This window comes from Gobio gobio, assembly GCF_949357685.1.
Source record: "Gobio gobio genome assembly, chromosome: 18".
NCBI classification, from domain to species: domain Eukaryota; kingdom Metazoa; phylum Chordata; class Actinopteri; order Cypriniformes; family Gobionidae; genus Gobio; species Gobio gobio.
This window is the reverse complement of record NC_137111.1, coordinates 44,010,937-44,083,025: the sequence shown is the minus strand read 5'-3', so window position 1 is coordinate 44,083,025 and position 72,089 is coordinate 44,010,937. Positions and strand designations below refer to the sequence as shown.

The 72,089-nt window shown below is 38.2% G+C and overlaps 3 protein-coding genes and 1 long non-coding RNA gene across 6 annotated transcripts; all 4 read left to right on the top strand.

Moving 5' to 3' along the window:
- The first annotated feature begins 14,253 nt into the window (after positions 1-14,253).
- LOC307142451 (tripartite motif-containing protein 29-like) lies at positions 14,254-28,503 on the top strand. Its single transcript, XM_079843331.1, has 5 exons — positions 14,254-14,895; positions 15,098-15,193; positions 27,029-27,262; positions 27,344-28,104; positions 28,398-28,503. Exons 1-4 carry the CDS (start codon positions 14,335-14,337, stop codon positions 27,563-27,565), a joined length of 1,113 nt encoding a protein of 370 aa, XP_079699457.1. The 5' UTR covers positions 14,254-14,334; the 3' UTR covers positions 27,566-28,104; positions 28,398-28,503.
- Positions 28,504-33,084: 4,581 nt separating this feature from the next.
- LOC307142452 lies at positions 33,085-35,422 on the top strand. Its single transcript, XR_013818473.1, has 3 exons — positions 33,085-33,298; positions 33,695-34,382; positions 34,658-35,422. It is a non-coding gene; the product is annotated as an uncharacterized lncRNA (long non-coding RNA).
- Positions 35,423-36,839: 1,417 nt separating this feature from the next.
- On the top strand, positions 36,840-50,632 carry LOC307141706 (uncharacterized protein). Of its 3 annotated transcripts, XM_079842097.1 has the most exons (8): positions 36,844-37,143; positions 37,447-38,031; positions 45,873-45,968; positions 49,124-49,357; positions 49,466-49,616; positions 49,726-49,755; positions 49,937-49,991; positions 50,242-50,632. In XM_079842097.1, exons 2-8 carry the CDS (start codon positions 37,945-37,947, stop codon positions 50,279-50,281), a joined length of 693 nt encoding a protein of 230 aa, XP_079698223.1. In that variant the 5' UTR covers positions 36,844-37,143; positions 37,447-37,944; the 3' UTR covers positions 50,282-50,632. The 3 variants fall into 3 exon arrangements, with proteins under 3 accessions (XP_079698225.1, XP_079698223.1, XP_079698224.1); XM_079842099.1 differs by lacking the exon at positions 45,873-45,968 and having other exon boundaries at positions 36,840-37,143; positions 50,242-50,600; XM_079842098.1 differs by lacking the exon at positions 36,844-37,143 and having other exon boundaries at positions 37,649-38,416; positions 50,242-50,600.
- Positions 50,633-57,320: 6,688 nt separating this feature from the next.
- LOC307142449 (tripartite motif-containing protein 29-like) lies at positions 57,321-71,437 on the top strand. Its single transcript, XM_079843329.1, has 8 exons — positions 57,321-57,407; positions 57,743-58,367; positions 58,624-58,719; positions 69,262-69,495; positions 69,614-69,761; positions 69,869-69,898; positions 70,081-70,135; positions 70,419-71,437. The coding sequence occupies exons 2-8, from the start codon at positions 57,795-57,797 to the stop codon at positions 70,459-70,461; spliced, it is 1,179 nt and encodes a 392-aa protein (XP_079699455.1). The 5' UTR covers positions 57,321-57,407; positions 57,743-57,794; the 3' UTR covers positions 70,462-71,437.
- Positions 71,438-72,089: the final 652 nt, after the last annotated feature.

Here is a 72,089-nt window from a genome sequence, read left to right as displayed (position 1 = left end):
TTTTAATTCCATAATGTTTTTTTGAAATGTTTAGAAAACATTAAAAGCATTCTCATTATGTTTGCAAAATGATAAAATGGAATGTTCCCGTAAAAAAAAAACGTTTTGAACGTTCATTCAAGATTGCATTCAGAAATTACATTTTTATAACTCAATCGAAACTTATTTTTGTAAGCTGGGAAACAGCTACCCAGAATGCTAGTAAATGTATATACTCTATAGCGTATACCGGGAACTTATAGGCACATTTTTTTGATTTAAGAAGTTATTTGGCCCATTTATGAGCCTTTTTTTAAACTAATGAGGATCATATTGACAACTTGGTTTAAGAGGTTTTACTGTATTCGAGGACAATTTCAGAAATTTGGCTCTCACAGTGAAACACGAACAGCCCACCCTGTCGCTTATATTGCCGGCTGGGAATTTATATTGCCGAATAAAAGAGCAAGTAGATGTTCTGTTTTAGAAGGGCCTCCTCATACCTCATTTACATTGAGGTCGTTTTTATGAGTGTTTAGTAATTGTTGGTCCCATTCGCTGCTCCTGGAGCTCCATCTGCATCTGAAACAACATTGAGTCACTATGAATCACATTTTTTAAACGTTTTAAGTTTTAAGTTACTTAAACCAGCTGTGCATACTGCTTTCTTTTAATGGGTTACCGGGTTAGGTGTGTTAAGATGATATGCCTGTGGAAACATTGTGGGAGAAATTACTGTAGTCTGTGTTTGTGTGTTTCCCCTGCGTTCGCGTGTTTCAGGCCTGTCTAGAAAATGAAGACAGGGTCCCTTTATATTCACTGTGCTGTGGGTCATTCCTGTTATGAAGTACCTTCTGAACTTTTATATGCTTGAGTTGTAATTTAAAGAAGTATTGCTCTAAAAACATTTGCCAGACTTTCAAAAATCTGCTTTGATCAGGCACTTTAACTCGATTCATTATGGATGACAAACATGCCTAACATATTCTAAAGAGGTAAAGTTGGTTAATAAAGTTAATAAAGAGCCAAATCTTGACCCCTTGGTTGATTCACATAAAAATAATCTTACTTCCTGAATGATGTAACTGACTTTTGTTCATTAAAGGAACATTCCACTCTTTTTTTAAAATAGGCTCATTTTCCAACTCCCCTAGAGTTCAACAGTTGAGTTTTACCGTTTTTGAATCCATTCAGCCGATCTCCGTTAGCATCTCGTTCAAAAATGACCAAAGAGTTTCGATATTTTTCCTATTTAAAACGTGACTCTTCTGTAGTTACATCGTGTACTAAGACCGGCAGAAAATGAAAAGTTGTGATTTTTGTAGACCGATATGGCTAGGAACTATACTCTCATTCCTGCGTAATGATCAAGGAACTTTGTTGCCGTACCATGGGTGCAGCGGCGCAATGATATTACGCAGCGAATGAGAGTATAGTTCCTAGCCATATCGGTCTAGAAAATCACAACTTTTCATTTTCCGTCGGTCTTAGTACACGATGTAACTACAGAAGAGTCAAGTTTTAAAAAGGAAAAATATAGAAAGTCTTTGGTCATTTTTGAGTGCGATGCTAACGGTCTAATCAGATTCAATGATCTATGCTAAGCTATGCTAAAAGTGCTACCGCCAGACCCGGAGATCGGCTGAATGGATTCAAAAACGGTAAAACTCAACTGTTGAACTCTAGGGGAGTTGGAAAATGAGCCTATTTTCAAAAAAGTGTAGTGTTCCTTTAAGCGAGTGTTTGTTTTAACCGAGGGAATGGGTTGTTTTAACCCAGTGATTGGGTGGTTTTAACCCAGTGAATGGGTTGTTTTAACTCAGCGATTGGGTTGTTTTAACCCAGTGAATGTTTTTTTTTAACCCAGCGATTGGGTTGTTTTAACCCAGTGAATGGGTTATTTTAACCCAGCGATTGTGTTGTTTTAACCCAGTGAATGGGTTGATTTAACCCAGCGATTGTGTTGTTTTAACCCAGCGATTGTTTTGTTTTAACCCAGCGATTGGGTTGTTTTAAGCCAGTGATTGGGTTGTTTTAACCCAGTGAATGGGTTATTTTAACCCAGCGATTGTGTTGTTTTAACCCAGTGAATGGGTTGTTTTAACCCAGCGATTGTGTTGTTTTAACCCAGCGATTGTTTTGTTTTAACCCAGCGATTGTGTTGTTTTAAGCCAGTGATTGGGTTGTTTTAACTCAGCGGTTGGGTTAAATGTTTGCTTAAAACACCACACATCGCTAGGTTAAAACAACCCAATCGCTGGGTTAAAACAACCCAATTGCTGGGTTTGTCCATTTTCAACCCAACTTGGGTTGTTTTTAACCCAGCATTTTTAGAGTGTAAGTGTTTAGAGTGTTAAATTGATCAAAAGTGGCAGTAAAGACATTTATAATGTTACAAAAGATTTTATTTCAAATAAATGCTGTTCTTTTGAACTTTCTATTCATCAAAGAATCCTGAAAAGTAGTTTTTACCACAAAATATTAAGCAGCACGACTGTTTTCAGCATTGATAATAATGTTTCTTGAGCAGCAAATCAGCATAATCGAATGATTTCTGAAGGATGATGTGACACTGAAGACTGGAGTAGTGATGCTGAAAATTCAGCTTTGATCACAGGAATAAATTACATTTTAAAATATATTACATTAGAAAAAATAGACTTCTTTCAAAAACGTACGACCCCAAACTTTCGAATGGTGGTGTAGGCCTATATGAAGAGAACATTTATTCATTGAGCGAGGATCGTGCACTGATGTCTTTGAGACATTTGTGTTCATACAGCTTGTTATACAGACACGGAATGATTCCATATGAATTGAGCATATCTGAGGGAAAGATCTGCATCAAGATAAGTCAGGTTTATTCATGATGTTGCTCAGTGTTCTGAATCAGTGTGCGTTCATGCAGTCACGGGTTACCCATTCAGCCTCACACTGATTCACAGATAAAGCACACAACAGGAGGTGTCGTGATAGATCTGCACGCTGATAGCATAAACATGACGCCACGTCCCTCCTGTTTGGATATGGATGGAGTGGATCTGGATTCCATACAATCAGTCAACCAGCTCATTCATCCTGCTACTCCTAAATGTGCAGTGTTGTCAGGTCTAACTCACAGAAATCTGTATAATATAGCATGTTGATTTGCACGTTTTAGACAAGAAACGGTTTGAATGTTACTTTACAGCCATGCTCTGATCTCCCACGCGAACTCTGCTTTATGAGTGTGATTTAGTATCGAAATCTGGCAACCCAGAGTTGTGGGAACTTGAGACAGGCACTAAATATGTCACTTACTGCTGATTTGTATTCATAAAAGAGGTCATGTGTATCGCATGTGGCCTGGGTAATGTTCAAGAGGTGGACAGGAAATGAAAGAATCACTACAAAACATGGCCTGTGCTGCCATCTAGAGGACGATATGAGATGTACACAGAGGCCTGGGTTCTTCAGGCGAATTTGTAGACAGAATATATGCGATTGGGTGCATACATTTACACCCCCCTTTGCAGAATCTATAAATAAAATAAATATTAACGTGTTTAAAGCTTACACTTTCATCGTCAGGCATTCATTTGCAGACTCTCATTGAGCTATGCAGTTGCGGTTTAAGCAACAATGGAGGCAAAATCTGGTATGTGATATGTAAAGGCTGAAGTGCTGTATATGACAATAAACTGATTAAGCTATGCTCGGGATGAACATATTTAATTTATTGTGTGTGTGTGTGTGTGTTCTGTTCGGGAAGTTGCAGTGATGGAAACCGTGACAATTTATGGTTGACGGGAGTAAAGCCTGGGCTATTAAAGGATTAGTTCACTTTAAAATGAAAATGACCCCATGATTTACACACCCTAAAGCCAGGTGTATGGCTTTCTTATTTCTGATAAACACAATCGGAGTTATATTAATAAACATCCTGACACTTCAGAGTTTTTTAACAGCAGTGATTGGTCCATTGAGTTTGAAGCTCAAAAAAGCACATCCATCCATTATAAATATACTCCACACGGCTCTGGGGGGTTAATAAAGGCCTTCTGAAGAGAAGCCATGGGTTTCCAAATATCCATATTTAAAACTTTTCACTACACGGCTCTGTGGAATACTTGATTCTGATTGGTCAATTGCGCATTCCAGCGGTATGTAATTCCCAGATAACAACCGCCAAAGTGAATAGGCTTGTTTGAGATGCGCCTCGCCTCACCTGAAATTCAGCCGAAACTAGGCGGCTGCAGTGAGGGGAGGAGAATTTAAAGGTGTCATGAACTGGCTTTTAAAAAAAAAAAAAATACTCTTGTCTGAGGTCAACTTATGATGTTCGCGTGGTTTTTACATTCAGAAACATCATAATGAATAAGTAATAGGCTATTTTCTGCCTTGGTTTTGAGGCGCTCTGAAAAACGCTCTGTTTTGATGGGCATGCCGCACTGAAGACTTGGAAGTAAACGCCCATGGCTAGGATTGGATAAGATTTGCATATTTAATGAGCTTTTGCTCCCCTGTCAGTGACAGCGTGAATCAAACGGCAACCGGCATGAATCACCCAGCCCACAGCCAGGGCTCGCAAAATGTCTTTATCAAACAAACACAATGATTCATCTCTCATCCACTCGTGATTGATTGGAATTTTATTTCTGTATCATTTCGCTCAATCATCAGTGAATACCGTACACACACACGCACGCGCGCACAGACTTTGGGCTTTGGGAGCACTGGCGTTACAAGTCCGAGTCTGATCATGAATGAACCAATAACACCTTCTCCAGCCTGTGACCGCGTGCTAAGGTATGTAATCAATAGATATCAAACGATCTGTAACAATGCAATACTAACACATATAAAAACATGTTTTACTCACATAAGTGTGTTGCACCGTTCCTGTCGGATCCAATATAGAAGGCACAGCATTGTGTTTTAATCTCAATATGTCTGGAAATCCAGTCTCAACCTCTTACCTTGTTTACAATCGATTCCGCACCGTTTAGCTCCACGAGTCGGTGGGCGGGCTTGAGGCGGTGCTTCTGGGTCCTATGACGTCAGTGGTCAACATATTGTGAGAGCTCTCGTTTTCTGGGCCTGGTGTGTCAATAAAAGCTTTTCTTTGACTAACAAGGACGTTTTCAGCTCTGAAACTTACAGGATATTCTTATATAATGTGTCACTCCGCAGTTTTCCAAGCTCTCTAAATGACTAATACGTGTGAACCACCTCCTATAGGCTCAAATGAGTGTTTGCGATTCATGTCGCTGCGAGAAGAATTTTCCTGTCCTCTCAGACGCACTCTTCAATTGCACGCGCAAACGCGGTGGATATCTCACTTGATTATAAATAAAGCGCAAAATAAACTATGAGTATGCAACAATGCATGTTAATTAGTAAGTCATGAAATTACCAAAAAGTGCCAGTAAATTAAACTTAGTATGTTAGCTGCATGCCACTCATAACACACTGACCTAAAAAACAACAACAGGGAGCTAGATTTTCTATATTTCAAAAAAATTTCTGCAGAAATGCTTGAAATTTGCCATCATTCTAATTTGAGTGTGCTTTTTTCAGTTTTGAAAGTAGTGTGTTAGCATATGAAAAATATCCTGCAAATATATCGTTTTTTTGCAGTTTGTTGCCTTTGGCTTGGCTTGCTCAGTTGGGGATACTCAATTTTCAACTAAATATCCAAATAAATCTAATTCGTAAACTAAATTACTGATCTGCCCACATTGTCACTGGATGATAATTGAAATGAGCTAGATGACATCACTGTTTTCTCCAGAGCGGCTGTACAGCCGAATAAAATTCTGTTGCATTATTTTCCTGTTTAACACTGTGAAGCTGCTTTGAAACAATCTGCATTGTACAAAGCGCTATATAAATAAAGTTGACTTGACTTTGTGGAGTGTGAATGACAAAAGTGGAGAATTTGAAAAATGTGGTGATTTAATGCATTTTGTCTGAAAGCAATGAAAAATTATTCAGTTTGGTTCATACACTTGTGTGTCACTCAATGTGTGAACATTTTTGAAAATGTGGTTTCAGTGTCGAACGATGTTTGTTAGCAATTGAAAAAACCGTAAAGGGATAGTCCCACCCGAAGATGCACAATTATTATAGCACATTTCTTAACACCCCACCCCGGACCTCACTCATTTTCAAACTCTGGTTACGGCCTTGGTTACAATGGAAGACTTCAAGGGTTAGTTCACCCAAAAATGAAAATTAGCCCATGATTTACTCACCCTCAAGTCATCCTAGGTGTATATGACATTCTTCTTTCAGATGAATACAATCGGAGTTATATTTAAAAAAGTCCTGGCTAATTCAAGCTTTATAATGGCAGTAGTTGTAGTTCTGTTTTTTAAGACCATAAAAAAATGCATCAGTCTGTCAAATAACTGCTCCACACGGCTCTGGGGGGAGGGATGGTGGGGTAATAAAGGCCTTCTTTTCCATAAGTTGAAAACGGAAGGTGTTCTGGCTTCGCGTCGGGGTCCTGATCACTCTGTCTGTGTTTATTCTGCAATAACAACCGGCTGGATGTACATTATCCCTTACAAAAGCGTAACCGCCATGACGTATGACGTCGGACGTAGCATAAGCGTTTTGAACTGCGAGAGGTGTTACACTTTCTGTGTAAGTTGAATACGGAAGGCGTTCTGCCGGAAGCTAGATTTTTTACTTCATAAAGTTTTAAATATGGATATTTTTCTTACAAAACCCCATGGCTTCGCTTCAGAAGGCCTTTATTAACGCCCCGGAGCCGTGTGGAGTATGTTTATGATGGATGGATGAGATTTTTTAAGCTTCAAAACTCAATGGACCCCATCACTGCTATTATAAAGCGTGGAAGTGCCAGGATATTTTTATTCATATAAATCTGATTGTGTTCAACAGAAAGAAGAAAGTCAAATACACCTAGCATGGCTTAAGGGTGAGTAAATCATGGGCTAATTTTTATTTTAAAATGAACTAGCCTACTTCTTTAAAGGGGCTATATGCAACTTTTTCCCCAAAATAAACGTAACAATAGCCTTTGTATTTTACCATTTATGACTCAAACATCTCCTGATGAGCATACTGACACCTTGTCCGCTCACAGTGGGTGCACCTATAAGCCTGGATCCTATTTTTCCTATTTTCTGGCGGGTCGTTTTTTCCCGCGCTGTCTGCGGATGTGCCGTCACCACCGCTGCGAGAGCGAGCAGAAAATAAGAGCAGTTCTGTTTTTTGGCCACAGGTGTCAGTCGCGAGTTTAAATTTCAGAAAAACGCATATAGCCTCTTTAAGGAAATGCAATTTGGCCAAAGAAGAACTTTTACTTTCAAAAGCTAAATGTTCATTTAAAAGCAGCCTACTTCAGTGTAATAGGCGTGATGATCAGGAGCGGATATCTAAAACAAGTCATTGCTAAATTGGACTAATTTGTACAGTAATGCTAAAGGTGTGTTGTTTTAATAAGGGGATTTTAAGGCTTTGTTTTACACAATTGTATTATTCCTAACCTGTTCTGATGTAAATCAAATGGAGTCGAGTCGACTCAAAAATAAATAAATAATTGGAATCGAACATCTTTTTTTCCCTTTCACCACAATGCGCGCGCAATTGCAGTGACGTAGCTGTGACGTCTGCTCCCAAATGGCCTAAATGTACTTGCTCATTTCACGCGGGAGTGGAGAGACTGATTGTCTGATACATGACGGTGATTCGCAAGTTAAACCAACACCATCCATTCCAGGTTGTGAGTAACTCTACTGGAGCTAGGTGAATTAAACTACTATATTTAAAAACGCATTACATAGTATTGGGTCCAGAGGTTTTTGGGTGTTTAAGTGAAATGTCCCGCACTCTACCTGAGCAGGTGCAGATGCTATGGCTGAATTGTTAAAGGTGCTTTCACACGTGGCGCGACTGCAGCGTTGATCTGATTTCACACTCATCTAGTCTTGATTCAATTCAATTCAAATTTATTTGTATAGCGCTTTTCACGATACATATCGTTTCAAAGCAGCTTCACAGAAAATCTGCATTACAATTTAAATTGATTTGTACATGTTATGCATTTCAGAATTTCACATATACAAAGCACACAGATTAGCTAACTATCTATTATTAATCCATATAATAACTATGATTCCATCCCTGGTGCATTTTTCTTCAACTTATGTCATTAAGAACGTGCACTGTGAAAACCGCGAGTTTTTTTATTTTTTTATTAATTTGGTGCTATGCACAGCAAAGTGAACGCCACTTGAGTTTACTGTTATGTGCGTTGCTGAAAGGCTTTCAAATGGACTCTTTCGATGACAAAGCGAATTACACTTCATTCACTTTCGCTCGTATCCAAGGTAAATCTTCAAACTTTAATGCCCTACATGTGTTTTGTTGAACTAATGTCGTCGTTGGTTAAAACGCATGCGCACGTGCGCAGGTTACAATCGAACCAATTGCTTCGTAAATGATTAACTTTTAATGTTATATTAATGCCATAAAGAGGCTATAGATTTGGTTTGCATGCGTGACATTAAACTACCATAAATCAAACTCCTCAAGAATAAATGCATCAGTATGTGTACATGATTGTAGGCTGTATTGTATTAATTTTAAGACCTGATTGAGCGCCATCATCCAACCATTATAATCAATTCAAGAATACCTTCTTTCTCAGTTATTTAATTCTGACATATTTGACCACAGATGTTTAATGTGACTTTTTTTTTTTTCCCCCCTCTGTAAAATTAGGTATTGGCAGCAGCGTTGATAGCTACTGAAGTCATTGCTAAATTGGACTAAGTTGGACAGTCACCCTAAAAGTGTGTTACGGTGAATTTAAGGCTTTGTGTACGGAAAAAATAAAGTGTAACGACTGCAGTCTTGTATTATTCCTCACCCTGTTTTGATGTGAAATTAAAGTCGGAGTCAACTCTTAAAAAAAAATGCAATGAACACCGCTTTTTTATTTTCTCTAGCCATAATGCGCGCGCAAACTGCAGTGATGTAGCTGTGACGTCTGCTCCCAAATGGCCTATATCAGAGCCGTTGAAAAACAGTTACGACACTCCAATAGACTTCCATAGGAACTGAGGAATGCGGAAGTAAAGCATGTCATGGAGCGACCAATAGTTCCAGCATTGAACCCCATTCATTTCAGTGTATCTCAAGCACACTCGCTGGCAATCGCATTAGTTGACCTCTCAGGAATATTAATAGAAGTGGTATTTTATGAAGCACGTTATAGTTAATGTTTGTTATATAATAGATCGTTAGACTCTAATTGCGGTTAGGCAACGTGAGCAGCACTGCAACAGCTGCTATATCCAGATGGAGACAGGGCGACACGCGTCATAATCCGAAGGCCACGCCCACCGGGGGGGGGAATATCAAACCGTCTCCATTGACTTTGCATTGCGGGAGGCGGCCTCCTTGTCATTTCGGACTTATTACAAAAAACTGAACAATGTCTAAAAGCTGATATGTGACAAAGTGAACTGCAAACAAGCTAAACAAAACCCAGAAGCAAAAACCCAGACGTGTTGACCCAAAAAACGAGCGTTTAAAGACAAAAAAGTTGATTCAGGCCATTGAGACAGAGCGCTACAGGTCATATTACACTGAGAACTACGGCGACTAGAGGGGAATGTCGTCAGCGACAGTAAATATAATATATAAAACGGACATTTGGATATTTGACTTAACAGTGACAAAATGTTTACTGCACACATACACATACTGAGTGTCAGGATCCCAAAATGTACCCATTCATCCTGCTGAAGCGTCACTTCGTATTGCCTGTATCCACTTTTATCTTCTTAAACGCTCGTTTTTTTGGGTCGACAGCTTATAAAAACGTATTTCTGTGTTTTTTAGCTTGTTTGCTGTACACCTTGTCACATATCAGCTTTTAGACATTGTTCTGTTTTTTGTTATAAGTCCGAAATGACAATGAGGCAGCCCCCTGCAATGCAAAGTCAATGGAGAGCGTTGGATTGTTTCCCCCCCCCGGTGTGGGCGTGGCCTAAATACGCTCTGTCTCTATGCTATCGGTCATATTTCAACAGTTTTTAGTCTCTCTGAGATCTTTCTGTCGAAAGCGTTTCTATGAAGTAGCCCATCCAAGGAATAACATATAACGCCAATGAATATGAATAACGGCTGGATAAAAAGTTGAATTAAATTGGTTGCCCTGTTTTTTTTAAATACACTATATAAAACTTATTTCTTGGGTTCAATTCTGTACATGCTAAAATCATTCATTTATATTCACCTGTTGTGTATGCTTATGTGAGTATCATAAAATAACATTTGGATATTAACAACATTTAAATTATGAAAGAAGTTACCACAAACCAGTAGATGGCGGAAGAGGAACACTACTTTTTTTTTCTTTTTTTTTAATGCATTTTTATAGTCAAGTCAACTTAATTTACATAGCGCTTTTAACAATGCAGATTGTTTCAAGGCAGCTTCAGTGTTAAACAGGAAAATAATGCAACATAATTTTATTCAGCCGTTCTGGAGAGAACGGTGATGTCATCAGTTCATTTCAATTATACAGTGACAATGTGGGCATTAGATCAGTAATTTAGTTTATATGGTTAATTTAGTTTAATAAATAGATTTATTTGGATATTTAGTTGAAAAATGTAGCGATCTATTAAAATGTATAGATCATCAAATCACTATTATAACATTAAAATATAAAAAAAAAATTCACTTTATTTGTACTGAAGTGTTAAAAATATATAGGCTAATTATAGGGAAAATCTCATGAAGAGAGATTTCTGACTAAACTTCACAATAAATCTTTATTTAAATCGTCTCTGTTTTTTGATGAGAGGATTTGTAGATAATGGGAAGATTCGTGTAAAACGTAAACTTGCACTAAAATTTATTCAGCATTTTGAGACTATATAAAACTTGTTTTAATCGATATGGAATCTCATTCCTGGTAAATTAAACATATGAGTGGTCATTATTTTCAACAGAAATGCCCATGATAGGCTACAACACTCAACGCTGTAAAATCATGCACTCACATGACCCAAATAAAATAACCAGATCACTCAAAACATTAACATAGTCTCTTCTTTATCTCTTCCCAGAATAAACTGCTACTGTAAAGCCTAGTCGAAGTCGATGCACATAGTGTGTTAATATTTACCAGAAATTGCTGCAAATATAGTGAAACTGCTGTCATTCCTGCTTAATCCTATTCAGATTGACAGCGCGGAGTTGTTTGGAACTCTTGCGAGCTCCACGTGACGGCGAGATCAAAGTGTCGCAACTCTCTTTTTCTATAGAGACAGAGCGACACGCGTCATAATCTGAAGACGCCCACCGGGGGGGGAAACAATCAAACCATCTCCATTGACTTTGCATTGCGGGAGGCGGCCTCCTTGTCATTTCGGACTTATTACAAAAAACTGAACAATGTATAAAAGCTGATATGTGACCAAGTGAACTGCAAAAAACCTTAACTTATTATTAAACACACGTTAGATACTTTATTTCCACTTTTCTAATATTTTCTTCATTTTTATTGAAAATAAATGCCTTTCCGATCTGATATGTGATGGGTAAAGGGAGTAGAGTGAGTTCAGCAAAAGGCTGATTCGAACTTCGGGTCGATTTGCGTCAAAACGTGATGCCATGCGTCTTACCCCTACACTATTGCCGCCCTCAATAATAGTGATTTTCATAATTTTGCATTGCCCAACCAGACGTTTAACACATTTGTACTTAATGTAAATGGAATCTACTCCAGTAAAAAAAAAAAAAAAAAAAATCTGAGAGGACCCACTCACATTTTTTTTTTTTGTTGCTTCCGACGCTCGTGTATAGATGCACATTGCCTAGAATGGGAATGGAATTTATGGCAATGTTTACACACACTTTGCATCAAGTAAAATGGTATATTAAATTTATCTTTCATAACATTTAAGAATCATCTTTATACACATTTTGGATTTTTAAAAAAAAGCTTAAAGCATAAAAATGTATTGGCGAATGAAAAAAAAAACATTGTTTTTGTCTATCATGTCTTCATTTTCTCAATAAATAGTTCTGGTGTCCTCTACAGAGCAGAGGATATGGCATATAACAGTATTATTATTATTATTATTTTTTTTTTTAAATATCCATTTCTTTTTTTATGCTCAACAACAACAAAAAAATTAAATAACACAAAGCAATGTAAAGGCAGATTAATAGACAATATTTCGCTACAAAAGTTTTTTGGAATTACAATTATTGGTAAGAGTGATGACTTTTAAATAAATAATCATACATTTCTTACTGTACACTGCTATAGTAGAACGGTTGCTTAGCCTACATCTGCACTTTACTAGAGCACCCTCAGTGATTTGATTCTGGAACCGTACTAGGATTCGACCGTGTTAGTCGCAGTCTGGAGGCCTGCAACATACTAAACACTTTATGCTTCAATCTGAATTCATTCTGATTGATGAATCCAAACGTTAGTTACATGAACGCTAAATTAAGTGATCGGGTTGATGTGTGCATTTAAATGTCACAAGCTTCTGACTGGATTTAATCTTTTGACATGCGTGCACTGCATGAATACACAAGTTTTTGCAGACTAACTATCCTCCTTTCTTTTAAAAAACAGACTTAATATTTTTCTATTTTGGGTCCTAATTAGGCAACGAGGAGCGCATGAACCATTATGCCTTGCTGTTTATGGTTATCAAACAGTAAAAAAGCCCATTCCCGCTCCCAAAACCAGTAGTCTGTGGATGAGTCTGAAACAAGGACTAGTGGGATGTTGTTCTGCTTCACTTCACAGAATGACAAGAGGACACTTATTTATGACACTTATTCAGCAGCTCGTTCAGGGCGCCATAAGTCATTACACTACGTCATTGCACTTGCGCAGTAGCCTGACAAACCAGACCCACATCAAGATGTTGGGTCTGGGAACTCACCATTGGCAGGGCTCAATCCGAGGGGCGGGATAAACGGTTGTCTTTCAATTTTCCACTGCACGCAATAGTATAGCGCTACAACCAACCAGAGCAACGAAGAAGGTGAAGCGGAGCTAGTTGATAGATTCAACTTTCGCCAAATCTGGTCGGCAAAACTCCGAACACATCTTCCTTTCTTAAGAATGACTTCAGTGCTGTTCTTTGTTCTTTTCTCAAAGAAAAGCTTAACTCCAAGTCTTCCAGAGTTGCAGCCAAAGCCGATTCGAAAGACCGCTGTTCGCCAGCTTCTTTGTTTACGAGTAGCACGCGGAACCGCGGCAACTCTGCCGTCATTATGTTAAGCCCGCCCACCGACTCTATACACGATGTCATTGGCCTGACCAGAGTTTGTTTTTTTTCAGCTCGCAAGCCAACGGAGAGTTGCTAGACTACCCTGGCTGCAAATTCCACTTGCTGCCGCTAGGGTGCATCTAGATTTCTTGGCTACTTGCGCAGTATGACATCAAAGTAAAGTAAGAGCATACGACTTTGCTTTTGAATACTTTGATATCATACACTGATCGGTCTGCGCAGCGCTGATGCATCTTAAACAAGCCTGGTGTGTTTGTGTTCCCCTCTGCCTTACTAGCGTTGCTGAGAAAGAGGAGATGTATTTGACATAAGAACTGGCTCTGTGGTGGTTCTCTAGCCCAGTTTACTACTTTCCAGTTTCGGTTTTTAATCTGATCAAGTGTTTACATTCCCTCTCGATCAGGTTGTAAAAGGACTAAACCACCCCTTAGAATCCGAATTAAATTAATAGATCTGGCCAATGAATTCTGATTGACGTGGGTATGTGCCTTTTTTTTTCTTTTTTCGTTCTTTCCTTCCGATTGTGCTACTAGTCTGATTACAATCGGATTATTAGGGTCCATGTAAATGCAGCTAGTGATTCGAAAGTGTCCATCACTACTGAACACACAGACCACCTCCTTCTGCTCTCGGGTCTGCATGACAACTTTAACATTACTGTTTTTTTGTGAACCACGTCCTGTTTCAAACTCAACAGCCAGTGTGACAGCACCCTTAATTGGATGTGTAGTAGGTCTACACAAGACATTTTGTACCATTTCACAAAACTGCATGCATGGTGTGATCTCAACTTCTTTGTCAAGCTCTTATGTGTGAGTGTTTTGAGAATTGAGCAGCAAGGTGTATTTATTTACAGTAGGGTAAATGTGCTTCTGAATTTTATATGTACAGTGCTTTATATATGCATGTATAGTGTGACATTTTCTGAAACTTGAAGCAGGAAATGATGACTCATTCTTTTTTTGTTGTTGTCTTGTTTGCATAGGAGCCCCTCCCATTCTGATTTTAAGATTCCAAACTACTCTTATTATACAGTGAAACATCCCCTGGGTTTGAAAGCACCAAAATGGCTGAATCTCTTTTTCATGCTCAAAATCGTTTAAACTGTCCGATCTGTCTGACTCTGCTCAAGGATCCAGTGACTACTTCTTGTGGGCACAGTTTCTGCATGAGCTGTATTAAGAGGTGCTGGGATCTGGAGGTTCATAGAGGCATTTACAGCTGCCCTACATGCAGGACGCCATTCAACCAAAGACCGGCTCTCAGCAGAAGCATAGTACTTGCTGATATTTTGCAGGGAATGAAGCAGAAAGCCCCAGCTAGGCCTGCAGATGTGATGTGTGATGTTTGCAAAGGAAGAAAAGTAAAAGCTGTGAAGTCTTGTTTGATTTGTATGGCTTCTTACTGCCAAACTCACGTCCGGCCTCATTATGAGTCCAAAGCTTTTAAAAAGCACAAGTTGGTGAAAGCTTCCCCAAATCTACAGCAGCAGATCTGCCGTGAACATCATAAAGCACTGGAGATTTACTGCTATAATGACCAGAAGTGCATTTGTGTGCTTTGTATGGGGAGTCAGCACCACGGACATAAAACAGTCTCTGCTGCAGCTGAAATGGCAAAAAAACAGGTAAGATGCAGTTGTTGTATTTAATATATATGAAGATTTAATGGAGTTCAATGACATACTTCCATTGAGATGTTTCTCCTAAAATTCTTTAGTCCGCGCCCAGTTAAAAAAAAAAGATATATTCTGTTGAATCAACAGTTGCTGCTTTTTACCTTTGGTCACTTAAGAACATAACTCTTATTTATTGCAAATTCATCCCCAGGACGAACTTAAGAAAAAAAAATGGGATTCCATTCAGAAAACCATCGACTTAAAGAAGGAGGCTCATCAGTGTAAGAAAGCCGTGATCTCTTATAAGGTAAGTGTGATTGACAGCTAAAATGTGTTTGAACAAGATGAGAAATGGAAGTTCCTATTATAGCCAAACCGCTGCTAACAAATAAACACTAACTACAGAGTTGACTGGTTAAATAAAGTCGGTAGAATTTCACTCATAGCTTAGTGGCATATGGCACAGCTGCGTCCTGGGTGACCAACTTCGAGTCCTGGGGCCCGTTTCAGAAAGGAGGTTAAGTGAAAACTCTGAGTATGTTAACCCTGAAATAAGGGAAACTCTGGGTTTTCAATTTCAGAATGGGAGGTATGTCAAACTCGAGAAAGCAGGGTAAGTCAAGCCCGTTTCTAAAAGAGAGGTAACTTTTACTCAGAGTCAGTTACCAGGGTAAATTAGGGCGTTTTCACACCTGAAAGTCCGCACCAAGGTCCGAACCGAAGTTCATGTTTTGATACTTTTTATATATTCAGTTAGTTTTGGTTTGGTTTCACATTGCAATTATGTGAGCGGACTAAAGAACTTTACATGACGCACTTGCGTCCACTCGTCATCATCTATGTGGGCGACATCTGGACATTGATTGGTTTGTAAACGGACGTGCGTCTGACGTCAGCGTCTTTGACAAGAATGAATGAACGGCATATCGTGGTTGCCACTATTGAACCGTACGCATTGCTTGACTATTTTTTTTATTTGTTACGTTTAAAAGTGGACATTTCAAGCTTTATATACACATATTTCTCATGTTTGTGAGGCAAGTAGCTGCTGAGTTTCGGTTTATTTGAGACGCGCTCCTGTTCATGTGCAAAGCATGTGATCGCTCCCGCGATTATTGTCTGCTATAGACTATTTGCTTCTTATTTATTAAATCCAGGCAATTATCTGATTAAACGTTAATTAAAATTAACCTCTTAACAAGCGCCCCATTTTTTAGGAATTCTTTGAAAACGATATACCCAAATGAAAATGTCTGCAGCTCTTAAACCCTATGGTCTATATTCATAAACCTGGTCTTATTTTAAACTAGACACTTGAAATATTGCTACCCAAGAGTCATAATAACTCAAAGTAATATGGGAACAGAGTAATATACATGTAAATATACATGTAAGTGACTCACGTTTTTTGTTTTTTGTTTTCACTTAGGGAAAAAAATATTATAATTTAATGTTAAGAGCCTGAAAATAACTTAAATATAAAACTGAATGTCTAATCATGTCATGATTCAAATATGAGGATGATTCTCTCAGTAATGTAGCTTCTGTGAGCTTTTATGTCAAGAAAAGTCTAGGCGTCATTTCAAAAAGGCCATTTATTTCAGAACATTTGCTATTGTAAAGAGTAGTTTTTCATTCAAATAAATCTGCAATAAACTGCAATATACTACTAATTATAATGGATAAACAGTTACTGAAAAACTAAAGCAACTATTTACAGAGATTACAAAGTGTAAAAAACTCATTTAGCTGATGGGAAGCGTCAGTGAGAGACAGCGCGCTCCACTGCAGTTTCTGCCATTGAGAACGCGCAGCCAGCGCACAAACAGTATTCACCAAAGCCTACTTACGCAAACTGCGCAAGATAATGCCTTTTGATTGGTTACTAAGTCCATCAATCAAACCTTTGTTGGAAAGGCATTGGCTGGGCACCGAGTGCCTTTATCCAACGAAAACCATGGGCGCAATGATTGACAGCTCACCAAGCCTGTAAGGCGCTTCCTCTATATGATGCATCCCAGAAGAGTCTCTGATTGAAGGAGAGAGACGAGGGTTGAACCATTGCACGTGGGAGAAGCCATTCTAGCAGGGGGAGTTTGCCAGACACGGAATAGAATCGATATTTCATTGAAAATGGACATGATTGATCACGCTAACTCAAAACTCTCTTGCAAACAACGGAGGATTTTTAGTTTTTTTTGGTGTATTTATTGCAAAAACAAGTTCAGAACATGAATCTTGTGTTTTAGCTTTCAAATGATGCATAGTTTGTGATAGTTGATTGAATATTTTGTATAAAACAAAAGTAAATAAAAGTACACACCCCCCCACTTCCGTCAACCCCCCCGCCCACAAACCGGTGCGGGTTAAGAAGTTAAGATGCAATTTATACAAAATGAAATTCCCATTAAAGAAATGCTTTCTAAGCAAAATCATACAAAATTTCGTTCAAAATTTTTTCTGACTTTCTGTCTTCTGACATTTTGCGCATATTTTCACTTTTCATAATCAATGTAGCCTAGATTGAATTTAAAAATAACGTTATAATATTTAAACATAAACAGGAACTTCCTGTAAATGGTCTGAAAGTCCGAACCATACAGAAAATGCTTTCAGACTAGAAACGAAACAAACCTTTGTTCAGTTTGATCCGGACCGAGACTACCTCTTTTCTTCGGACCAAATTTCGTCTGTTTGGTCCGGACCGTGGTACGGGGGAGGTTTCACACCTTCAATTTTGATTCGGACCAAACTGAAAAGTCCGAAAATCCGGACCAAACAAGGTAGGTGTGAAAACGCCCTAACTCTGTGAACCTAACCTGGTCAGGAGCAGGTTTTCTTCTCCTCCCCTTTTTAAAGTGCCAACAGTGTTTAAATGCTTAATTCATTCATTCAAATGCCACAAATGCTTTTCTTACTGAGTATTTTGGTCATATTTCAAGTACAAATATAAAAAAAAGTAAATTTAATCTAAATCTAAAGTAAGCAAAGTTCACTTAAAGGGGTGGTAAACCACGATTTCACTTTTCTAACTCTAGCTAGCATGTAATGTTGCTGCTTGAGCATAAACAACATTTGCAAAGTTACAACGTTCAAAGTTTAAAGCAAAGGGAGATATTTACTTTTAAAGAAATCAATTTCTAAGGACTACAGCAAACGGCCAGTAGGCGACTGCAGACATTCCTCCAGGGTTGCTGACATCACCAGTCCCAATATTTACATAAACCCCTCCTCCGAGAATATTAAATAAGGGGGGTGAGGCCATTTTGTATCGCTGTTGTTGTGGTATAGTTAGGCTGGAGTGGTGTTGCTGCAATGCAGACGAAACGCTGTTATTTTCATCCGGATTGCAGTACTTGCTTTGTTCAGCAGTCCTAGACTGGACGGGGGTGCGTTGCAGAGCGTTTAACATACAGCATGTTATATGCATGTGTGTATGAGACAGGGAACAGGTCTCAGATATATGCTGCCCATCATAAATCACGAGACAGACAGGGGTCGGAGGAGAACACTGGAAAATGTGACATAATGGACAATATTCGTCTGTATTTGGAATTCATGAGCCGCGGTTCAGCTGCGTGAGACAAACACTGCCAGTGTGAAAGCACGACGCGCGCAGGGCTCCCGCTGCACATTTCACGGAGGAAAACTTCCACAACCTTCGCGAGTTCAATGCAGGATTCACACAACGGCTTGTCCTGAAAGATGGATTTACAAACAGAGGCTGTTTACGGGCCACAACCTGTAAGTCTGATTTATTTTATCGATGTGTTTTCCTGTAATAGGTTAATTGTACGTTGTAGCAAGGAAGTAAACAGATGACAACGCTGTTCTGCAAACCAGTCTGTTAAATGCTCATTCATACTTAACGTTATCCGACGAACACCTAACGTTACAAACACTAATGTTAAAATCTCAACAGCGAACCTGGCATTAGTGTAAATTATTCTTCGATTAGAGCTTTTATGTATTGTTTATCTACAGGCATGCTAAACATGGTTCTGTGTTTGATTTGGCTACTAGTAAAGCCAATGTTTAGTGTTCGTTTTGGGATAATAGTTCTTGCGACAGATATTTGGCTATAATCGTTCTAAAAATACAAAAGTAACAGTGCCATTCAGTAGCGATCACTATAGATGCGCAGTCTTTACTCTTGACTGAACAGGTTCTGCTCGATCATCTTCACTAAAATGTTCTGGGTCTGATTCGGGCTCAGATTGGTATGGTTTTATAGACGCCATTGTTTCTAATACTGACCAAAGCACAGTCTACCGGTAAAGGTAAGGGGCGTGACGTTTCCGACAAACGTGCGCTAGACAGTTAGCGAATCACAACACACTGGGCCAGCTAACCAATCTGAGCCCATCGCGTATTTTTGAGGGACTGGCTTCATAGAACCCGGAAACCATCAGACCGTTTTACAAGGAGGGACAGAGCAGTGTAGAATAAAGATAAAATATATGAAAAATAATGCAATTTTTTAAAAAACGAAGCATGAACACATGTTACAGTGCACCCCACAAACACAATCAAGCCTTCGAAAGATTGTGTTTTACCACCCCTTTAAAACAAATTAAATGATCTGCCACTTGACAAAAATACATACTAAGAAAAGAATTCTTTGCAGTGCAGGTACATTTATTCGTTGCTTATATTTTCATCATGAGGACACTGTCAAAGTGACAAAAATGGCATGTCCTTTTATACAGGATCCTGACGTTCACTTGATAATCCTCTAGAAGTATCCCTGATAATTAGAATTTCCTTTAGGATTTCCAGTGGTTGGACGCATTGATGACTCATATTCCCATCATCACACTTTCTGAAAACTGATTACTGTATGGAATGGAAGGATGCTGCCAGATGGTAGTACGAGATATATGCCATAACCACCACCACAGCTGTTAAATACATTTATTTACAATTTTTATGGTCATCTTTATTTCCTACAAATACTTTATTATTTTTCCTGTTGGAAGTTAATATTCTTCCTCCATCTCCTCTTCATCTGTCAGTGGTGTTTGGCTGGCCTGAGTAGAAGTCAAATGTTTAATGTCATTACTAGGGTTGGGTATCGTTTGGGTTTTTTTCGATTCCGGTGCCAAACCGATACTTTTAAAACGGTTCCGGTGCCTAAACGGTGCCTGAACCGATACTTAAAAAAAAAAAAGGCCACAAAACGAGGTGGACGACATTAAATGGCTTTTTATTTATTTATTTTTTATTTAAATTGAACCATTTATTAAAAGTTTAATGTATACTTAAATGTATGAATATAAATAAAAACAAAACACAATTTACTTATTTACAAATTATAATTTACTTATTTACAAATTCACAGTAAAACCTAAGCCACCTAACCCAACTACAACAAGCCTAATATAAATCTAAACAGTTACAGTAATAACAGCAGTCGTCTGTATTCTTGCTCTGCTACTAACCAGCTTCGAGCTTCAGCTTTATTTTGAAATATGATCATATTCTCTGGCTAAATATTTTAGAACGCATCGCCTTAATGTTTCCATGGCGACGCGTCATGTTTCTCACATGACACACAGCAGCCGCAATAGCGCTGACAGCTCAGCTGTATCGGGTTTATTTAGCTTTTTCTTTTTATTCAAAATATTCACAAACTTCTTAACTGTGTCACGAACTATCTGATGTTCAAATGTGTGAGTGAATGTGTGTTAGTTGATCTATAAAGCGCAATGGGCGGCGCCATGTTAGTTTATGCCTCAGAATCGGATCTGTCGGATTTACAACACTTGAGTTAATTCTCGTCTCACGAAATACATGAAAGTAAGTGACCAGTGAACTGGAAGAAGAATAGAGTAAACAATATAGTTACTATATAATGTGCATGTATGTATCTGATGTGAATAAAACATGTAACGTTAGTCAAATTATAACCGTCTGAAAGGATTGTCATTGCCGCTTTCATAGACATCAGTGGGTGTTTTGTTGCTAGTAGCCTACTTATGAGCATTTAAATGTCTGAAACCTGGAATAAACATGATGTCGTTGAAAACACTGAATAGTTGTCATGAGTTGTGATGTGACGAGCGCTGAGCGTCTGTCTCTGGCTCAGCCAAAGCACGCGAAAGCACGTTTGAATTTTGGCACCGAAATGAGGAACCGAAATCTGCGTTCTGATTCGGTCCGGTACATACCGGTTATATAAGTACCGGTGCCATATTGGAACCGGATTTCGGTACCCAACCCTAGTCATTACCCTAATTAATAAATGTAACAGGTGGAATTAGAGAACATTTCATTATGTGAAAAGAGCATAGACCCTTTTCACATTTCTGGGTTTCTGAAGCTAAAGTAGTCATAGTTGGGTTAACTCTTATAGCGGTGAATGAGAGAATACATTAAATATATTTTTTTGTGTCTCCATTTGCTCAAATAGCAAAAGAAAAACTCCAAAATAGTGATTTCACAACTTTCAAAAAGAGGGAAAAAATGGAGTGAGATTGATGACGGAAGTGAAAAGAGAGAAATATATTATTTTTCACCATCACTTCCATAGACGCGTTATTAGAAACACCCTCACAGCAGCGGTCACTTGTTTTTTGTAATTTGATGCAAAAGTAATATAATACAAAGTATTAGTGTTTTAAATGTACATACATTTAAAAAAAAAACAATGCAAATACAAAAAACTTTGCAGATATTGATGACCATTAAGACGCGTCATCACAGTCTGTGAAACGGGTCTATGTGGGAAAAGCTGCTGCACATTGGACACTGAATGATATTTGATTAATATGTCAAATGTTTGTAAAGTCATTAAACCTACACCCATGAACATTTTATGCTTAAAGCTTTACCTGATCGAATGATGTTTTTATTTTTCATTTTTACCTGCTGCCACATTCTTTTTTTTGCCTTTTGGATACCATGAAAATTAAACTTAATTAAAATAATTAAGAATTAAACTTACATATTGACCCGGAAGTATGCAAACATCTTTTTGTTGGGTGCTGTTGCCATGGTGAATCATAAAAAGCTCCATTGATCGTGGCTTTTCATAGTTGGAGTGCATGAGCTTAACTCAGAGTCAGTCTACTCAGAGTTGATTGAACTACCTCAATTCAGCTGTTCTGAAACCCAAAACTCAGAGTTTCCCATCTCAGAGTTCAGGTTTAAACTCAGTCGAGAAACTGTTCTACTGACGTCATTAAAGCAGGATGTACCAGGATGTAGTCCCAACCGGCCGTTCGCTGTAGGCTTTGAAAGGGAACTTCTGTTAAATAAAATATCTCGCTTGGCATTGAACTTTGAGCTTTATAATTTTACAGGTATTATGCTCTAACAGCAACATTACACACTAACTAAAGTTTGAAACTAAAGTTTCCCATCTCAGAGTTCAGGTTTAAACTCAGAGTTGGTTGAACCTCCTTATTGAAACGGCCCCCTGGTGTTAGGGTTACGATTAGTCAATCGAATAGCAGCCTCAATGAGGGGGTAATTATTTGACATTTTGACAATTATTTGAGTTGTAGATGTATAGAGAGTTGTGGTCCTTTCCTGGTCCCATTCCTGTCTATCTCCACTGCCCTATAAAATACATTTGGAAAAAAAATTCAGTATCATTTTGTGCGGGGCCAGATTTACTAAACCGGGCAAATTGGCGTGAACGCAATTCCAAAAAAGAACCAATGGGATGGGTAGTTCTGCGTGTTATCTACTGACAATGCGCACGTTAAAGGACACGGACGCAGCCGGATATTTTCTATAATGGCCAACACAATCTATCAAGAGCAGTGCAAATGTGCATCTGGTTTAAGGCATACTTTTCTCTTTTTTTTTAGGTGGATAATGGCCCAAACACCAGTAAATTGACAAGCGCAAATGTTAGTAAATCACGTTGCATGGTTAATTTAAATACTCGCCTCATAAATTGTGTCTCAAAGGGAAACTCCTACAAATGTTTCACTGCGTGTCTTTACTAAATCCTGACAGTAGTATTTTAATGCCAAACGTGGGTTTGTGCTGGCGCAAGCTGTTAGTAAATCTGGCCCATGTTTGTGTCTGAATAGCTGCTTTTCCACAGAATTTACCCGGAACAATTTGTCTCAGGAACCTTTTCCCCCCCAGATCTGTTGCTGTCTGCATTTCTATTGTGATCTAAAGTACCATGAAGTTAGTCCAGTGATGTAGGACTGCACGTGACTTTCCAGTTCCAGCTGGTGTTGATTAGAATAGAAAACAACAGACTTTTAAAAATGGTGGTTGAAATAAAATTCTGTGTGGGGTGAACCAATCAAAATGCTGCATGAACTCACCCAATCAGCATGTTCAGCGCCCAAGTCCCACCCCCAAAAGTTCCTGAACTTACTACCTCGTGAGCAGGGACTTTCTGAGGGGGAGATATATACCCGGAACTTCATTTAGACCCTGGTCCCTGCGGTCAAAACGCATATACCCCTTTTCCACCAGAATGAACCAGGTGGTAGTTCAGAGTTGGTTCGACTGACGAGCCTAAGAACCGGTTTGCCTTTCCACGGGCTAGAGAGCCACCACAGAGCCAGTTTTTCCGTCATATACATCTCCTCTTTCTCAGCAACGCTAGTGAGGCAGAGGGGAACACAAACACACCAGACTTGTTTAAGATGCATCAGCGCTGCGCAGACCGATCAGTGTATGATATCAAAGTATCACGAGCGATTCCAAAGCGAAGTCGTCTGCTCTCACTTTACTTTGATGTCATACGGCGATCGGTCTGCACAGCGCTGATGCATCTCGAACAAGCCTTCCATCAACAATGGCGAATGTTGCCACATGGTGTTACGATCCTACATCGGCATTAAAACTCAGCGAATCCAACGCATTCGTGCAGCTCGCCGTGATTTGTATAGACGGAGATTACTATCGAACCTAGTGGTGTAACGGATCACGACCTACGGTTCAGAACGCACGTGACCCGTGGATTTATTACGCTTTTTTTACTTATGGATTTATCTGAATTGTTTAGCGATCGCAGACTAAAATACAGTTTTTCTGCCGATATTATTGCTTTTTAAGTGATCTCGTTCCCTTAAACTCGATGCTGAGTTTCAGAGAAACACATGTGTTCACGTGAACAGGGCATGTTAATCAGTCAGCAGTGGCTAGCGAAGAAGTAGAAGAACTTAAAGCCTCCCGCATTATTCAAATCGCGTGTATGGGAGCATTTTGGCTTCCCCGTAAAATTTAATGATGACGGAAGAAGGGTGGTGGACAACTGTAACAGTGTGTAGGCACTGTGGCACGAGAAAGCCGTATGAAAGTGGCGCATACATCGATCATGGCACCTGCTGACGCCGTTTTACACATACTCCGTTTGCAGTGTGTATGCGGTGCATATTTTTTCCGTACCCATGTTAACGGATACAGCTTTCACACTGCACGCGGCTTCGGTCCGTCAGTGCGTTACAGGAGCGTTCTAGTAATTCCACCACAGATGCATATAATGTAAAGTCTACTGTTTCAAAGTCAACACATGGCTTTTTGCCCCGAGTAAAGCAAGGAAAACGGCCTTTAAGTAAAAAAGGAGAAATAATGGAGAGCACCTGTCCTTTCTTGGAGGTGGAAAAACAAAGTTTATGACCTGCAGGATTTCTTGTAAAAAGATTTAAAAACGAAAGAAAAGACAAGTCGTTTTTTGTCTATCATAAGTTTTAATTTAAAATGTTTATTTTAACATATTGTATTGTCTGTTTTGCAACTTGCATGAGCAACGTAATATATAAATCTAAAGTATGTACTGGGCTATATAAATATAAAGTAATGAATTCAATAAAACGTTTTTTAAGTGTAGTGCGTTTAAACATGATATCTATAAAATAGTGTATATTTACACTATTTTATAGATATCATGTTTAAACGCACTACACTTAAAAAACGTTTTATTGAATTCATAACTTTATATTTATATGTGAATTACTTGTCAGCATTGCAATTCTCTTTGAAGGCCTATAGCTGACAAGTGTGAGAGGTCCACTCTCTCCCTGAGAATGTTGACATCCTAATCTTTATATAAAAATAAAAAAAACCTCAGGCCCATTTTCACGTCTCAGGTTGTTTTTAGTCAAATTTGATTTATTCAGATGGTTATTTAATTATTTTATTTTTGTTAACACCAAAAGTTCCTTGTTAACCTATAAACCATATAGGTTATGTTAACACCAAAAGTTTGCATGTAATAAATGTAAAGCAAATAAAAATAGTCTCCTCCCCTTTTATTCTGATCCGAAAAATGATCCGATCCGTGACTCATGATCCGTAGTGTGATCCGAACCGTGAGTGCCGTTGCACCACTAATCGAACCGCTATTAGATCCATTAGCTGCCATTTCAAAAATGGCGGTCACAAGTTTGTGTTTGTCTTGTTGGTCACGGTAACCCCAGCCCCTGACGCAAGCGGTTCTTACTTCTAGACCAGCAATGTTTTGGTGCTATTTAAGAACCACTTTTCCTGGTTCAGAGCTGGTGCTTTGGGTGTGGAAAGACAAAGAACCGATTTGAAACTAGGCTCTGGCTCCGAACCAGCACTGCCTTGGTGGAAAAGGGGTAATAGAGTACCACCCCAAAGTCCCTAGTTCCTGGGGAAAGTTCCTCCGGTGGAAACGTGGCTTATGGGAGAAAATTACTCCCTAATCTACTGCTATAATGTATGTCACAGCAAGTACATTTCCATTTTAAATAGTTTAGAAGGGACTACCAGCAGGGGCTAACCAGAAAAACTGTACAAACAGCAATGCTTTAGTGCCACCATAATTTCACTTTAGGACCATTGCATGGTAGAATTTCTACTATTTGTCCATAATCTAAGCCATTATTTTTTTACAAAAAGCTTCCATTTGTTAACATGAACTAACAATAAAAATACTTTTAAAGCATTTTAATGTTAATTTCAACATTCATCAATACATTATTAAAATCAAAAATTGTTTATTACATTTTCCTGTACGACAAGTTAAGTTTTATTTAACTCGCATTAAATTATTAAATAAACAGGGGGATTTAAATTTTAATCCCTTAACTCCTCTTTGGTCGTCATAATGACGTATTTAAAAGGTTTTTTTTTTCCTGTAAAAGTCTTTGTGCCTTTTAAAATGGCTTGAGTGTAACTCTACGCCCTTGCTTGAGTGTAACTCTACACCCTTGCTTCATTTACCATATGTGGATTTTTGAATATGCAAATTACCCATTCCCACAAGCTCAGAAATGCAGTCGGCCAACTTGGAGGTAAAGGCTGCACAATGGCGCTCTTTACAACGCATGACACATAACAGTAATTAATATGAATATCTTTTAGCTTGACTATGTTCTCAAACAGCTAATATGTGTTGCTAATGTTACACACACCACGTTCGCCATCTCAGTCTGCCTTCTGAAAATCAGCATCCTTAGGAACGCTTTGAACAACTCAGAAAGTCTGTGGAGAAAGGCATATAGTTCATCATAATATACATATACACCCGCTATATTGCTAAATCTACCCGTTTTTTCATATCAACAGAAAAATATACCGGGATAACCTGCTTCTCTTGAGACTCCACTGCTTCAGAGAATATTTAATGATATGCTAAAGCCCCGTCCACACGGTAATGTGATTTTTGTGACGTCACACAATCACCGGCGATTTCAAACAACGGTTTGTGACGGTCTTTGGTTCACTGCAGTTTTAAAAAGAAAATACTCAACAATGGTGTTGACTTAGGAATTTGCACATGGTTTGAATTTGCACATGGCATATTAAAAACACCACTTAGACATATAAACATTCAAAAACTTGATTTTCCCCATAGCGGGACTTTAATAAATACTGTAATAAATGTAATGCTTATTGTAAATGCATCAACTAATGTTATGTAATGGGACCTCATCGTAAAATGTTACCAAAAATGTTTATATAATGTTTTCTGGTACAATGTGTCAAATGGTGACCACCTCTCAGGACACTCAGAACACTTTCACTCTCAGGACAAGAGCTGTCACTGGACACATTTGTACCTAAAGAGAGCGTATTAGTACGTCAATGGTATTATTAGTACCTAAATGGTACATAGAACCTTTTATAAATGGTACCATCCCAGTGACCACTTTGTACCCTTTTTTTTCCCCATCTGAGTGTTATTTCTGTGTTGTGACAGCGCTCTGCTCAGGCAGCAGTGGAGAACAGTGACCGAATCTTCAACGAAATCATCCACTCCATTCAGAACATTCAGGCCGAGGTGAGGGAGAACATCAGAGCTCAGGAGAACAAGGAAGTACAAGATGCAGAGAGTCACATACAGAGTCTGGAGCAGGAGATCGGGGAACTACAGAAAGAGACCTGTAAACTGGAGCCTCTTTTACGTACAGAGAATCACATTCAATTCTTCCAGGTGGTGAAATATATCAAGAGGATGGCTTGTTTTTTTTTAATGAAATGGTGCATTGATTCTTTTTTTCCCCCTTTCTTACAGTTGCAGAAGTACTCTTTCAATTCTGGAGTTTCCCCTTACAGTTCACCCAGGGATGTCAGTAACCTGACATTTGAGAGAGTAGAGCAATCTCTCTCTGAGCTGAAACGCCAACTGGATGAAGTCTGTGAAGAGCACATCGGTGGAATATTAGATGACGGTGAAATAAAAATTTTTCTTTTAGCCATTATTAGGAGTGCGGTCTTTCCGCATTCATGTAAATAAGAGCTGCACTTTAATGATTAGCGATATCCACCTCTGGGGTATTAGAAATATAGCTGAGAGTGGATTGTCTTGCCTTTTAAAGGGACAATATTGTGGGGCACTGACTGATTTAAATTATGCCATAAATCTCAACAGATGTATAATATTGTTATTCATCATACAAATAGAAATTTCACATTGTAAGTGAATGTGTATCTGTCTTTGTAGTTGCTGATGTCCAAATATTCCAGGATGGTAAGTAAATTATCTAAAGGGGAAAATGCACAATTAAAAATGCATAATTGTATTACATTATAGGCCATTCTCTTATTCTTTAGTTAGTTTTTTTTTCCCCTGTGTGGCAAGATATCTTAACCACTACTTAGGAAATCAAACAGACTCACATGAGACTTGATCATTTGTAGCGCTTAACTGTCATATGTTTGTGCTCTTTTTATGCATGCTTCATTTTTTTTTGTAAATATAGATGACCTCTCTGAAGAGGAAGAAGAGGAGGAGGAGGAGGAAGAGGGAGAAGAGATGGATGACGACGATTTGTGGTAAGGGTATTTATTACAAATAACAGCTTTTGTAGCCGCACTTTCTTTTGGATTTTAACTGTATTTCTTAAAATGTGAGTTTTGATTGCAGTGGAGATGTTTATTAAATAAATAAAGCATAGAATAAATGACCAAATTAATAAAACCTGGGTGAACGTGATAATTTTCCTTCAAAAACGAAAATCTTATCCCAAACTTTTGATTGGTAATGTTTGTGCACATCTTTATATTTTATATTATATTTAAAAAAATGTAAGTAAGCTTGCTTCTTAAATTATGAACTTTGATTGCAGGGGCGGCTTTGAGTACTAGATGTTTCCTGGTAAACCTTGATGACCCTTCAAAACATCTGGACATCATTCTTTCCTATATTAAAATAAAATAAAATGTGACTGCATCAAAATTGGAGATGGTCTGCATCCTGTTCCTTGTATGGATATATTGTTACATTACAGCAGGCTTCAGCCAATCATATCACCAATGCAAATACCCAAGCGCAGACACTAGCTAGTTACGTTCATGCAACACCAGAAAAGTAGTAAATAGGGGTGAGGGCATCCGGTAATTCTGCAAATGGAACGGTAACGTTTTTGAATAACGTCCCTCAGCTCTTTCTGGTTACTCCGGTTATCTATGTAGGCCTATGTATATTTTAGTCAACAATACAATGAAATATGTTACAAAACACCACCCATCTTTTCGTTTTCATTGAAAAAATGTGATTCAGGCGACGCGTGCGTTTGATTATCTTCACTGCATGTACACTCACCTAAAGGATTATTAGGAACACCTGTTCAATTTCTCATTAATGCAATTATCTAATCAACCAATCACATGGCAGTTGCTTCAATGCATTTAGGGGTGTGGTCCTGGTCAAGACAATCTCCTGAACTCCAAACTGAATGTCAGAATGGGAAAGAAAGGTGATTTAAGCAATTTTGAGCGTGGCATGGTTGTTGGTGCCAGACGGGCCGGTCTGAGTATTTCACAATCTGCTCAGTTACTGGGATTTTCACGCACAACCATTTCTAGGGTTTACAAAGAATGGTGTGAAAAGGGAAAAACATCCAGTATGCGGCAGTCCTGTGGGCGAAAATGCCTTGTTGATGCTAGAGGTCAGAGGAGAATGGGCCGACTGATTCAAGCTGATAGAAGAGCAACTTTGACTGAAATAACCACTCGTTACAACCGAGGTATGCAGCAAAGCATTTGTGAAGCCACAACACGCACAACCTTGAGGCGGATGGGCTACAACAGCAGAAGACCCCACCGGGTACCACTCTTCTCCACTACAAATAGGAAAAAGAGGCTACAATTAGCACAAACTCACCAAAATTGGACAGTTGAAGACTGGAAAAATGTTGCCTGGTCTGAGTCTCGATTTCTGTTGAGACATTCAGATGGTAGAGTCAGAATTTGGCGTAAACAGAATGAGAACATGGATCCATCATGCCTTGTTACCACTGTGCAGGCTGGTGGTGGTGGTGTAATGGTGTGGGGGATGCTTTCTTGGCACACTTTAGGCCCCTTAGTGCCAAATGGGCATCGTTCAAATGCCACGGCCTACCTGAGCATTGTTTCTGACCATGTCCATCCCTTTATGACCACCATGTCCCCATCCTCTGATGGCTACTTCCAGCAGGATAATGCACCATGTCACAAAGCTCGAATCATTTCAAATTGGTTTCTTGAACATGACAATGAGTTCACTGAACTAAAATGGCCCCCACAGTCACCAGATCTCAACCCAATAGAGCATCTTTGGGATGTGGTGGAACGGGAGCTTCGTGCCCTGGATGTACATCCCACAAATCTCCATCAACTGCAAGATGCTATCCTATCAATATGGGCCAACATTTCTAAAGAATGCTTTCAGCACCTTGTTGAATCAATGCCACGTAGAATTAAGGCAGTTCTGAAGGTGAAAGGGGGTCAAACACAGTATTAGTATGGTGTTCGTAATAATCCTTTAGGTGAGTGTATATTTATAACAAAACGAAAAATAAATCTCAACCCTGCCTCTCTTCGTTTACATTTTAAAAATATTAAACATTTAATATGTGGTTCAGGCAATATGTGCTCATGTGCTCTTATCTTCACTAATAAAATTAAGACAAAGCAAAGCCAGTCTCTTTTTGTTAAATGCAATATTTAACGATCAATAATAATCATTATAAAAGTACAAGTAAAAAGATTAAGAAGCCATACAATAAGAAATGAAGCAAACAATTCAGTCAAACATACAAAGTCAGCTCTCTAGGCTACAACGTTAAAGTTAAATAGCCTAAATATATAAAGTTATGAAACTTCTCTTTGCCCTCAGCCAAAACGATTTGCCAAGGAACAAATAATAGATTCATGAGACCAAAGATTGCCTGCTAGATCTACACAAGACAAATTATATCATGTTTAACTACTACAGAGACAGCGGTAAACCTCAGAAGGAGAGAAGGATGCTGTTCCAGGCAGAGTTTTTATTGCGTGGGTTTTCTGATTGGTGCAACATGCATTCTGGGATACCTGCATGGCTGTCTTAAGCATAGATATACATAATAAAGGCTAGATGTCTCACAGCGGAGTCTCTAACGTCATCACCGGCGGCCATCTTGTCACAGGCAAGCTTTCTGGCGGGCTCTGTGGTACCTGATGCAAGGTGAGTGATCTGCACGAACACAAATACTCTTATCTCGCTGAAATCTTGATGGGTTTACAAATGGTTTGGTTTCTTACCAACGTTATTAACGTGGCTATAATTCTGGATGCTTGAACAAATCATGAAAAATTATTCATAAGTATGCAGTGTCATAACTACATCTCTGACGTTTATAACAAACCAAACAGTTTGAAAATCGGTAGAAAATCGAGCAAGTTATGGTTATTTAAAAAGTACATGCACCATTAAAACACAATGTTACGAGTGAGCGAGCTGACTGTGACAAGATGGCCGCCAGGTGTGGACGTTGACCTCCGCTGGCCAGCGGAGGCCTATTGCACAAAACTAGGATAAGGGATTAAGCCGGGATATCTTGGTGATCCTGGCTCAATTTATCCGTGATCCGGTTGCACTAAAGCTGGATAGGGTGGCAGTTGGATGTTATGGTATAAATTACCATGGAGATTTATTCTGTGGAGCTAGCCTGCTCCAGACCAGGCTAAATTCCAGGATCTATTTAATCTCATCCCTTATGTCAGTCAGCAGTCACCACAAACGGAAACCAATAGTTATTCTACTGCCCACTATACATTGTTATCACATATAACTAGACCCACTGTCATTATTTAAATGTTTGTGATCATAATTTCAAAATCATTTTGGATAAATTATGATTTTTAGATGATGTTGCTATCATTGGATAATTTACGGTTTCCTATAGACTATAAGGCTATATATAAACATGATAGAATATTAGGGCCACAGAGGAAAAAAAAGAAAAGTCACAGACTTCGATAAATTAAGTCATAAATTGTAACCCGTTGTTTTAGAGGAGGACGGTTGTTAAAATTACAGCTGTGGGGCATTTCGTGGAATTGTTCTTCAGTATGGTTTCACAAACAAGGACATACTTAATCTTTTGGAACATCAGCGTCACATTGTCATAAGTATCAGGACTGTAAAAAGAATATGCATCTTTTCCGCAGAAAGAACCAGCCTCATAAATGTATGACTTTTTCCTTCTTCCTCAGTGTGGCCCTAATACTCGGTCGTATAAAATACACATTCCATATAAATATAAAAACACAAAGTGTAACATTAGGTTCCTTTATTGAATAAGGATAAAACAAAGCAGGTAAACCATCAGCTCCTTTCGAAACTGAAGTCACACAGTGACTCAACAATACAACAAAAGGATTATACAACAAAAGGATAAATACACATTCAAAGATAGAGATTATATAATATATAGAGATTATATAACACACCCCGCTTGTCTGCACACTGAAATAAATGCAGGACAAATCCATACACATCAACTGAACAGACAAATGAATGGATGCAGTAGCCTCCCTGCAAGCTTGTATTACACACAGTATACAGCACAAACATCATAAGAGGCCAAAAAAAAAAAAAAATCAGTGGATAGCATAAGAAGCAGAGTACAACGGCTAAGATTAAACTGTAGCCTACTACTAAGCGTAGCAATTATGTAAGCCTTTGATAATAATTTATCAAAGCCTTATACAGTGTGATGGGGTTACTTTACACAATTTCACTCATATCTGTTGTCCATTTCAATTAAAAGTTAAACTGTTTCATAATCAGTGTACAACTGCATTTTTGGAGATGTGAATTAACTATTTGGATTGTAATTGTGATGTTTCAGCGGAGCGGTGAGTGTGTAATTGTGCACTACTTTCGCATTCTGGAGGCCTGCAATACTTTGCCATGCTTTTTCTCTTTGCTTTATCACTGTGTCGGTGTTGCCTTTCTTCTTAATTATGTATTTTACCTCCTCGTATGCCTCCATGAGGATTTGTGCCTCCAACGGGGAAAAGTACGCCGCTCTAGTTGCCATGGTGAATCAGTGAATCTGTGATCGGCGGCGGGTCTATTTGAGTGAGCCGTGAGCGCGCACCTATCCAAGATTGGTTTAACCTGGCTTGATGAATCCGTGTCTGCTCATCCTGGCTTGGTCTTTGTGCAACCAATTAAGCCTGGATGCACTTGTTTTGGCTTCATTGAGCTCAGCTCAGTCATTTATCCTGGATGTCTTAATTCTACTTTTGTGCAATGGGCCTCAGAGCAGACGAGACCTCTAGCCTTTATTATGTATATCTACGGTCTTAAGCCCCACAAGTCCAAGAGGTACTCACTGCAGTCAAATGAGGTCCAGCTCCTCCTCGCTGGAGGTTCAATGGAGTGGAGGGATAGAGTTGTGGGTAAGGTTAGGGTGTGGTTATATATTCCAGCTCCACCCATTAGGTCCAAATTACATTAGCTCCTCGCTGGAGGTATAGACGTAAGCTCCAACCATTTGAACTGCACTTAGCTAGATGTGAACTTTGAATTGGAACAGTACTTGGGCAACAACTGAGGACATTTCACAAGTACAGATAAGAATGCATGAGTGCTTCCTCCTTTACGAAAAACACGAATCGTATAAATCTGATCCGTTTTTGTTGCTCATTTGCGTTATTTTATTATCTCCAGCAACACGGTTGACCCTGGACTGACTGATACTGGGCCAAGACAGAGGTAATAAAAGTGTTTGTGTTTAGAGGTGAAAAAAACAAAGGTATTTTTCCACAGTCTCTCTGAGAATGTTTGTATGGCTGTATTGTTTTAATTGTGTATTAGGTCTATACGAAAGACGTTTCACCACTACTGAACCTGACCAACACCGTTCATGCATAGGGTGATCTCAACTTGTTTGTCAAACTCTTATTTGAGTGTTTTGAGAATTGAACAGCCAAGTGTATTTACAGTATGGCAAATATAGATGTGTTTCTGAATTTGAAATGTATAGTGCTTTTCACAAGGATGCAGATATATAGTGACTTTTTCTGAAATGTCCAGAAGCAGGAAATAGTGATTCATTAGTTTCATTCCTATTCTGATTTCAAAAGATTGTAAACCCCTGTTATTCAACAGATATCTTCAGCTGGGCTTGAAAGCACCAAAATGACAGAATCCATCTCTAATACTCAAAATCTTTTAAACTGTCCGATCTGCCTGAATCTGCTCAAGGATCCAGTGACTACTTCCTGTGGTCACAGTTTCTGCATGGACTGTATTAAGAACTGCTGGGATCAGGAAGTTCATAGAGGCGTTTACAGCTGCCCTACATGCAGGACGGCATTCAACCAAAGACCGGCTCTCAGCAAAAACACTGTACTGGCTGATATTTTACAGGGAATGAAGCTGAAAGCCCCAGCTATGCCTGGAGATGTGATGTGTGATGTTTGCAAAGGAAGAAAAGTAAAAGCCATCAGGTCGTGTTTGGTTTGTATGGCTTCTTACTGCCAAACTCACGTCCAACCTCATTATGAGTCTGAAGCTTTTAAAAAGCACAAGTTGATAAACGCTTCCCCAAATCTCAATTCTGATTCATCATTACATCCTATAATAGAAGTGGTCATATCCAAACAAATTTTTTTTTATCAGATACTTGATAATAAAAAAAAAATTAGTGTTTATTTTTAGTAATTGAAGCATATACATGTAAAGATGATAGGCCTAATTATAAAGTTTAACTGTTCCAATTGACCCATTTTCCCAATTTACCAGGTCACACCGCAGAATTGAAGTCGGAGTCGGAAGAAGCTAAAAGTTTGAGCTTGTGAGTGTATTTGTTGAATTCAAAAACAAAAATAGAAATAAAATCTTATTTCTAAAAATGCGAGTTTTGATTGAAATTGCTGAGATGTTTATTAAATTAAAATAAATGACCAACTAAATGAAGCCTGGGAGAACATAATCTTCTTTCAAAAACAAAAATCTTACAGATCCCAAACTTTTGAATGGTAGTGATTGTGCACATTTGCTCTTGATTTAGCAACTATCTAATCATTTGTCATGTAAGCTTGCTCCTTACAGTGTGAACTTTGATTGCAGTGACAGTGAGGAAGACTAAACATGTGGATAGATGAAGACGTTTCCATGTATAACTTGACAACATCTGGACATCATCATTCTTTCCTAGAGTACATTAAAAGGTTACAAGGCACCAACATTGGAGATGGTCTGCATTATGAGGACCTAATATGGGTAGATTTAGATATGGGTAGACATAATTAGTAATATGGCTTTGAAAACTGTTTCTCAGATGCGATTTGTAAACTGTGCCTTTAAATTATTTTCTTTCCAGTCACCGTTGCACACATAGTTCCATAAGCGACAGAGAAAAGATATGCCTTTATGTTGTGAATCATTTTCCAAAACATACGAATTGAACAATGACTTGTTTGGAGGAGCCACACAAAATATTATCAAATTCCAGCACTAGGTGGTGCTATAACAGAAATGTTCTCATAATTCTGCAAACATGTGATGATGGAGTTGAAGTTCAGCGCTCTATTTCTTTATACGTTAACACATCCTTATTAGTCCAAAGATCATCTGTACAAATCAACAAAAAAGATAAATGATCCAATTTCAACTGATTATAATGAAATGTATTATATTTGTGTTGTCTTCAAATTATGTGACAGTCAGCCATGAGGTGGCGTGTATATTTTACAATAGGGTTAAAATATAGATTGTTGCTCTCAAACTAAACAGTCACATGGCTTTCATTTCTGCCTTGGGGAAATTAAATATATCTCAATAACAATCACACTGTTTTTTTCTTCAATATATGTAAATAAACTTTATTTGGGTAAATTGCTGCCAAACACTCTGATGATGCGTTTACTGGCATGAGGATGACCTGTCAATCACATGAGATCCACCAATAGCAAACCACAACCATCCAATCAATTGTCCACAGACAAAATCGAGTTCCACAGTACTTTTTTTTTCTTGTTCGAAAAGCCGTTTCACTCGGATTTACGTCACAATAAGAAAAACACGCCTTCCGTTTTCAAAAAAAATTTGAGGCCTAGTTTTTTTTTCTTCTCAAAACTAAAACCCATTGGTCCCTATTCATTAACAAAAGAATATGTAAATTAGTAGGCTATACTTTGCTTATGCGTTCCGCCCCATGTCTTTCTTAATGCGCTTTTGATAACACTGTTTAATATCAAGCACGTCCCACAGTTTAGAAACATTAGACTGCATTTTACATCACTTTCTTATTCAGCTGGTTTGGATGTTAAGTTTGGCTTAGGGGAACGAAAGCACACCGCTGTGAAGAAAAGGAAAGTGCGCTGAATGCGGCAGCGGCACAATAATCGCTTTACCACACGATTATCCTGTTTTCATAATCAGCCAAAATCTAAATTAAAATACGATTAATAACTTAACTTTCAAATAAAAAGCTATATGTGTGAACGCATATTGCTGTTACATTTGCTTAAGTTAATGGTGAATGTGGTCATTTGCGGATCCTTTATGTCGGATACGACTGACCAATATTGAGTAGCCTACATCTTGGATAAGCTTCCTAAATGTCGCGCACAGCACACATTACAGACATGCATAAGCCGGATATGTCTAGAAAGAATAAAGCAGCAAACTCCTTGATTTTGCTTAATAACTTAAATTATAATCTGATAGCACAATAAACGACACAGTTTTGCAAGTTTTAATCAGTTTAATAATAGTACTAGTTATAATAAGCATATTTCCAGTACGTGCCTCGTGCACGCTTGCATTATATCATGATATATGAGGTGAATGAATCATAAATATGCTAAATCTGAATACATTTTGACCATTAAAAGATTTTGTGATTTGTGCTCTTGACACATCTGTAATGTAGGCTATTCATGTATATTACTGTAGTAAACGTCTGTTTTCTAATTTAATATATATTAAAATAATTTAAAATGTATTCCTGTGATCAAAGCTGAATTTTCAGCATCATTACTCCAGTCTTCAGTGTCACATGATACCCAGGAAATATTTCTGTCGTGCTGATTCATATTGTTCCTTAAAAAATCTTACTGAATGTCAACATTTTGAACGTTCTGGACACTTTCTATTTGTGCACTGTTTCTGTCATTGTAAGCATTGTTCAGGGCTCACTTTCCCAAACGCATCTTCAGCCTGCCATCGTTTGCTTATGGTGCTTTTAGGAAACGCAGCCCTACTTAAACAAGCACGGGCTGTGAGGGAAGCGTCGCTCTCTGTGATTGATTGGTTTCGTCTTGTATGTTCAGGTGAGCAGGATAAATAGTTCCATCCTACGCAGTTATTGGCTAAAATAGTTTATTTTTCCACGTAGAAGCTTATTTTTCACACTGATTTTCGTGCTAAATAAATAAAATTACAGACATACACCTTAGGATCGATATTTTAAAGGCGAGGATCGACACAACATCATGTTGATAGATATTTCAGGATCGATCCGCCCACCCCCACCGGTTACTTCCTATATGAACCGGCTCAATAGAACCAGCAGCAGCACGGTTGACAGTGGAGTAACTACCAAAACATAGGTAATACAAGTGTTTTTGTGTGTGTAGGCCATAGGTGAAAAATTAAAGGTATTTAATTAACAAGACAACACCGTTCATGGGCTACATAGTGTGAGCTCAACTTGTTTGTCAAGCTCTTGTGTGAGAGTGTTTTGGGAATTGAGTTGCAGGTTTTGATAGAACAAATGTGTTTACATTTTTATGTATAGGCCTAGTGCTTAACAGGATGTTGCAGATGAAATTTAAAGAAGCAGGAAGTGATTCATTATTTTTACTTTCATTTTCATTTCATTCCCATTCTGATTTCAAACTCTTATTCTACAGTGAATCTTCTTGTGCTTGAAAGCATCAAAATGTCAGAATCTGTCTTTGATACTGAAAATCCTTTAGACTGTCCGATCTGCCTGAATCTGCTCAAGGATCCAGTCACTACTTCTTGTGGGCACAGTTTCTGCATGAGCTGTATTAAGAGGTGCTGGGATCTGGAAGTTCATAGAGGCGTTTACAGCTGCCCTACATGCAGGACGATATTCAACCAAAGACCAGCTCTCAGCAAAAACACTGTACTGGCTGATATTTTACAGGGAATGAAGCGGAAATCTCCAGCTATGCCTGGAGAAGTGACGTGTGATGTTTGCAAAAAAAGAAAAATAAAAGCCACCGAGTCTTGTTTGATTTGTTTGGCTTCTTACTGCCAAACTCACATCCAACCTCATTATGAGTCTGAAGCTTTTAAAAAGCACAAGTTGATAAACGCTTCCCCAAATCTACAGCAGCAGATCTGCCCGGAACATCATAAAGCACTGGAGATTTACTGCTATAATGACCGGAAGTGTATTTGTGTGCTTTGTATGGGGAGTCAGCACCACGGACACAGTTTCTGCCGCAGCTGAAATGGCAAAAATACAGGTAAGACCACAAGTCTCCCATTTAATCTTCTAAGATAAATAATAGAGTTAATAAAGGTCCCATGGCATGAAATTTTCATTTGATGAGGTTTTTTTTAATATTATATGAGTTCCCCTAGCCTGTATATCCCCAAGTGGCTAGAAATGTTGATAGGTGTAAACCGAGTTCTGGCTGTCCTGCTCTGCCTTTGAGAAAATGAGAGCTCAGACGAGCCGATCTGGAATTTTCCCTGTATGCCGTTATACGGGGAACGGTTTCCTCCCCTTCCTCTGCTTTGCCAGCCCAGAGAATTTGGAGAAAATGGATTCAGTTTATCAGTCGCGATGTCAGCACAGGCTTTACAAACAGACTTTACCATATGGATTCGACAGCACCGCCACAAACAGTGAGTAACAGTGTTCATTAATGCCTGATCTGTGATTTCTGATGTATCATTCAAGTTCACGTAGACTTTCTTTCTAAATCTTTTAATACTGTCAGTCCCGCCGCTGGCCGTCTTAATGCCCTAAGCGAAATGCATCAGTGAATCAAGCCAGTGACTAAACGATCAACTTCACAACGTTTCTGTTAGTAGCATGAAACAAATCTGTTATTTAAATTTTGATTAGAGAACACTCTCTTTATTATGTTCGGATCTGTCAATCACACGTCGTGAGTGTATCTGCACACTTGCCCAAACTGCCGTTATAATGAATGACGCTGTTATGCTGCACAACGAAGCTCTTACTGTATTCATGTCGATGTCGTGTTTGCTATTAGTTGTGGTAAAAGCATTTTGTGAGAGAAAACGTGTTATAATGACAAGATCACTGTATTCACCGGATCAACAGACTATTTGTGTACTCAGTGCTCATCACTGCAGCTTTTCATGTGACGGGAAAAGATAAAAAAATAATGCTATAATCAACACTTTCACGATTCGTTCATCTCGACGGCTGTAATGGTAAAAGTATTCGAGAGGGTTCCACATGTTACAAAGACCGTAGAATAAGGAGGAAGAAGACATGGGTCATTGTGACTGGGACTCGTGTTTATTCAGAACTCTCAGATACAAACAAAATAAACTTGTGCTCTCAACAAATCGGTACAATAAAACTTTCTCAGCAATCTTTATCCAGCTCTGCGTCTCTCTCTCTCTCTGGCAGTGCGTGGAGATATCGCTAAACCACGCCCGCTCCGCCACATAATCTAATACTCATTTCAAATTCAAAGATGTCAGCCAATCACAACAGTGGGCATTTTCACTGAAGTCTCACAGCAGACTGATAAACCCTCATCGCGACTGACAAACCCTTCAAACAGAGCATTCAAGCCAGAGGGCTAATATTAGTAGAGAAAAAAGGCTTTTTATTTCTAAATTATGAAATTTTTTGATGTAAGAACCATACTAACAATATAAGTACACCTCAGGAAACATAAAATAATTTAAAAAATCCATGCCATGGGACCTTTTAAACAATATGTTGTTTGTAAGAATAAGTAGCTCATGATAGCAAATTAGTAAAAATAGATGAAGGAAGCTATTAGTTTTTATTGCAAAAAGGAAAACAAAATCCGGTACAAATGCTAATATTTTGATTCCATTCAACTGTTGATTTTGTTATTTTAAAGGGTTGATGAATTGAGAAATCAACTTTCCCTTGAGCCTTTGAAATATAAAAGTTCATCGTGATATAAGAATATCCTGTAAGTTTCAGAGCTGAAAACGTCCTAGTTAGTCAAAGAATAGCTTTTATTGACACCAGGCCATGTGTGCGTGTGTGTGTGTGTGTGTGTGTGTGCGTGTGTGTGTGTGTGCGCGTGTGTGTGTGCGTGTGTGTGTGTGTGTGTGTGTGTGTGTGTGTGTGTGTGTGTGTGCACAGTTCGCGGTTATATTCACTGATCGGGTGGGCCAAGTAATACAAAAATAACATTCCAATCAATCGTGGGTGGATGAGAGATGAATCATTTTGTTTGTTTAGTGAGCGTTTCTCCAGATGCTTTCTAAGCATTTTCCACATGTACTGAGGGGAGCTGAAGCTCATTAAATATGCAAATCTTATCCAATCCTAGCCGTGGGCGTTTACTTCCAAGTCTTCAGTGCGGCACACCGATCAAAACCGAGTGTTTCTTCAGAGAGCCTCAAAACCAAGGCAAAATAGCCTATTACTTATTCATTATGATGTTTTTGAATGTAAAAAAACACGCAAACGTCATCAGTTGACCTCAGACAACAGTATACATTTTTTTTTAAAGCCAGTTCATGACCCCTTTAAGACGCTTGCGTATGGTGACGCATTGCTGCCACATACATATAATTTTTTCCACTCAATTATGTCATAATAACAAGATGTTGTTTTAACAACATCTTTTATCGTAATAACAAGATGTTATGTCGTTAAAACTACATATTTTTCTCGTTAAAACAACATATATTTTCTCCTAATAAGGACGTGTTGTATAGTGATGTGTACAAAATATGCCTTTATCCACATTAGTAGGGCCCTATGATTTCCGCGATCACGGAATCGCGGAATTGGCCTATTAACGCGGAATCTATTGTTAATGCGGAATTTCCCGGAATTTGACATATTTGGAATGAAATGCAGTTTTGTGTGGAAGAAGAACGTATGTCTGGGGAAAATGCAGACCGGGGGAAGCAAATCTGGTCAACACAACCCCTCCCGTCATTTCAGCTCCCCCTTCAAAACAATGAAAGTATGGCGAAGCGGCTCACCACGGCTCTGCTTTCGTCGGCGAAAAAGTTAAGAAACTCAACGCTAAGCCCTCAGTACCGAGCCGAGCAGTTCCCTCACGGGGAGTACTTGCTGTATTTTGCCTCGTTTTTAATGCACTTTAATGTACTGTGTGAAAAAAAATTTCTTAAATGAACTTGAGAGAAAATGAGATGCGCGGCTGATCCGCATCATGTTCGGCAGAGGTAGATCTTAAAGTGACAGTAGCACTGATAATGTCTGTCATTAATGTTCAAAGAATAACGGGAACATTGAAGATTGTAGCTTTAATGATGATTCATCTATATTTCACTTATTATTTATGCTGTTAAGAAAGGTGTTGATAACTTTATTCAATTTCTGTGTAGACTATGTCAAACAGGGAAGGCAACAGGTAAGTATAACATTTATTATAATGGGTTTATGTAAAGATTGTTTTAAGTTCAATTAAATTAAAAGTTATTTTTTAAAGCCTAATAAATGTTGAAATTGGTAGCTTTCAGTTATACTGTAATGTAACGTCATCAATGTTTCATATAGACATTAATATCAGCGATACTGGCCTTCATTCATAAAAAGATGCCATTACAACACACATTTAAAATATGCTGTCTTTAAGTTGTTTCTAAATTAATTTGGAGAGTAACTGAAATTATTACAGTATCAAAATATTAAAAAACTCCAATGTTTTTAATTGCAATTAATCATGATTAATTACAGAAAAAAATGTGATTTAATTAGTTTTTTTTATTATTATTATCAATTCACAGCACTAATATTTTGTTGTGACTTGAAGTACTTAGAGTGCAGTATTATGTTGCATCATGCGGTATTTGTCCTGAAAAGTAAATGTGATGTTTGTTATCTCAATAAATTTAAGGTCATTCCTATTTTATGTTTTATGTTCTATTATATTAACATTAAAAACACACTCTTTTTGGGAAATTTGGGAAAAAATAAAACGGATTTCATAGGGCGCTACATTAGAGAATTTATATAGCCTATGTGCCTTTGTCACATTGAGTCGCACCTGAGTATGCAATGTGTAAGACTTAAGTTGTTGAGAGAAATAAACCCAGGTGTGTCAGTCCCATTTTATTAATACTGGTAAAAACTAAATGTTTACAAACATCAACATGTAGCTATTTTAGGCTGTTTCCACAACAAATCCTTTAAATATAACGAAATTCATAACAAGAATGAAAAATATAAATGTAAAACAAACATAAATTATGCCATTCTTTAGCCTTCAAACTATTTATTTAAAAGTCTACACGAATTAGGCCAGCCTATTTAAAGCGAAACTGAAACCAGAGTTGCTCCTCTCTCATTCTGCACAAATCCAAATATTTCTATATTGGATTATTTGTCTATTATATCTGTTTCTTGGATGCTAAACTATGTATTATGGTAACAATGCTTTGTATGACTCGTGTCCCAGTCTAAAACAGCATTCATATGAGCAAAAACGTGTTTGGAATAACACCACTGCACTGTAGAGCGGTAGTCACGATTGTATAAATTTACAGTATAAATTGAGCCAAATAACTTTTTCTATTTGGTTGACTGCATTTTTAGTTTGATGATGAAAGACTGTGAAGTTTGGATTTTTCCCTTAGGACTATAGCAGCGTAACAACTTAAAATAGCCTACTCCATCATTTATGGTAGCTTGTCTATATAGATTAGATTAGATTAGATTAGATTCAACTTTATTGTCATTACACAAGTACAAGTACAAGGCAACGAAATGCAGTTTAGGTCTAACCAGAAGTGCAATAGCAGCAAGTGCAGGATATACAATGGTTGCATAAGTGCAGGACATGGAAATATACTGAATATATATAAATATGTATTTATAGAGAGATGGTTATTACTATAAACAGAACTGAATTTACAGGTGAGTATGTACAGTGAATTAATATACAGATGGCTATTACTATAAACAGAATTTACAGGTGAATATGTACTATGAATATAATATACAGATGGCTAGTACTTTAAACAGAATTTTTACAGTTAGAGGTATACAATAATATGTTAGGCAAGATGAGGAATATAGCAGTGGATTAAGGTAGTGCAATAAATTATGGGCAGAGCTATCCGAAAAAAAAGTGTAAAGTGCAGTGGAAAGTGGTTGCATATTACAGTTAGAAGTACGGTGCAAAATGCAAATGTAAACATTGGTACTATAAATACAGTCGGCAGTGCAAATGAGCATAATCCAGTTAAGATATGGTAGTGCAGAATGCATAAGTAAACAGTTGTTACTGTAATAAAGAGTCGGTAGTGCAAATAACAAAGTGAAGGCAGATGTGAGGTAGGAGAGTTAGCAGTTTATGAGGGAAGTGGATCAGCGGGGGTTTGGGTATACTTTTAAATATATAGGCTACGTGTTGTAGCATATTTGAGTTTATTTATTATAAGTTGTGTATTTGTTTATTATTATTATTATTATTATTATTAGGCCATGTGCATATTTATTTAGAACATTTAGTTAATTTCCCCTGTTGGATTGTAGTCACCGCGTAGGGAGAGAAGGGCAAAATGTTTTAATTTGCAAGGGGGTTACTCGAAGGTTTTTTTTTTTTTTCTACTTCGTTATTTTGGCTTGGAATTTCGTTTGTTGGGAATATGAACTGAATTTAGAAAAACTTTGCGTTTAATAAACAAAATACATTTTTGAAACGAAGACAGGGTTTGGAGTGCATGCAAAATAATCTGTTCCCTGAGTCCAAGGCCTTTGTTGTTATTGTGAGGGTGCACAAATAAAAGTAGACAGTTTATAGTTTATAATTATGTCTTTAACTTATCTGTATGGCTAAAAATGACGGAGTATTGTGAGTTGTTTCCGCTGTCATAAAGGAAAAAAATCGCTGCCGCCTTCGCCGGACAGAGGTTCATAGAAGACGTAGCATATTTAGTTTCATAGTTAGGCTATGTTTAAATATTAGCCTTTTATATTATTTTTTTTATTTAATATGTTGATTATGAAAAGTGAGCAGCATGAGTAAGATATTGCGCATCTTATAATGTAGCCTATGTCTGGAGACATGGAGTGGGGTCAGACATGATTTTGAACACTTAATTGAGTTTTGTTTGTAGAAAGTCTTTCTTTAAAGTGAATTTCGTTTTGTATAAATTGTATTTTAATTTTGACCAATGTTTCATCAACTAATTTCCTGTATATTTAATAAATAAGAAGCAAACCAAGATCGTCAGGAATGGATTGATGTGCGTAACGAACCCACTGGCCTGTTTCCGCAGCCTTTGAGTAAGGCTGAAACTATAGCGTAGTTTCTGTTTTTAATACATTTAATACTTAAATATATGTCTTGATTATAGGCCTGTAGATAGTTATGATATTTGTGGCTGCCCCGGGGTCTGTCATTACTAGTTTAAAGTTAAGCCACTGAGGCTAATCATCATGAGCGGTCCATGGCCTAGGGCTGTAATCTCCCAGTTGATTAGTCGATTATTAGTCGATACGTTCTGGCTCGACCAAAATTCTGATTGGTCGATTTTTTTTGCCGCGTTCATTTCATTAGTTTTGCAGCGTTAATTTAATCAGTTTTGCCGCACCGCGTTCATTTCATCAGGTGGAAAGCACTAATTGCTAATGGGGGTGTTTTATGAGCACCCCTGTTTCACAGGTAACAGTCTGTCTTCAGAACACCCCCATTGTTTTCACTTCTTTTGGATTAGCCCAACCAACTGGCGAAGAGAAGTCTCTCGCTGGTCCTTTGATTTTCATTCCCCGCTGGCTCAAACGCACGCCCATAGCGGTAAACTTGAGTAACGCCCATCAACATACACATGAGGGGAAGCGTCACAACACCGCTCTAAGTGGATCTGTACTGTCAGTTTTGCCGCGTTCATTTAATCATTTTTGCCGAGCCGCGTTCATTTCATCAGGTGGAAAGCACTAATTGCTAATGGGGGTGTTTTCAGAGCACCCTTGTTTCCCAGGTAACATACTGTCTTCAGAACACCCCCATTGTTTCCACTTCTTTTGGATTAGCCCAACCCACTGGAGAAGACAGATTGAAGAAGGCTAGTTTTCTTGTATATTATTTATTTAATTGTGAGAGCGTTTTTTCTGCTCTTGATCTGGCTTGTTTAATAAATATTCATTTTTTATTAAAGTGGATGTGCCTTTTGTGTTTAAGAGTAAAAGCTTTAAGTTAATAGTCTATTCGTGTCTCAGCCGTGAAGCTGAGCTGAGCTCCTAATTTCGAGCTGCACAGAGTGGCTGAAATGATGGTGTCTGTCAGTTATTATAATACACAAAAACAATTGTCTAAATTATGTTGCATATTCCTCAAAAGTTCTTGTGATGATATCTAGTTGACAACATATAATACTATATTTTCGGAAATCATAGGCTGTGATATTGCACAGGTGCACGTGATGCACCGCTTTCAGAGCCGACAGACTCGTGTCAGACTCATTTCAGTGCAAAATAATCAGGTCAAAAACTATTTAATATACTGCAAATAGCCTACTAGTTTTTTATGTTTATTTATAATTCATTTAGGCAGACAACAAGACTACCAAGTACTGCGCACAGTGCGCAGCTAATTCATTTAACGTTTTTTTTTTCCTAACGTCATTTTAGTCGATTTTTAGTCGAAAATTTCAGGACTTCAGTCGACCAAGATTTTCTTTGGTTGATTACAGCCCTACCATGGCCCCCAAAAAAAGTTGTGAAGTTTTGATTTAGATGATGGCTATCTGTTATGAACTATAGGCTACATCAATAAATTAAGAGTTTCGTGCTATGTGCACTGCCACTGATACGGGCAGAGGAAAACAGCCTATTTTACTTGCTTGCTTCTGCTTTTCAAACATGGAAGTGTGGCAAAGGCACATAGGCTATATAAATTCTCTAATGTGGATAAAGGCTTGTACACATCTCTATACAACACGTCCTTATTAGGAGAAAATATGTTGTTTTAACGAGAAAAATATGTTTTAACGACATCTCGTTATTACGAGAAAATATGTTGTTAAAACAACATAAGATCTCATTATTACGACATAATTGAGTAAAAAAAATATGTATGTGGCAGCAATGCGTCACCGTACTTACGAACAGGATTCTAATTGATTGCAAATTCACCCACAGGAGGAACTGAACATAAAAAAGAGGGATTTCATTCAGAAAACCAACGACTTAAAGGAGAAGGTTCGTCAGTTTAAAGAAGCTGTGATCTCTCATAAGGTAGGCCTAAGTGTGATTGACAGCTATATAAAAGTTCCTATAATAGCCAAACAGCTGAAGACAAAATAAATATTAACAATAGAGTTGCACTGGTTGAATAAAAAGTAGGGTCCTTGTGCCATATCCCACAGCAGTTTTTACGACACAAAACGTTTTATTCATTTTGGCCATTCATTTACACAACAACAGCGTTTTTGGGGCCTGAAAATGGAAACTTTTGAAAACGGGTTTGCGTATTACATGTTCACACATTCATATTACGTGTTCGCGGGGTGTGAACAGGTAATACAGCCTATTTGCATGCATAATACAGCATTTTTAGTCGTTTTCGCAGATCTGTGTGAACGTGGGCTATCGTTCTGGTTGCACTCTGGGTCGGCAACATCCGGCCAGTACTTCCATCTTTGTCTCTACGGTCCCATCTGCCTGTTTCCGCCATTCCTTTGCCAGCTCCTCTCACCATCCTTGTGCCATCTCCTCTCAAAAGCCCCCACCATCCCACCCGTTTTTACAACGTTGTCGAGTATACACTTAGACCAGATCAGTCACCTATCACACAACCGAAACAGCCGCCACCTTTTACGGCTCCTCCTGAACCAAAACAACGCCTTTACTAATGTAATTTGGAAGAGATGGAAACATCTGACCTTATACTCAGAGCGGTTTGTGACTTCAATCAATGCGTTTTGAAATTAATCTGCAGCAGTCAGGTGGTACAGGTCAGAGATCTTTCAGTTTATGTTGATTATTGTAATGTTATGTGCTTTGAGACATGATGTCAGTGTTTCCCACAAATTAGAAAGCAATTTGTGGTGGTGGGCGGGCGGCCAGGGATTTGGGTGGGGTATTTGGGGTTGGTGATTGGCACAAAAATCGATTTCGATCTTGATTCAGTATCAATTCATATGTATATAGCCTACTGAACATATAAGTAAAAATAAGTTTGCCTTTTTAGCACCATTTCAAACTATTTTAAATTATATTTGCTCACATTCATTAATATTCACTTGTGTGTGTGCTTGTATAAGTATCATTAAAAATATTAGGATGTAAGTTATTAACGTTTTAAAATTTCACATTTAAAGAAATCTAGTGTTTGATTCAAATGCAAAAAATAAGTAAGCAGTTATGATCTGCAATACTTTTTTGAGCAACTAGACTAGATACCTGTATATTGATTAAAGAGCCATACAGACGCCTATAGTGAGTAAACCATGGCATTACAAATTAAATTATTTTTCCATACACATAATGACTCTAATTTGCATTGGATTTCTCCATCTTAACATTAATTACTATACTAATTGTAATATAAATAAGAAAAAATATATTAAAAGTATTAATTCATTAGATGGTCATTAATGGACCATAATTATTGCACAAATAGGAGGCCTATTTAGTACCAAAAGATCTCCTCAAAATATTCAATAAATATTATTAAACTAAAATATAGAACATTTATTTAATTGAAAAATAGTTAAGGGGTATGGTCACATTTGACCACCAATGAGTACAAGTGTGACCAATTAGTAAGGAATACCTGAGGGCTAAATACAAGAAAAATATTAATGTTAAAGGGTTAGTTCACCCAAAAAGGAAAATTCTGTCATTAATTACTTACCCTCATGTCGTTCGACACCCGTCAGACCTCCGTTCATCTTCGGAACAGAAATTAAGATATTTTAGTTGAAATCTGATGGCTCTGAAAGTCCTCCATTGGCACAATGGCACTTTACACTCTCAAGACCCTTAAAAGGTACTAAAGACGTCGTTACAAAGTCCATCTCACTACAGTGGTTCTAAAATAACTTTATGAATCAGCGACAATAGTTTTTGTGGGCAAAAAACCCCTAAATAACGACTTGCATAGTGATGACGATTTCAAAACCAAGCATCATGAAGCTTCGAAGCGTTATGAATCACTGAGTCGTTTCAGCGGTTTGAATCGCCAAATTTCAGCAGTTTGGTGGTTTGACACGCGATCCGAATCATTATTCGGCTCATTGATTCATAACGCTTCGAAGCTTCATGATGCTTTGTTTTGAAATCGTCATCACTATATAAGTCGTTATTTAGGGTTTTTTTGCGCACAAAAACTATTGTCGCCGATTCATAAAGTTATTTTAGAACCACTGTAGTGAGATGGACTTTGTAACGACGTCTTTAGTACCTTTTAAGGGTCTTGAGAGTGTAAAGTGCCATTGTGCCAATGGAGGCCTTTCAGAGCCATCAGATTTCAACTAAAATATCTTAATTTCTGTTCCGAAGATGAACGGAGGTCTGACGGGTGTCGAACGACGTGAGGGTAAGTAATTAATGACAGAATTTTCATTTTTGGGTGAACTAACCCTTTAAGATGTTCCATCTCCATCACTCTCCATAATAAATGATACTTTAAATGTGGTTGACGTAATAATCAATGCACACTTTGCTGTACTGTTTACCAAAACTTGCTGCAAATACCTGAATAGTGAAACTGTCGTCTATCCATTCAAATGTATTGACCCAGCGCTAGAAGTAAAAAGAGCTCCGTGAACCACATGACCATGCGTGCCGCCGGGAGATAAGAGCATGTCGCCTCTGGCTTTAACTGTTATGCCACATTAGCGCCAAAACGCTATTTATTGTTTGAATTCCGTATTAAAACTTTAAAAAAATGTAAAAGCTTAGACTTTGTTTCATAACAAAAGCAGGTTTGGCGTTTGAGAGCGAGAGACGCTCGTGAGTGACAGAGAGACGGAGGGAGAGCAGGGAAAGAAAGTGCAGCTGAACGAATACGCTGCGTGTTTTAAATAGGGTAAAAAAAAAAAAAAAGAATAACGACACGCAATATGTGGCGGCTGGTGTTGATTCTGTGGCGCACCGCCACAAATTAGTCTATGTGTGGGAAACACTGGATGTAGTTTAACGCCATCTCTCATGATGCTTTTGTTTGCTCCCTGATTCACGGCCTGAAGGGAGGGTGGGATATTATGCTTTCAAAGCTAGCTCACTATTGCTAGCCTCTCTGAAAATTGCCTACCCTACCTTTAACTAATGTTAAAGGGACCTTATTTTAAAGTGTTATCAAGTTTTAGAAATATTTCAGCTAGAGAAAGTTTCCTGGTACAATGTGTCAAATGTTGACCAAGTGCTTTGTTTCTGTGTTGTGACAGCGCTCTGCTAAAGCCACAGTGGAGAACAGTGACCGAATCTTCAACGAGATCATCCGCTCCATTGAGGACAGACAAGCCGAGGTGAGGGAGAACATCAGAGCTCAGGAGAACAAGGAAGTACAAGATGCAGAGAATCACATACAGAGTCTGGAGCAGGAGATCGGGGAACTACAGGAGAAGAATGATAAACTGGAGCCTCTTTTACATACAGAGGATCACGTTCATTTCTTCCAGGTGGCAAAAAAAAATCTAGAGGATGGCTTATTTATTTATGAAATGCTGCACTGTTGATTCTGTAACTTTAAAAAAAAATTATACTTAGTTTTTTTCTTACAATTTCAGAATTACACTTTGTCTTCTGGAGTTTTCCCTATCAATTCACCCAGGGATGTTAGTAACCAGACATTTGAGAGAGTAGAGCAATCTCTCTCTGAGCTGAAACGCCAGCTGGATAAAGTCTGTGAAAAGCACATCGGTGGAATATTAAACAAAGGTGAAATAACATTTTCATGTGCATTTTTAGTTTGACAGTTCAGTCTTCATACGTTTATTCAGAGAAATCTCACATAATGTAAGTAAATAATGTGTGTCTGTCTTTGTAGTTGCTGATGTCCACATTTTCCAGTTTAAGTGTAAGTACATTATTCTAAAGGGAAAAATGCACAATTAAAAATACACTTATTTATTTATTTATTATTATTATTATATTATAGGACATTATTCTTTGGTTCTTGTTATTTTCGTTGTGGCAAAAGTTTTCACTACTAGAAATGTGATTGAGCTCTTTCCATGTTAAATTTTTTTTAAATAAAGTTTACCACTTCGGGCCAGAAGCAGCTAGAAGTGTGATGTCTGAAGTGTGGAGCAGGTGAGTGTATTTGTTGATTTAATTTTTTTTAAATAAAACCTTATTTCTAAATAAGATTTTTATTAAATAAAAAAGCCTAAAATAATCTTCTTCCAAAAACAAAAATCTTACAGATCCCAAACTTTTGAACGGTAGTGATTGTGCACATTTGCTCCTGTGCACATTCATTTGTGCACATTCATTTAGCAACTATCACATTTTTTTTTTTTTCATGTAAGCTTGCTCCTTACAGTGTGAACTTTGATTGCAGTGACAGTGATGAGGATGATTATTTCCCCCCATTCCTGTAAAAGCTGAAGCACTTAAAACATCTGGACATCATCATTCTTTCCTAGAGTACATTAAAAGGTTACAAGGCACCAACATTGGAGATGGTCGGCATTACGAGGACCTTATAAAGACATGCCTTTATGTTGTGAATAATGTTCCAAAACATTCAAATTGAACAATGACTTGTTGGAGGAGCCACGCAAAATATTGTCACATTCCAGCACTAGGTGGTGCTATAACAGAAATTTTCTCATAATTTTGCAACCATTTGATGATGGGAGTTGAAGTTCAGCGCTCTATCATAGATATGTTAACAGATCTTATAGGTCCAAAATTACTAATAAACAAATTAAATAATAATGACGTGTATTAATTTTTTGTGTTGTCTTCAAATTTTGTCATAGTCATGAGGTGGCGCTACAATAAGGGAATGTGTATTTTACAATATAGTCTGGGAAACTTCGTCATTGCGCATTGCATTATGGGTAGTCACGTCATGTTTTAGGACACACCCAGGAGCGTACAATGATAACAAATACGAATCACCAGAGAAAAAAAACGACTTTACGTTAATACTTTAAGAAATACTTGCACTCACTTAGAATGAATGTAGGGCTGTGCGATATCCTTGTTAAATAATGCGATATGCGATACGATATTGCTTTAAGTGTGTAAAATCTATTTCTTTCCCCAACTGATATCTTTCCCTTAAAGCATAAGCGACTGTGTTTACATGAATACTCATCAAGACAGCCATTTGACAGTTTGAGTGTGTAACAAGAAATGAAATAAAATAAATAAAAAATGTATAAGAAATAAAAATGTAAAGGGTGTACAAATACTGTAAAATTGTGAATATAAATAATTGGTAATCATGTTTAAAAAAAACAGTAATCTTAGATAACTAAATCCAGATAATTTAATCCAATCCGCAAATTCGTTTGAAGAACCAAATTAGCCAGAGATCAGTTATCACGATTAAAAGATTTGGGATCTGTGAAATCATCTCAGATGTATTAAGCGGGGTAAGAGATGTACCTGCCTGGAAGTGTCTAGTATGCCTAGAAGACCTTGATTAGCTGGTTCAGGTGTGTAGTTGGGGTTGTAGCTGAACTCTGCAGGATTGGACACCCCTGGCCTAGCGAGACAAATTGAGGGACGTGTAATGAGCATTGGCTCATTTTATTCATTTATTGTTACACACATGCACACACATCAATTATGTTAAAAAGCCTGTATTTAATTTTTTTTTGTGTGTGTGTGTGTGTGTGTGTCATAATCCTTATTTCATAATGTTACATTTCACCCCAGTGGATATAATGATGTTACATCTCACCTCAGGGTCTGTTACAACTAGCCCAGTTACCGACCTGAATTGTAATATTTCACTCCTTGTGTTTGAATCGAAACCACACATTTTCTGTTTGTACTGCAAAGATAACAGCTATGTCATTTAATAGCTATATAATTTAATATCCAAGATGCAGACAGAAATGTCAAAATTGTTACAACCATCCCTGGTCTCCCCTACATGGATGAAGGGAGGTATTGGTAAAATCTCACCTGTAGCAAGTCAGTCTGACCACTAGGAACGCACTGACCATGAAAACCCCCTTTTGGTGCGTAAACACAAAACACAAGAGCATGCTAAGTGGTCATAAAAAAATACTACCACTTGTGCTCTTCGGTCAAAAATTACACCATAGGAAATGAATGGGAAATCTGCAAAAACACAAATTTGCAGAAAAAAATCTATATTTCTAACAAACAAAAAAATATCTAAAACTTAATAATAAATAGTCTTTTTTGATTTTTTAAATATATATTCAAATCCATCAATTTTTTTTAAAAAATGTGTTCAAAACAGAACTAAGGAATTCTCAAGCCTCTCCATAGAGACTTCTAGTGATTACACCCATGGTTGCATGATTTATTAAATAATTCCAAAAAAGGGCGCTAATCTGCCTCCAAAAAATATATAGATATTTTGAAGGCCTAGTCTCTATTTTAACCTGAAATACTGCAATAATTAAAATAATATTTTTTTAAAATAATTTTCAATGGCAAAAATAGACCATAATTATTGCATAAATATTAAAAAAATACCATCAAATCATTTCAAAATACAAAATTTAAAAGAAAAAATATTATTGAAGAAAAATAAATTGCATTGGTTTTACTGGGGTGGAGGAAGTTTAATTTTTAGGTGTCCGGTCACTTATGACCGGGAAGACAACCAATGCAACCCCTAAACAAAGAGCACCAGAGGGTTAAACGATAAACACAATCACAATGAACAAACCATAGGGCAAAACCTAGCATGTTTGGTATCGTTGGACTCGGCAAGGATTCAGGAATATGAGGAGATGAAAATAAATTCCCGTGAAAATAAGTCAACCAAATCCAAAATTGTAAATATATATTTTTTCACTGTTCCGAAATTTCTCAGACTCTTTCAGGGAATCGTGCTGATGACCCATACCAAGTTTTGTTACAATACGTTCATGCGTTCGTAAAATACAGCATTTCACTTCTAAATTGAAAATGGCTGACACCCAAAAAGGCCTTCATGGGAAAATTGGATATCATTGCACTTGGCATGTTGCCCTGAATCTAACGAGATTCCACTTTTATGATTTTTGGGCAAACCGTTTAGAAGTTATAAACAAAAATAGCCATTTTTCATATATCTGCACCAGTAGGTGGCGCTGCACTGAAATGCAGCATGTACCCTCGGGTCATGCTTGTGGTGATGTGTACCATGTTTGGTCAGAATATGATAAAGCGTTGCTGCGTAAAATTTGTTTGCGTGTTATTCAAAAACATTTTGATGAATCAACTTGAATTCCTTAACTTTTGGTTGGCAGATCTGGCTTTGCAAATATTGCAAATGTCTCGGCCATCCAAGCTTGTACTCTAACTCAATATAAGCAGTTTAAGTCAATCTTTGTTGAAATATCTAGTTAGTGAACTAAATTTATGAGGTAAAAGAGAACTCAATTCCCCCATTAGAAGGACTTGAATAGCTGTCCCAGTTTGCCAGTAATACCCTGTCCCAGTTTAACAATACACTATTGGCAAACTGGGACAGTGTCAAAATCGCATTTTAAAAAAACCCAAGATTAAAATAATTTTTTTTTTTAATTCTGATTCATCATTACATCCTATAACAAAATGTATAACAATAACAAACAATCCATGACTTTAATTTTTATTTTTGTAACCTTAATATTACTCACCTCAGAATGCTATGCCATTTTACTTTTCCATCGCTTCACTGCAAGGTTGTTGAATATTCTGGTGCCACACCCCCAGAAGTGATGTCATATCCACAGAACCTTTTTTTTTTTTTTTTTTTTCAGAAACTTGATAATAAAAAAAATAGTGTTTATTTTTAGTAATTGAAGCAAATGCATGTAAAGATAGTAATTATAAAGTTTAACTGTTCCACTTTACCCATTTTAACAATTTACCAGGTCACACATGGGGGTCGGAAGGAGCTGAAACTTGGAGCTTGTGAGTGTATTTGTTGAATTCAAAAAACAAAAATAGAAATAAAATCTTATTTCTAAAGATGTGAGTTTTGATTGAAATGGCTTAGATGTTTATTAAATTAAAATTAAATGACCAACTAAATGAAGCCTTGGTGAAAATAATCTTCTTTCAAAAACAAAAATCTTATCCACAGACATACCTGAAGATGTCAGGAGGAAGCGGGTTCATCCGCCGAGGCCCCGAAAAAGAGGAAAGAGAGGAGGAATCCGTCTCCGTCTCCGAAACCACCGCTGCCGTCCATGATTTTGAGCAATGTGCGGTCTTTAAGGAACAAAATAGAGGAGCTACGTATAAACTCAAGGATTTGCCATGATTATCGAGACTTGTGTTTGATGGTTTTCACAGAGACCTGGCTCCACCGTGATGTCCCTAGCGCAATGGTTGAACTTGAGGGGTTTTCCCTTGTTCGAGCAGACAGGGACGAAAACTCGGGAAAGACGAGAGGCGGTGGCGTCTGTGCCTACATAAAGGACAGATGATGCAGCCAATATACGGTGAGAGAAACAATGTGCAGTTCTGATGTGGAATTATTGTGCTTATCACTGAGGCCTTTTTATCTTCCGCGAGAATTTGGAAACATTGTCTGCGCAGTGTATGTTCCACCGTGTGGGAACGCCGTTAAGGCGGCAAGCTGCATATCTGACTGTGTCAACAAGCATTACAGAGTAGCCTAGGCTACTCCAGGAGCGCCGATTTTTATTCTTGGAGATTTTAATCAATGCAGACTGGAACTTTCACTTCCAGGCTATGAACAGTATGTCAAGTGTGATACGTGAGGTAACAAGATTTTAGATAAATGCTATGGGAATGTGAAGGACGCATGTTGCCAAGGCTAAACCCCCTATATTGAACTGTGATCACAACATGATTCACTTGATGCCAACTTATAAGACCCTTTTAAAAAGTATTAAAGGGTTAGTTCACCCAAAAATGAAAATTCTGTCATTAATTACTCACCCTCATGTCGTTCGACACCCGTAAGACCTCCGTTCATCTTCGGAACACAAATTAAGATATTTTTGTTGAAAGCTGATGGCTGAGAAAGGCTTCAGATAGGCCTCCATTGGCATTCAGTACATTTACACTCCCAAGACCCATAAAAGGCACTTAAAACGTTGTTACAAAGTCCATCTCACCACAGTGACTCTACAATAATTTTACGATGCGACGACAATAGTTTTTGTGTGCAAAAAAAAATCAAAATAACACCTTTAACCAACTTGTTCTTGTCTTCCGTGTGTGCCTCCACGACGCATGCGCGAGAATATGACGCAGATCCGGCGTTCGGACACATGACCTAGAAGCCTTTTGTTTGCAAGCAGAGGAAGACGCGCGTGTCTAAGCTGTTAAATTCTACATTGATCGAGCTTTAGGTCTCGGCGTAGTTCTCAAATCGGGCTAAAGTGTACATTCCATGGATTCCCGAACGCGGGCGCTACGTCATATTCTCGCACATGCGTCGTGGAGACACACACGGAAGACAAGAAGAGGTTGAATAAAGTCGTTATTTTGATTTTTTTTGGCGCACAAAAACTATTGTCGTCGCTTCGTAAAATTATTGTAGAGTCACTGTGGTGAGATGGACTTTGTAACGACGTTTTAAGTGCCTTTTATGGATCTTGGGAGTGTAAATGTACTGAATGCCAATGGAGGCCTATCTGAAGCCTTTCTCAGCCATCAGCTTTCAACAAAAATATCTTCATTTGTGTTCCGAAGATGAACGGGTGTCGAACGACATGAGGGTGAGTAATTAATGACAGAATTTTCATTTTTGGGTGAACTAACCCTTTAAACCTCAGACAAAGTCAGTTTCTGTTTGGTCTGATGACAGCATTGAAATTTTAAAAGGCTGCTTTGCTTCGACGGACTGGGAACTCTTTCATGAGATGGACATTGAGGTTGCCACAGAAACCATGACTGATTATATACATTTTTGTGTAGATACAGTTGTAGAGAAGAAAAATGTAACTGTATTTCCTAATAACAAAAGTTATATAACAAAAGAAGTTAAAAAGTGCTTAAACAGGAAGAAGTGGGCTTTTATTAACCAAGACAAAATTGAATTAAAATTAGTCCAAAAGGAATTCAATTTGTTAGTGAAAGGGGCAAGGAAAAAACATAGGGATACTACAGAACAAAACTTTAATTCAGGGGACTCTAAAAAACTGTGGGATGCTATGAAGGTAGTAACCAATATGGTACCCCCTAGGAAAAAGCTTATAACCAGCAACGACCATCAAAAAGCAGATGATCTGAATGATTTCTTTATTAGGTTTGAGTCATCGGCAGAACCAATTTGTACTATGGACTGTATTACATGTGACTCAGGTCAGAGGCTAGAAGTTACACCAGAAAGTGTAAGGGTGTTATTTAGAGGGATATGTACTAAAAAAAATCTACAGGTCCTGATGGAATTTCTGCTTTTCTGCTAAAAACTTGTGCTAATGAGCTTACTTCAGCATTTTGCCCCATCTTTCAGAAATCTTTAGACTCACATATTATTCCATCTTTGTGGAAAAAAACTATAATTAAAAATCACAATTCTCAACTGGGCAAGCTTTCTTTAGTTTGGACTATTGTTGTAATACTTTGTTCCTCCACCAGCCCTTATGCCTTGACATTTCTGTATTCATCAATTTGCTTTTAAAATGGGCTAATTGGGTATTTAAACATACAGACAATATCTCAAAACCTAACAGGTTTTTGCAAATCCTTTAACATGCAGTAAAAATAAAATCTTAGTTTAATTTCAGTCATTCTTTTGAAAATTACAATGCTGAAAAATAAACAACAAATAAGGATACGTTTAGCCTGCAACTTTTGTAGTTCTTGTATTGGTGTAAAAACATTAAAATGTTTCTTACTTTTACAGAACTACATTCATAGAACGAATCCTGAGTAAATAAAATAAATATAAAAAACAATATAAGTGTTGAAAGCCAAATCATTTGGATAACTTATAACCAAAGTAGCCTATGAGAATTGTGTCAATATATGACCCAACAAGTGGTTGAAAACTGACAAGAGTAAACACAAAAAAAGTCAGAGAACAAATCTTTATTAAAACTTGCATTTTAATTTTATTTTTATTTTCAGTCAGAGCTGCAAAATAAATAATAAGGACACCGTTTACAACGTCAAAACGATGTGAAAAACAACTAGAAAAAAATGTGTGCTCGATTAGTTGTGCTTTTTATCCCTAAGGTTACACAGCAAAAAAAGACGACAAAACCATGAATATAAAGCGTTCTAATAAACGCACATGCAAAGCCGATCATTTTAGCATTTTATGTTAAGATTTTAAACAGTTGTTGGCCTTGTAAATGTGGCACGTGTCCATTCGGCTGTATTGCCTTATCGAAATAATCATTCGAACATGTTGTGATCCCATGATAAAACAACAACTTTCAATCCATTCGTTTGTTTGTGTTTCAAAGGCGCGCCCACAGCTGGGCGAATGTTCATGAATATGCATGTATGCTACGCCCATTGGATTAGTTTTTCACAGGAACTGAATATTACACAACACCTGCTCAATAGAACCAGCAGCACACCACGGTTGACAGTGGAGTGACTACTGGGCCAAGACAGGTAATAAAAGTGTTAAAAGTTTTTTCGTGTGTGTGTCTGTGTGTGTGTAGGTGAAAAATAGGTAAAGGTATTTAATAAACAAGACAACACCGTTCATGGGCTACATAAAGTGTGAGCTTAACTTGTTTGTCAAGCTCTTGTGTGAGAGTGTTTTTCAGAAATGAGTAGCACGTTTTGATAAGGCAAATGTGTTTTTACATTTTTATGTATAGGTCTAGTGCTTTACAGGATGTTGCAGATATATAGTGACATTTTCTGAAACTTAAAGAAGCAGGAAATAGTGATTCATTATGTTTACTTTCATTTTCATTTCACTCCCATTCTGATTTCAAAAGATTCCAAACTCCTGTTATTCTACAGTGAATATTCCTGTGCTTGAGCACCAAAATGGCAGAATCTGTCTTTGATACTGAAAATCCTTTAGACTGTCCGATTTGCCTGAATCTGCTCAAGGATCCAGTGACTACTTCTTGTGGGCACAGTTTCTGCATGAGCTGTATTAAGAAGTTCTGGGATCAGGAAGTTCATAGAGGTCAGCTGGTCAGCATTTACAGCTGCCCTACATGCAGGAAGGCATTCAACCAAAGACCAGCTCTCAGCAGAAGCATAGTACTTGCTGATATTTTACAGGGAATGAAGCGGAAATCTCCAGCTATGCCTGGAGACGTGACGTGTGATGTTTGCAAAAAAATAAAAATAAAAGCCACCGAGTCGTGTTTGGTTTGTTTGGCTTCTTACTGCCAAACTCACGTCCGGCCTCATTATGAGTCCAAAGCTTTTAAAAAGCACAAGCTGGTGAAAGCTTCCCCAAATCTACAGCAGCAGATCTGCCCTCAACATCATAAAGCAATGGAGATTTACTGTCATGATGACCAGAAGTGTATATGTGTAGTTTGTATGGGGGATCAGCACAGCGGACATAAAACAGTCTTTGCTGCAGCTGAAATGACAAAAAAAAAGGTAAGACCACAAGTCTCCCATTGAATCTTCTAAGATAAATAATTGAGATATTAAATAATATCTTGCTTGTAAGAATAAATAGCTCATGGTAGCAAATTAGTAAAAATAGATGAAGGAAGCTATTATTTATTTATTGCAAAAAGGGAACAAAGTCCTGTACAAATGCAAAAATTTTGATTCCATTCAACAGTTTTTTATTTTGTTATTTTAAGTTGCTTACGAACAGGATTCTAATTGATTGCAAATTCACCCACAGGAGGAACTGAACATAAAAAAGAGGGATTTCATGCAGAAAACCAACGACTTAAAGGAGAAGGTTCGTCAGTTTAAAGAAGCTGTGATCTCTTATAAGGTAGGCCTAAGTGTGATTGACAGCTATAAATGGGGGTTTGCAAGAGATTAAAGTTTCTATAATTGCCAAACAGCTGATGACAAAATAAATATTAACAATAGAGTTGCACTGGTTGAATAAAAAATAGGGGCCTTGTGCCATATGCCGCAGCAGTTTGAGTTCATGCTCGCGGCCCTTTCATGGTCCTGTTCCTCTCCCATTGTTTCCTGTCTATATCTACTGTAATACCGGTGGCTGCACTTTTAGGACCGCCACAGTTTCAGGGCTGCATTTCTAGGACCCTAGTTTTTTGTGTGACAGCGCCATCTAGCCAACTACTCCAACAGAGGAGACCTGATTGAAACTTTTTCCACCTTATTTTAAACAAGACAGCAGGCACAGCCATTTAAACTTAATTACTTAAATTAGTTTAAATATTTCAACAGGGTTACCATTGGTAGGTTTAGGGGTTGGTTAGGGCATTGTATCAATTAAGCACAATCAATTAAACAACTAAATCATTGCTAGGGTCCTAGAAATGCAGTCCTGAAAATGTAGCCTCCGGGTTTGCAGGAAGATGCTACTCGCTAGAGTGGCTGAAGCATTGGTATCTATAGTGGTCGAACAATAATTTAAAACCAGACTGTTTAAAACTTACTATTTCAACATGGTGGACAGCAGTAGTGCATCAGGATGCCTGAACAGGCGGGGGAAAGCAAAGAGGAAATTATTTTATCATAGTAAGTTGTTGAAATTCTGTTTATTCTTCATTCTTCCTACTTTTGCCTCACTTAACTAATGATAAAAATACGTTCCCATTAAATATGATACTTAATCATGAATAACAAGTGCTTTTATATATAAATAACATTCAGAAACTGTAGGCTATTTGAAATGAAACTAAGGATCAATAAATTAATACTGAAACAAAAAAATAAGAAATTACATTTATTGATTATGATTTTATTTGACATGCACAACACGGACCGATGGGACAGATGCACATAGCGGCGCTGTTTTGGACGGGTTCGTTTTAACCGTTTACATTTTAAGAGAGAAAACATAATGTGAATAGATTACTATGTAAGTGTGTGTATGTCATCATGTAAAACAAGAGCTTATTAATGCAGTTCAGTCTGTCTGCTATTTTATTCCAACGGTTACTCCTGATCGGAGGCTTCTCTAAATATTTAGTTTATGTAAAGATTTAGGCTTCAAATAAGTTTGAAGGTGCAACGCAAAAATATTTAGTGGTGCATAAGTTGTAACTTAGTGCCCATTTATGTCAAAACTAGTGTAATTGTAATCTGATTGTAACTTGTGCACAGCTGGTGCAACCGGCCCCAGGATAGCTACTGCAGGTCAGGAAAGCTTTCCGTTCCTTTATCGATACATGTGAAAAGAGAACCTCACTGAGCCCCATGTTAAATTGCCCAACTTTACAGCAGAAAAAAAAACATGTTTACAGCCTGGTACAAATTGTGGTTTTGGTCTATATAGCTAATTCTGCCCTTTATGACAACTGTGAGGGGGTGCATTTTTTTTATAACTCATTCGTTTACATTATATAAAGCCTTAAAGGGTAACTTCAGTGATTTAGCATTAGGCTTTGTATCAGTAGAAACCTGGTAGTATATTCAAATTATGGTACTTTCCCCCCTCATATCCCCCTGAGACTAAATAATTATGCATTTTATTTCTGGAAAAAATCCTCCGATGACGCAAATATCGTCATTTTGCGTCATCGGAGGATTTTTTGGCCAGAGGCTAAAGACTACAGCCACTAGATGGAGCTGTTCCGCATGTTATCTACCCGCCCATAGGGGAGAGATCTCACGCACAGAATGTAAGACACAGACGGCCGCACGGACATTCACAACGGATCGATGCAGAGCAAAGTGAGTGTTTCAACTTTTCAATGAATTCCTGTGATAGTTTAGCTTCCATATGCGATCTGAAAACATGCCAGACTGGCGCTTAACGTCACCTCAATTCTGCTCAGCTCTTCGTGATGAATTAAATCTGACACTGCTGTGTCTGTGCCGTGACTTTCGTTCGGCTTACTCTCACTTTATTGAAAAGACACGTTCAGTTTTTAATTGTAGTGTTTATTCTCTAACTGAATGAAATGATTGTATTGCTATGAAGATCAAAACGACGGTGTACGGAGTGGCCTCATAGGGCAGCGAAGCAAGTGCATTCTGGGAGTTTTTGTCTTTCATCCACATGAGACAAAAATACATTTTCTGTCTTTTCTCAGTCTAGAAGGCACCAAATTCAAAAATAATTTCACATTTCTACTACATAAATGACCCAGTTTAAATACAAAGCTTAATACTAAATCACTGAAGTAACCAGGTCAGGTGGATTGTCGTTTGTCTGCTGTCAGCTAGTCATTACCTCAGCTCCACCCACGTCCGCCTCTTTGCTCTTTTTCTGTTATCCGGGTGTGACACGCACTGCCAAGATGGCAACGGCTAGCTCGACCCTACTAAACGCTTCAAAACGGCTCTTCAGAATCCTATGGGTGACGTCACGGACCAGCATTTCTGTCCATCGCCGTGGGAGTTTGAGGGAATGGAAGTGAGCCCCACCCACCTGCCACTGAGTGTGAGTGGAGATTTGGATCTCTGGTGCCTCATGAACTTACCTGTATGTATATCATCTTCTTCAGTCGTGCTAACCCCGCTCAGCTTCCTTCTCCTACCAACTCTCCAGACTGCTGTTGGAAGCACCTTGTGTTTTGTTGGATTCTGTTTGTTTCTCAATTCCCACCCTCACTCCTCAGCCACTGCTACCACCCAGTCGTCATCATCCCCCATCAGTCCCTCAGTGTCACCTCTACCTCCTCTCAGTGGCGTGGTTACACCTTGAATCTGCGGGGAGCTAATACCTCCAGAGTGTGATGAGCCCGTGGCTCATCCTCCAGCCTCGGATTGCTCAGAACCACCTCGACCCGTCGCCCTGGCTCCTGCGCTCCTTCCTCCCTCGACTCCAGTGTTGACCATTGGCCATTCAACCTCGACGGGCTCCCTCGGACTGTCGGCTTCACCTGGGTCAGACCTCTGCTGCGGACTTGCTGGCTGTCCACTGCCCTCCAGTCCTCGACCCTTTCAGCTCCGGCAAGCTCCACCCTTGGTCACACCAGCTCGTCCTTAGCCCTCAGGATCTTCACTTCCATCTCAGGGGGTAGTCGCTGTGGTTCTGTTGCTGCCACCCAGCTAATTAGCGTTCCTTCACTCCCTCGGCTCTACGTCTGTGCAAGGGGCCCTTCTCCCAGTGGCTACCTGTTCCGTTGGACGTCAACAGCATGATGCCCACCAAGTCACCAAAATGGCTCCTCCTCCCTCCACTCTGCCATGGGCTATTGTTCTGGTTGCGCTCTTGGGTCGACAACATCCGGCTACTACTTCCGTCTTTGCCTCCATGGTCCCATCTGCCTGTCTCCGCCATCCCTTTGCCTACTTCTTTCACTATCCCTGTGCCATCTCCTCTGATGGTGAGGTTCCATTCATGTAGAAGAGAGGAAATGGTGCCGTCACCAATATGATGAACCCATGTTCGGCGAGGGCAACCAGTTGGTCTTCTCCAACCGTTAGGAGTGCGTCTTACAGTATGGCGGGCAACAGCACAGGCTAGGGTGCTATGGGCAGGATTATGACTTCCCATCTGGGCCACATGACCGAAAAGAGCAGTGTGACGATAAGTGATTATGTCAGTGATTGTTGGCAGGCCAGTCTGCAAGGTGACGCTGGTGATCTTTTTGCATCTTGCAATTAAAGAGTCCAAGTCTCTGAGCCATACAGGAGGATTGGGAGCATGCACGTGGAAGATAACTGGAGTTTTGTACTAAGCTGAATCCTCTGCTGACGCCAAAGGGGCTGAAAAGACCTCATTGCTGAAGCAGCCTGGCCGATTCGACACAAGATCTGCTCTAAGGAACAGTCATCTGCTCTAAGGATTGGAGTGGTGCCTTGAGTGTTGCATGAACCCTGTATCTTGCTGATGGTCCTGTATGCTACCTTTAAGTTATTTTGATGTAGCCTGTCCTCTGCCTCAGTTGCTAGGGACTGATAATATACCTCACGGTCGCGCTTTGCCTTGGCCCTGAAGATACCCTTGAGCCGCTTGTGCTCTGCTTTGTCACCAACTAAACGGGCTCAAGCTTTTGGATCAATTGTATCTGTTGCTTCGCCGGATAACCACGGTTTTCGACAGGGTCTTCTGTAGCCAATGGTGTTTTTGGTGCCTGCACGAATAGTATCACTTATTGATCCATGCAACCTCAACGTCCTCTGGCAGATCGCCCAGTGTCGAGAACATTCTCAATGGCGATATTATAGTGCAGAGCCGTTTCAGGGTTATCTGCAGAGGTGGAAAGTAACGAATTGCATTTACTTGCATTACTGTAATTGAGTAGTTTTTCTGTGTACTTCTACTTTAAGTAGTTTTTAAAATCTGTAATTACTTAAGTATGTTTTGTTTGAAGTATTGTACTTCGCTACATTTAAACCACACCCGTTACTGAGTAAAAATAAATAATACAAAGGGGGGGAAAAAATCGCGATCTGGAAATGACTGCATTGAATTGAAGGGCGGGAGAACACGCAAAAATCACAAAAATATGGAGACGGACGGACAAGACAGATGTCAGACCCAGCTGAAAGCGAAACGCTGTTTTGAACCCCTGGATAGTATGGCAATACTTAAATAGCCGGGTGTTGTCCTGGGGGATATCAAATTAGCAAACAAAATGCAAACGAGGAAACACATAGAACATGTTCGGGAACACCCTCTGTGCGGATAAAGGTACGTTTATAACTTAAGGCCGAATGATTTCTGTGATGCAGAGTGAATCCAGTCATGACAATTTAATTTACAGTATAACGTAGATGTCACGTAAAACACGCGCAAACAGATGGATGGATGACTACATCGAAAGTAGAGCTGTACAATAAATCATTTTCATAACTTTATTTGATTAAAAACCATTGTCAAATGCACTCTAAAAACAGGTCAAAATAAACGTTTGGTTTAACTAGATGAAATTGTGACAGAAATATATTACTATTGTAGGCCTACAATAGAATACTTGTCAAAATAATAATAATAATTAATTAATTCATTTATTTTATTTGATAGGGACAATGCTCATTGATCAACAACAGGTTACTTGCTGTAAACAAGCCAGAGTTAGCTACAAGTGCTAGTTTCTATGTTGTCCCTAGCCAGGTCTTAACAGGCACCCTAAAATACGAAAGTCAAAAATACATATGAGAATTAATAAATACAGTAGTAATGTAATAAATACTGCAGGAATTTTAAAACAATATGAGACCCTCAAACAGACAATATATTGCTCACCTCACCCTCAACTGAATTACAGTATAAAGTAAATACAATACAATACAAAAAAAAAGTAATAATAATAAGCAAAGTGTATTTATGGACTTAAGTATTTGGTGTATGGTTATAATTGTAATTGTAGTAAACGTTGTTTGTACGGGAAGAAGGAGGCGGGAACCGGCGGACATTCAAAATAACTTAATTAAACAAACACAAACTAAAATGGCGGCGACAGCCCCTCGCGGACGACTGTCGCCTACATACAAATAAACACAAAATGAAAATAATAAGCTGCAGCCCCTCACGGTCGACTGCAGCAACACATAACAAAACATAAATAAAATACAACATAAAATCCAGGCCTGGTCCTCTCTCGTCCCTCACTGTCGTCGCTCCTCCTTTATAGTCCCTCACTCCTCCGCGAGGGCCGAGATCGCTGCGGCGCGCAGCTGGCGCTCATCCTCCCTGATGAGCGCCGCCTCGTCCCGCCCTCACGGTCCCTCGGCCTCGCTGTTCGCCACAGTAATTATTCCTAATCCAAGATTTAAGCTGTTTTTTAAAAGAGGATAGACTATTACACTCCCTTAACTCAGTGGGCAGACTATTCCAAAAAATTGTGGCTCTGACAGAAAAGGCTGTGTTTCCTATCCTGCTTTGTCTATATTGAACTATGCAGTCCCCTCTGGTGGTTGCTCTAGTTATTCTATCAACCTTATCTTTCTGTTTTATAAACTGGCACAGTGATGGTGGAGCAAGCCCATGGAGTACCTTAAAGACAAGACAGGCATCAGCAAAATGTCTAAAATTTTCAAAGCTAAACATGTTAAGTTTTTTGATAATGTGACAATGATGATAGCTATTACCCTTACGGTCCAATGTCTTTAATGCCTGTTTATAAAGTGACTCCAATGGTTGCAATGTTGTTTTAATGTTGTTTTATTGGCTTGTGACCAGCTAGTTAAACAGTAAGAAAAATGTGAGAAGATCATCGCATGCAAGAAGAGCTTTGCGGCCTTCATCGGTAGGTTTGATCTTATGTACTTAAAATTTACCAGGTTAAATTTAACAATATTGGCAACCTTTTTTGTATGCTTTTTAAATGAGAGTTGTGAGTCTAGGATGATTCCCAGGTATTTAAAGTCAGATACCGCTCTAACCTTCTCTTGGTTAACAATTACCTCAGGGTCATAAGTCACAGTATAGTTTGTTTTGTAAAATACATACATACTGTTTTACTTATGTTCAGGTGTAAACCTGAATTATTTAGCCATATGGATACCTTGCTCATGGCCTCAGTCAGTTGGTGTGCAGCTTGTTGTTTATTTTAGAGCGTGCACGTAGAGGACTGTGTCATCTGCATACATTTGTAAATGTACAGATGGAGAAACTGGGCAGGTCATTTATATAGAGACTGAACAAAAGGGGGCCCAGTATAGATCCTTGAGGGACGCCTATTTTACAGTTTAGATATGTAGATTGAGTGTTGTTAATATGTGTCCTTTGTTTTGTGTCAGTTAAGTATGATTTCATCCATTTGATTGCATTCCCACAAAAATTAAAATAGGATAGTTTTGACAAAAGAACGTCATGATCGACAGTGTCAATTGCATTTTTAAAATAAAAAAATATTAGATTTTAAAATAAAGATTTTATTATAGATTTTATAATAATAATGTACAGGGAGTGCAGAATTATTAGGCACGTTGATTTTCTGATCATATTTTTTTTCCAGGCACATTTGACCAATTCCAAACCACAGTAATCCTAATAACTACTATTGATTTAGTATTTAATAATGTATAAGTGATATATAATTGTTCATGAAGGCTGGAAATGAAAATCACCTTATATTCAGGTGTGCAGAATTATTAGGCATGTTTTCTTTTACAGATAAATTGAGCCAAAAAAGAGATTCAACTCAGACTGAAAAGTCAAAAAGTATTAAATGCCCATGAGAAGGATGCAATACTAATGCAATACTAGACATTGCAGTTAAGGCATGACCATTGGACAGTGAAATGCTCGTTGGGTCAGCAGGATCTGACAAAAACAGGTGGTGAAGAAAAGACACCTGTTAACTGCAAAATAATTAAGAATTAAGGTGAAGAATTAAGGGTGAAACCATCAGGAACCCTTTAGTCTCCAGCGCCACCATTTTCCAGAGCTGCAACCTACCTGGAGTCTCCAGAAGTGCAAGGTGTCAGGATCTCAGAGACTTCAGTTAGGTAAAGAATCCTAAAAAATGACCCCCACTAGATAAGAATCACAAGCTGAAGTGTTGTAAAATACATGAAGAAGGTTTTTTTATAGGCTTTATGGACAGATAGGTTGAGAGTGACTCTTGAAGGACCAGCACCACATCCTCTAGTACCACTGTTTGAAGAATTCATCTTCCAGAATCTGGCAGTACGTTTTGGGAGTTCATTTTTAGTCCATCTCTGCAAAACGGACTTCAGGATGGACTAAAATGAACTCCCAAAACCTACTGCCAGATTCTGGAAGATGAATTCTTCAAACAGTGGTACTAGAGGATGTGGTGCTGGTCCTTCAAGAGTCATTCTCAACCTATAAAACCTATGGAAAAGCAGGCTTCATGTATTTTACAACACTTCAGCTTGTGATTCTTATCTAGTGGGGGTCATTTTTTAGGATTCTTTACCTAACTGAAGTCTCTGAGATCCTGACACCTTGCACTTCTGGAGACTCCAGGTAGGTTGCAGCTCTGGAAAATGGTGGCGCTGGAGACTAAAGGGTTCCTGATGGTTTCACCCTTAATTCTTCACCTTAATTCTTAATTCTTTTGCAGTGTCTTTTCTTCACCACCTGTTTTTGTCAGATCCTGCTGACCCAACGAGCATTTCACTGTCCAATGGTCATGCCTTAACTGCAATGTCTAGTATTGCATTAGTATTGCATCCTTCTCATGGGCATTTAATACTTTTGGATTTTCTGATCATATTTTTTTTCCAGGCACATTTGACCAATTCCAAACCACAGTAATCCTAATAACTACTATTGATTTAGTATTTAATAATGTATAAGTGATATATAATTGTTCATGAAGGCTGGAAATGAAAATCACCTTATATTCAGGTGTGCAGAATTATTAGGCATGTTTTCTTTTACATATAAATTGAGCCAAAAAAGAGATTTAACTCAGACTGAAAATGGAGGGGCAACATGGCGACCTGCATTCGAACCCCTCACCCGTATGTATTTTAAATGACATTATAAACTTACGAGAATATTTTATAACTTGAAAGAAGTAAATATACATTAATGAGCACATATATTTTTGAAAGAACTAAGTGTTTTTAGCTAAGAATACGGCGTCAGCATCTTCTGTTGGGGCGTAGGCAACTACAAGTGAGAGTTGTCCCTGCAAATGGAGTAGCTGTGCATACAGGAGTCTTGGTGAAACTGGATGCCTCATTACCGGTGAGTTGTTGAGGGGTGGATGCAGGACTAATGCCACTCCCTGTGTGTGATATGTGCCGCCTGAGAGCAGTTTAGTGGCAGCGTTGACCATTCGCTGCTCGTGGCCTGGCAGTCGTACATCAGTGATTCCGGCTACGAGGATGTTATACTTAACTAGCTCATTAACAAACGCCACCTGATAGCCCACGCCATTCAGGGTGAGGACGTTCCAGGTCGCAAATCGGTAACTGTAGATAGTTTAACGCCATCTCTCATGATGCTTTTATTTGCTCCCTGCTGTACATGTTCATGTGTTTTGAAGGAGGCGTGGCTTTGGAGACGCTCTGAAGGGAGGGTGGGATCTTATGCTTTCAATGCTAGCTCACTATTACTAGCCTCTCTGTAAATTGCCTACCCTACCTTTAAAGCTACACTGTGTAACTTTTTTAGTTTATTCTTAGCTAAAAACACTTAGTTCTTTCAAAAATATATGTGCTCATTAATGTATATTTACTTCTTTCAAGTTATAAAATATTCTCGTAAGTTTATAATGTCATTTAAAATACATACGGGTGAGGGGTTCGAATGCAGGTCGCCATGTTGCCCCTCCATCTTGAAAGTACATTAGCCAAAGAGGGACATACCCGTAAATTCAAGCTTCGCCTTTCGCGTTTTAACACTCGATGGCACTGTACAAAATTCCCTGCCTCGCGCGTCAACTTGTTCAGACTTGTCTGGTGCATGCGCAGAGAGTTTTCATCTCAGCAGCGTCCAGTAACAGAGTTATACGGAGTTTGGCTTGTTTATTCCTCAAAAGTCTGTTTTTCCTTGTGTGGTATTTCTGTGCGTTAATAACTCCGTAAGTAATAATAGTTATTGTCATTGTAGATGTGTTTCAGAGTGTGTCATCGCGTAATTCAGTTGATGTCACCTCAGAAGTATTTTTGTGTCAACATACAATAGCTTAATGCTCACCTATTTGAATAATCATTCAGTTATTTTGTTATCAACAATGTTTATTCGTTTATAGAAAATATTTGCTTGTAATGTATGTTGATGGAAATATGTATCAGGTCTGATCGGCATATTAACAATTGTTATACAGAGCGCACTGCAGTGCTAAAGCACACACTTTTGTAATCCGACACCGCTTGTTAGCAGCAGCAGCGGCAGCTCCGCTCCTTTTAATGCAGCTGCATTTAGCGCCTATATATGGTACAATAAGCTCTGGTTTACAGTTACATTATACAAATGTAACTTATAAGTATAGTTATACAGTTCTTAACTGTGTATCTTCTGTCATGTCATTATATTTACCATCCTTATTTGTTCTCTCACAGAAACCACATTTATGTACATATCCACGCAAACCTGTTTATGCCTTGCAATTGGATGACTGAATAAACATTACTATTATCAAAGTTCACTCTGGATTAGCTGCAGTTCTTTCTAGCCGAATAATTAGGCCAGTTGAGTTCCAACCATCCAACTGCGCACAGAATATCCCACAGGCACCGAATGTGGACGAGGTCGAACTGGAAGCCATGTTAATCTTGGACTAAATCGGCCACCGTAGGAGTTAAAACGAAATCGGAATTGAGAGGAACAGAAACTAAAATTCACTGGATGGTCATTTACCTTTTCACCACTAGATGGGGGAAAATATCACACAGTGTAGCTTTAACTAATGTTAATGGGACCTTATTTTAAATTGTTATCAAGTTTTACAAATATTGCAGCTAGATAAAGTTTCCTGGTACAATGTGTCAAAAGTTGACCAAGTGCTTTGTGTTGTGACAGCGCTCTGCTAAAGCCGCAGTGGAGAACAGTGACCGAATCTTCAACGAGATCATCCGCTCCATTGAGGACAGACAAGCCGAGGTGAGAGAGAACATCAGAGCTCAAAGGAACAAGGAAGTACAAGATGCAGAGAATCACATACAGAGTCTGGAGCAGGAGATCGGGGAACTACAGGAGAAGAATGATAAACTGGAGCCTCTTTTACATACAGAGGATCATGTTCATTTCTTCCAGGTGGCAAAAAAAATCTAGAGGATGGCTTATTTATTTATGAAATGCTGCACTGTTGATTCTGTAACTCTTTTTATTATTATTTTGTTATTATTTTGTTGTTTTTTTCTTACAATTTCAGAATTACACTTTGTCTTCTGGAGTTTTCTTCCGGTCACCCAGGGATGTTAGTAACCAGACATTTGAAAGAGTAGAGCAATCTCTCTCTGAGCTGAAACGCCAGCTGGATAAAGTCTGTGTAGAGCACATTGGTGGAATATTAAACAAAGGTGAAATAACATTTTCAAGTGCATTTTTAGTTTGGCAGTTCAGTATATATGTTTATTCAGAGAAATCTCACATCATGTAAGTTAATACTGTGTGTCTGTCTTTGTAGTTGCTGATGTCCAAATATTCCAGAAAGAGCGTAAGTACATTATTCTAAAGAGAAAAAAAATGCACAATTAAAGAATACACAATTTATTTATTATTATATTATAGGACATTATTATTTTGGTTCTTTTTTCCGTTGTGGCAAAAGGTTTCAATAACTACTACTTAGAAATGTGATTGAGCTCTTTCCATGCATGTTTCATTTTTTAAATAAAGTTTACGAAGTTTACGATTCATGGGCGGAAGCAGTTGGAGGTGTGGAGTTGAGTAGGTGAGTGTATTTGTTGATTTAAAAAAAAAATAGAAATAACCTTATTTCTAAAAAAAAAGTTTTGATTGAAATGGCTGAGATTTTTATTAAATAAAAAAGCCTAAAATAAATAACCAAACTAAATGAAGCCTTAGTGAACATAATCTTAAAAAAATAAATCTTGTATATCTCAAACCTTTGAATGATAGTGATTTGTGCACATTTGCTCTGTAGTTGACTTAGAAACGATCTAATTATTTTTCTTGTAAGTTTGCTTCTTACAATGTAAACTTTTTGATTACAGCACTGTTGTTGATGATGATGATTATGATCTCCCCATACCATAACCAGAAGATGACGACACTTAAAACATCTGGAAATCGTCATTCTTTCCTAGAGTACATTAAAAGGTTACAAGGCACCAGATTTAGATATGGGTAGACATAATTATTAATAACTATTTAAAAACTGTTTCTCAGGTGGGATTTGTAAATTGTGCCTTTAAATTCTTTTCTCTCCAGTCAGTCAGTTACATTTAACACCATTGCACACATAGTTCCATAAGCGATAGAGAAAAGATATACCTTTATGTTGTGAATAATGTTCCAAAACATTAGATTTTAACAATGACTTGTTTGGAGGAGCCACACAAAATATTGTCAAATTCCAGCACTAGGTGGTGCTATAACAGAAATGTTCTCATAATTCTGGAACCATTTGATGATGGAGTTGAAGTCCAGCGCTCTATTTTTTTGTATGTTAACACATCCTTATTAGTCCAAAGATCATCTGTACAAATCAACAAAAAAGATAAATGATCCAATTTCAACTGATTATAATGAAATGTATTATATTTGTGTTGTCTTATGTGATAGTCAGCCGTGAGGCGCTACAGTAATGCAATGTATATTGTACCATATGGGTTAAAAAAGATTTAAAAATCTGGACATTTCCAGACACAGGAGAAGAGATATTCTGTTGATTGCTGTGTAAAGAATTTTCCAAACTCAACGGCCAATCTGAGAATGCAGCGGCTGTTAAAGTCAAGTCAAGTAAACTTTATTGATTGCGCTTTTTACAATGCAGATTGTTTCAAAGCAGCTTCACAGTGTTAAACAGGAAAATAATGCAACAGAATTTGATTCAGCCTTACAGCCGCTCCGGAGAAAACGGTGATGTCATCAGCTCATTTCAATTATCATACAGTGACAATGTGGGCATTAGATCAGTAATTTAGTTTATATGATTAATTTAGTTTACTAATTAGATTTATTTGTATATTTAGTTGAAAATGTATTTATTAAACACATTGATTATTTCACCACAGGGTGTCAGTGCTTGTCTAAACTAGTGACCTGAAGTGAGACCTGATGAATACAAACCTTTATTTATTTGTATTAAATATTTTAATCTATATTATGTGTAAGACCGCATGAATTCGCTCCAAGGATCGGCAGCGAACCGCGGTGAAGGCCTTACGCGTTCAGTGTCTCAGCTGGAAGAATGGATTTGATTATAATATTCTTTATCTGACTCCATTTATCATAGTGGTCGCATTTAGAAGAGAATCCCAACCGATTGTTTGGTCATCTATATTTGGTAGTTAATCATACATTTGATCGTTCCGTTTTAACCCTTTGTTACAATTATAACGTTCCACATTGGAGATAGTTAATAATTACAGATTAATTCAGAAAGGATCAAAATGTAACAATTTATTAACAATCAAGTAAATGTAAAATGTCAATTACATCATAGACATAAATCTCTTCTAAAAGGAAACACAAATTCTGGTTATGGTTACACTTAAAATCGTTTCAAATAAATGTAAAACATAAACCCTTAATTATGCTCTGTAGGCCTCTGCCTAGAATGTTACCTGTGAGATAGAGAGAGAGAGAGAGAGAGAGAGAGAGAGAGAGAGAGAGAGAGAGAAAGGGAGAGAGCTAAAGAACAGCTCTCTCCAGAGAAAGCC

Coding starts and splice junctions, on each gene's coding strand:
- LOC307142451 (XM_079843331.1), top strand. CDS start 14,335: ATGGCTGAATCTCTTTTTCATGCTCAAAATCGTTTAAACTGTCCGATC. Junction 14,896..15,097: donor CTGAAATGGCAAAAAAACAG/GTAAGATGCAGT, acceptor ATTCATCCCCAG/GACGAACTTAAGAAAAAAAA. Junction 27,263..27,343: donor ATCACATTCAATTCTTCCAG/GTGGTGAAATAT, acceptor CCTTTCTTACAG/TTGCAGAAGTACTCTTTCAA.
- LOC307141706 (XM_079842097.1), top strand. CDS start 37,945: ATGACCGGAAGTGTATTTGTGTGCTTTGTATGGGGAGTCAGCACCACG. Junction 45,969..49,123: donor AAGCTGTGATCTCTCATAAG/GTAGGCCTAAGT, acceptor GTGTTGTGACAG/CGCTCTGCTAAAGCCACAGT. Junction 49,617..49,725: donor CGGTGGAATATTAAACAAAG/GTGAAATAACAT, acceptor CTGTCTTTGTAG/TTGCTGATGTCCACATTTTC.
- LOC307142449 (XM_079843329.1), top strand. CDS start 57,795: ATGGCAGAATCTGTCTTTGATACTGAAAATCCTTTAGACTGTCCGATT. Junction 69,762..69,868: donor TGGTGGAATATTAAACAAAG/GTGAAATAACAT, acceptor CTGTCTTTGTAG/TTGCTGATGTCCAAATATTC. Junction 69,899..70,080: donor CCAAATATTCCAGAAAGAGC/GTAAGTACATTA, acceptor TTTTAAATAAAG/TTTACGAAGTTTACGATTCA.